The sequence below is a fragment of the Strongylocentrotus purpuratus genome, unplaced genomic scaffold (genome assembly GCF_000002235.5).
Source record: "Strongylocentrotus purpuratus isolate Spur 01 unplaced genomic scaffold, Spur_5.0 spur5_scaffold_18, whole genome shotgun sequence".
NCBI lineage: Eukaryota > Metazoa > Echinodermata > Echinoidea > Camarodonta > Strongylocentrotidae > Strongylocentrotus > Strongylocentrotus purpuratus.
Genome location: NW_022145603.1, coordinates 20,622,508 through 20,694,596, shown reverse-complemented (window position 1 = coordinate 20,694,596; position 72,089 = coordinate 20,622,508). Strand labels below are relative to the sequence as shown.

The window sequence follows — 72,089 nt, the reverse complement described above, 5'->3', positions numbered from 1 at the left end:
CCAGCAATTTCGAGCACCCCACCACCACCAGCAACAGCCCTGAATACCCAACCATCACAGCCGGGATCACAGTTGCAGTTACAGTCAACAGGTGAGGTACGGATAGATCTAGATCTTGATCTACCCACTAGCTAGTACTAATGCTACTTCAACCGAAGTTAGATCTATGGCTAATTGCACAGCAATTAGTGCTGGGGTCGGTACGACAAGCCCCAGGCCACACAGAGGGGCAGACAATAGTCACATAACAGGGGCGAACCCACTTTTAACTTCGTTCCCTACAATCGTGCCCCATGTTGACTTGGAGTCGGGGAATCAAGGGCATGTCTCAAGAGGCATTCAATATAGATCTAGGCCAATCGGAAGTCAGTATGATAATAACAGCAGACCTAGCTACACAGGTATCGGTAATTCATCGGTACCACATACCGAGCATAGGTCCGGGTTCGCAGTAAATGACTCCCCGCCCCAATCCCCACTACGGCCAGTTGGAGATAGACTAGGCTCGGCCATTCCCAATAACATAGGGGAGAAAATATGGAAAGGCGAGTATGTGGATTTTAATGTGTTAGTGAATGCCCAAGAGGTGACAGCACACACACAGTGGGAAGCTAGAGGCGAACAAAGGACGCATTTGGCAATGACTCAGGAAGAAGGGAGATTGGTATTGAAACCTGTCAGCGCGACATCCAAGAATAAGATTGCAACCATAGAGTTGTGGACTAATGCATTTCTTGTGTATGCTAGCATTGTTTTGGAAGCAAATTTGAATTGCGCACAAGACTTACTGAAATACTGCCACCTTATTCGATCTGCTGCTTCGCGCTATTATGGGTATGGGTGGAGAGATTATGATATCGAATTTCGTCACCGCTACCACAAGAAGGGTGGATCTTGGGCAGGTATAGATGGAGAATTGTGGCTCCTTCATGTAGTGGGAGGGGGACCTCCTCGGGGAGTTCGTGGCCAAGACCGTCCACTCGGGCGATCGGCCCCATGGTCCAACAGGAGGGAATGGAAGCGAACATATAACCCTAGCACTAGCCAAACACAGGGCAAGGGTAGGCTTGTGCCCCCAGGTCACCCAATTTTCGCAGTGGAATCTGTCACGAATTCAACTTCAGGTCAGGGGCTTGTAGCCGGAAAGATTGTAGGTACGCGCACAAGTGTTCCCTGTGTGGAGCAAGTGGCCACGGCAAGGTTTTCTGCCCAAACAATCAATCCAACTCAAAAGCCCCCAAACCCAAAGCTCAGTAAGGAAAAGGCAATTCCTGGGAGACAGATAGAACACACAAAAAATAGAAATCAGGACAGGCTTGAAGGTGACATACACAGTAACAGTAGAGATGTACAGATTACAGGACAGGTTATATCCTTGGGGAAGTCACCCATTAAAATAAAGAGCCTACAACAATTGTTAAAAAGCTACCCAAATGAGCGAGCAGCCAGGTTTTTGGAAAGTGGTTTCACAGAAGGATTTTGTTTGAATTATACAGGCCCTCGCATGCCAGTAGACTTACCCAACCTAAAATCAGCAGAAAATAACAAGGACATTACACAAGAGAAGATACGGAAGGAGATTAAGCTAGGGCGATACATAGGTCCCTTTGAGTCCAGGCCACTAAAAAAATTGAGAACTAACCCAATTGGCCTGGTGCCAAAGAAATCCCCGGGGGATTATCGATTAATCAATCATTTATCATACCCGCCTGGATACTCTGTGAATGATTTTATTGCAGATGAGCATTGTAAAGTGGAATATACTAGATTTGATACAGCGGTTGAGATGGTCGCCGAGGCTGGAATGGGAGCTGACTTGGCTAAGGAGGATATTAAGTCCGCCTTTCGATTGTTGCCTATGCACCCGAAAGATTTTGAGTTGTTAGGGGTCAAATTTGAGGGGAAATATTATCTCGACAAATACTTGCCCATGGGGGTCAGATGTGCTCCAGCGTATTTCGAGACCTTTTCCACATTCATAGAATATTGTGTTCGGGAGCAAAGTGGCTCAAACGGGATTATACACTATGTTGATGACTTCTTGTGTGTTAGTTCAATAGAGCACGGGGGCGTGTCATGCCTCGAGATGGTACAAGTTCTCAAAGGAATCTGTGAGGAGTTAGGGGTTCCATTAGCGGCAGAGAAATCCGAGGGGCCTACCAAAAGATTGACATTTCTCGGGTTAGAACTTGACTCTGTGTTAATGCAGGTTCGAGTTCCACATGATAAGCTTACTGAGGTTAGGCGCAAGATTAAGAAGATGTTGTCACACAAATATGTAACAGTTAAGGAGATCCAATCAGTCATTGGGTCACTGAACTTTATTAGTCGGGCTGTGCGACCAGGAAGGGCATTCTTACGCCGGTTGACCTAATAAAGGGAGAGAAGACTAGTTCTAAGCCACTGTCCATTTCCGAGGGTGCTCAGCTAGACTTGAGAGCATGGCTGGAGTTCATAGAGTATTATAATGGCGTAACAGTAATTACACAGGAAAGGTGGGTAAATAGTAGAGAAATGAGCCTCTACACAGATGGAAGTGGAGAAATAGGCTTTGGCGGCTACTTCGGAGGCAAATGGTTCAATGGGAAATGGTCTTCACGGGAAATAATCACTGGTACTTCCATAGCATGGAAAGAGATGGTACCTATTGTACTTGCAGTGTCAATATGGGGAGATGAGCTAAAGAACAAGAAAGTTGTCGTGTACACAGACAACATGTCAGTGATGTATGCAATAAACAAACAGACATCATCGTGTACAAAAATCATGGCTTTGGTGAGATCGTTCGTCTTGGTGTGTCTGAGGCAAAATATCTTGTTTAAGGCAGTTCATGTACACACATATGATAATGGTATTGCGGACTCCCTTTCCCGATTCCAGATGTACCGATTTCGCAAGCTGGCGCCGGTGGCGGAAGAAAGGGCCTCACCAATACCGCCTGGAATATTACAGACCTAGCAAAAGAAACACAGAGGCTGCTGGGACAATCTCTAGGGGAAGGATCTCAGCGCGTGTATCAGAGGGCAGTGGATTCTTTTCAGGAATTTCGGTTGAATCACCAGTTGAATCCTTCTTGGCCGGCATCAGTGAAACAGGTCATGGCATTTATTGCCCAACTTTCTATCAGTGGGAAAGCACCCACGACAATCACAGTGCATGTTGCAGCCCTAGCATATTTACATAACATGCATGGTTGGGCTGATCCCACAAAACATTTTTTGATTAGGAAAATGCAAGAAGGTAGTAGAAGAGACAAATGTTGTGTAGATACTAGAAGACCCATCACATGGGAGCTAATGCGACAACTGTTGCCAAACCTAGCATATGTATGTTTTTCACGATACGAAGCAATCATGTTCAAGGCAGCGTACTTACTAGCATTCTTTGGTTTCCTGAGAATAGGGGAGTTCACCGTCCGAGGGAAGGGTGATGATACAAGGAAGGCGTTGAATATCACAGATGTACAATTAGGCCGAGGCATTCCTGAAACTTTACTGTTACAAATCCGATTTTCTAAGACAGACCAATATGGGAAATCTACCACCTTGAGGATTAATGCAAACCGGGTAGAGGGGGTATGCCCAGTACAGGCCATGAAATCATATTTACAAGCAAGGCCACAGGTAGAGGGTCTACTATTCTGTCATGAGAATGGCTCCCCCCTTACAAGGTACCAGTTCAGTGCAGTCCTGAAAAAGAACATTCAGCAAATTGGGGCGAATGTTAGTCGGTATGGGACTCACTCTTTCCGAATTGGGGCAGCTACCACAGCTGCCTTGAATGGTGTGCCACCAGAACAAATTAGGAAGATGGGTAGGTGGCGCAGTGAAGTTTATTTGCGCTATATAAGATAAGTTACATTTACTCCATACTAAGTACTAGGGAGTTATTACAATTATGAAAATAAAGCTCACAAGAAAATTTTATATTTTGTTCTTCCCAAATATATGAACATGTTACTTTCGGGAGTTTAACTATTTTATTTCAGGACGAGTACGCAACCAAGTCTGGATAGTGGGGGACAGTATCGTAAGAAGGGCCAAAGAGCGAGCCACTGCACAGAACCGCCTGCACTTGGGAGCAGAGAAGGGTGCAGTACAGTGGCATGGTCAAGGAGGTGCTACTCTCCATGACCTCCCCCGAATGGTCACAAATAGGTTGAATTACAACGCACCACCTGCACTGGCGATCGTTCACCTGGGAACAAACGACTTGGGTCAGAGAGACGCATGCCGTTGCAGAATCGCAATCGATACAGCAATTCAAACTCTACGAGCAAGAATGCCAGGAACCCACATAGCCTGGTCTGGTATTCTTCCAAGATTGTTTTACTACGGTAGCAGACCCGGCCCAACATCACAAGAGGCAATGGATGGTGTGCGGAAGTCACTTAACAAATTCGCAAAGAGGAGAATCTCCCAGATGGTGAACACATCAATGATAGTGCACAATATAGATACCAAAGAGCACAGTCTGTTCCATAGGGATGGAATTCATCTCTCAGATGTGGGCTCTGACATGCTCATCGATAAATTCGAATCTGCAGCCAAGGACACTGGCCTTCTCTGAACAGATTCAGCCTAATGTCAATAGTATTCTATGAAAACCTAAAGTGAGCGACAAAAGTCAATTAGTTGAATTGAGTTATATTTGGGTTATTCCATGAGGTTGGGTTTGAAAATATAAGATGATATCCAGGTAACGGGAGGCATGAGAAATACTATTACACACTGAAAAGTACTTCAGTCGTGGAAGATTCTGATACATTGAATATATAACTCTGTACTGTCAAGTCATGCTTGTTTCAATAAGTAATCTATAAAAGATATATACTGTGACACAAATTTGTTTACCTCTGGGGATAAGGCAGTCAGTGCGCATGTAAAAGGGTGATGTATGATTCGTCAATGTAAATGTATTTTGGCTTTGTTTATATTATGAGGTTGAAATGTTTTGATTCTGAATCTGGAAAATCTGAAGTCACATGGCATTACATTATAATTGTCTAGTGATAAGGGAGCCTGAGTCTGCTGGCAAGGACTGGAGTCAGTAAGACTTGGTCGCACTAAATGTTTCAGGAACCAGTGGGCCATAGGGGAATTTTCCCGACTACGAAATGTAGCTAGCTCGACAGATCTTTAAGTCCGATCACAATAGCCGGTTTTGCCCCTATCTTTCCTCGCGCAGCAGGAGTAGCTCCAAACAGTTTAGAATGCAAATGCATTAACACCTCAACATGAAATGTATAGTTACCCAACTTTAATGCATGACACAAGTGTAGAAGTGAACGGCAATGAGCATAGTTCATATGATGACATCATAGGTGTATGGTTAAATAGGTCAGGATGAATACCTACAGCAACCGGGGGAGAAAGTAGGAGATCTCAAGAGATCTGTAAAGAAGCTGAATCTAGTTTTTTTTTTTTTTTTTAATAATAATAATAATAATAATAATAATAATTTAATTAATTAATCACAAAAAAAAAAAAAAAAAAAAAAAAAAGGTATTGGGTGTAGGTTTGAATTTTATGTAATTTAATTTGAACACGCGGGACTGCCAATATCTTTGGCCAAGCAGGCCGGGATACGCATCCGCGTTTAGGAGTGATGAGGGGGACAGGAACCCCAAGAAGAGGGGGATATCAGCGGGAGTTACTATCCTGCTGGTGGATCACGTTCAGAGCCCCATGAATTGGGGGGCTACCGGGAGGAGCTACTATCCTTTCTGGTGATCACGTGACCAGAGATCCTCAGGATTATTCTGAAAAATTAATTCTCACAGTTTGATATTGCAGATAGGATTATATTACATGTATTTTGGTTTTAAAGGTAAAGACCAGTAATGGTCATGCGATTGCATTGTGAAAGAAACGTTGTGGAATCGATCAGAAAAGGTCGATCATCTAGCATCTAGCATCTGCAAGGTTCTGGAATCATCAAAATGATAAGAAATTTGGCTCATTCTTCGTAAAGTTACAAGCACTATACACAGAAAGATGTATATGGGACTATCTCTCTCACCAGACCATGAGAGAAATAAATTTACCAAATATATGAATTAGTAGGCGGTTTCCCGGCAAATTTTTTATCATCATGTATTAGTCAAAACATATTCTTTCACATGATTGGTAATGAGAGCTTCCATTTCATTTTTTGAAATTGGGGCGTTGCCAATACTGGTCTTTACCTTTAAGTTTCGCAGAATTGTGTTCCTGAGTTTTCATGTTCGTACATAGCAATTTGCATCATGTATGTGTATTGGTATTACAGGCAGATATTGCCTATTTTAAATGTTAACGCCTTGAAGCGGAAATAAATGTCGAGCAATTGCAATTCATGTTCGTGCAGTTGCTTTCTTCACAAAATAATGTGATCAGCATAAACTGATCAGCACATTTTTGGGAGAAGCAAGAGTTCGAATCAGGTCAACAAACTTTGGGGTCAGAAGTATCAAAACATGCGCGTAAAGATCCGACTCATGTGGTGTGCATGTGAACATTTTCTAGTGTGGAAATAATTTGGCAAAGTTATGCGTGCAAATGAGCGCGCTTTTAATAGCCATTCTCGCTTCATTTTCCGTTCAAGGCAGTCGATTGTTTCCTCCCCCCCCCCCCCCCACCCATTCCCAAGTGACTATTTAGGGTTCACACGTTACGAGGTTGCGTAACAACGAATGAGGAATAGTTGGTGGGGGTTTGTTACTCAGACATGTTTGAAACAGTTAAAGACAATGATGTATTATGGTTGTTAAGGGACATGATCTATGCACACATTCTGCTCCAAGGCCAAAGATTGGGGAGCGAGGTAGTTGCAAATTCTTGTACATTAAGGTGGATTTAATTGGGCATGTCTGAAAATAGGAAATAGTCATAACCTTCTCCATAAGTTGGTACATAGTTCAAGCCTTAGTCCCGAGTCAAGAACCACAAAGGATTTAAGCTGGAGTTATGTTGGAGTGATATATATCAGGGCAGAGGTCACAGTGGTTATGTTGCCTGCACTGGCTATAGCCTGCCTTAAGGTTAGGTGGTTAGGAGAAAGGTATGGGGCAGGTACTTTGGCACAGGAATAGTATTAACATTACAAGGTGGCAAAGTTCAGATATGGAGATACTGGGCGTGGAGGTTATGCTGCATATTGTGTATTGTTTAGCTTTGATCATGCAGTTAGTTGGAGGGCCGGGCAGGAAGTGCCCAGGGTAGGATGTATGTGTATTTAGCACTATGTTAGTGTAAACACTTTGAGTAAGGTTCTGGTGGTCTTGAAGTCTTAAACTGAGTCTATTACATTTTATTAGTGACACCCTGTTAAGGTTGGGAGGTTGGGCTGCACGGGGAGTTAATCCTGTTCACAGGTCATTGTCACACATCGTTTTAAGGTTAGGAGGTTGGGCTGCACGGACAGTTAAATCTTGTAGTTATCTACAGGACTTTTTCACATGATTTACGGATGGGAGGTTGGGCTGCATGGACAGTTAAATCCTGTATTTATCTACAGGTCATTTTCACATGATTTACGGATGGGAGGTTGGGCTGCATGGAGAACTTAATCCTGTGTTTAATTACAGGCCATTATCACATGTCTTACGGTTGGGAGGCTGGGCCGCACGGAGATTTTAATCCTGTGTGTCAAGTTACAGGTCATTGTGACGTGTTGTTTTATGGTTGGGAGGTTGGGGTGATTGGAGAGATCGATCACGAGTATACATGTAATTATCGTTATATGTATGTTTTTGTAGATGTTTTCAAGGTTAGAGAATACATATTCATTCAGAGAAGGATGGTAGTTTAAGTCAGTTACGGTATAGAGGTTTGAATTTTATATAATTTAATTTGAACACGCGGGACTGCCAATATCTTTGGCCAAGCAGGCCGGGATACGCGTCCGCGTTTAGGAGTGATGAGGGGGACAGGAACCCCAAGAAGAGGGGGATATCAGCGGGAGTTACTATCCTGCTGGTGGATCACGTTCAGAGTCCCATGAATTGGGGGGCTACCGGGAGGAGCTACTATCCTTTCTGGTGATCACGTGACCAGAGATCCTCAGGATTATTCTGAAAAATTAATTCTCACAGTTTGATATTGCAGATAGGATTATATTACATGTATTTTGGTTTTGAGTTTCGCAGAATTATGTTCCTGAGTTTTCATGTTCGTACATAGCAATTTGCATCATGTATGTGTATTGGTATTACAGGCAGATATTGCCTATTTTAAATGTTAACGCCTTGAAGCGGAAATAAATGTCGAGCAATTGCAATTCATGTTCGTACAGTTGCTTTCTTCACAAAATATGGCTACATTACGAAAAAGGCCTATTGTCTCTGCCACATCCCTTAAATGGCATATTACATCACATATTCTACTGATCATCATAAGTATGACTAACTGTTTAGATAATTCGGCCTAACAGGTTAAAACACCACAAGTTAAATGTCAAAAGTCAGTCATTATATATTTCTTGTATCCTTCTTTGAAAATTGTGACTAATCCTAAATGGGAATTGTTGTATTCGTTTGCCCTTTTCATATTGCTCTCTCTCTTAACAATACGTATAAATTAAGCTGTTTAGCTGTAAAGTTGATCATATTTGAATATTGAATTGTTTGAGGAGAGATCGACAGAAAAATATCTAGTATAATTGTCTGTTTGAGGCTCGGAATATAAAGATTGGAACATGCAACAAGCAAACTGTAAGTTAATTTTGAAAAATCTTATATATTTGCATATTGCCATCATCAGTGTGTGAGCTGTCTAACTATTTCGCTTCAAGATTTCCGGTATATACAAAATATGTATTTGTGAAAATTTCATTAAAGGAAAGTATAATAATGGGTGAATCTTTCCAGATAAAATTATATTAACTAAACCCAAGGGACTTAGGGGATAGAGTCAGAGAAAAGAGGAAATTGGTTTTAGTGATTTTCTAAGAAGACAACCGTGTGATGTTTATTTGCTTCAAGAAACACATAGTTGTAAAGACCCTGAAAGGATATGTTCAGCGGAAAAGGAATATCATGTCATATTTATTTACGGGAAATCCGACAGTACCGGAGTGTGTATATTGATCAAGCCGAATTCAAATTTACAGGTGTATACTATTATATTATATTTTGTTGCTTGTCCTTACCTATGGAAAAAAGAAGTTTACAGTTGTAAATGTCTATGGTCCAAACACAGATCAGATAGTGAAGATGTATTTAGAAATTTCATAATGTTGTAATAGAATATGAGAAAGAGCCTAATATTATGGGGGCGACATGAATACAGTACAAGATATAAAGGTTGACAGATACCCCAATCATGTGCAATAGCATCCAAAATGTTTATCTGAAATTGATTTGTTCAAAAATGACTTTGATTTAATTGACATTTGGCGTGTACAAAACTCATCAAAGTTACAGTTTACATGGCGGTCAACGGTAGCCAGAAAGATAATTTGCTATTTTCTTATATCAAATAATTTGAGAAAGAATGTTGAACATTGTAAAATAAACTTAGGTGATCGGAGTGACCACTCTGCTGTAAGTTTGGTAGTGGAAAATATGGTTTACAAGAGAGGGCCTGGTTTCTGGAAGCTAGATACATCTTTACCTTTTTATAAAGTAAAAAAGAAGAAATAAGGAATTTAATTTGTGTTAAAGTTATTGAACTATGAATACATGTACTTTAAGGGAGTTTGATGAATACAGAATAATTCAGAAATGCATTTTTATTTCCTCTATGCTAAAAAATGAATAGATAATAGAATACATTACTTGGTCAAAAACATTAGGAAGCTACGTTATGCTTTGGATATAGATCCAAATGATAACTTTTTAAATGATTTGATGTTACGTCATCAAAGAGAACTATGCCAAATGCAAGAAGATTTTGTTCGAGGAATTATGATTAGAAATCGTGCCACTGGATTGCTGAAGGAGAAAAGGACACTAGGTATTTTTTTTATTCAGAAAAATAAATTTACGAGAGATACATATTCAGAAGTTTAAAAAAGCTGACACATTCATAGTCATATCATCTTTAATTTTGCATCAGTAAAAAAAAAATCTTCAGAAAATGTTTAAAAGCAATAATAATTGTGCTTGAATTATCGCCGCTAAACAATTTTTCTTTGCGAAGGTTTCATAACTGTAGACGAATGCTATAAAGCAGTCGGAGATTTAACATCAGATAATAACACATGGCACAGATGGGCTACCTGCTAAATTTATATAAAGAATTTTCGGTTGATATAAAATATTATCTGTAGAATGTTCAACTCGTGTTATCACCAAGCAAAATCTGCTCATCAATGAGTAAAGGAATCATGGTTACTCTGTTCCCCCGAAAGATAAAAATACCTCGAGTTGAAAAAAATGGCGACCCATATCACTCCTAAATACGGACTAACCAATAGACTAAACTGGGTTCTTCCATTAATTATAGATGGAGACCAAACTTCTTTTTTAAGTCGATATAATGGTCATTACATACATACATACAGCGATGTGATACATCATTGAATGCAAAATTGTTTAAAAGTCCTAGCTTTATCTATTGACTTCGAAAAGGCGATGCCATTAAATGGAATTTCTTGTTTCTGAGCATGCAGAAATTTGGATTTAAAAAAAAAAATCATGGGTTTCACTGCTATACAAAAATATTAACAGTTGTGTGGTAAATAATGAGTATTCATATTAAGCTTTTTATTTACACAGAGGTGTCAGACACCGCCCTCTATCGCCTTACCCAATCCTTATTGAAGCTGAAGTTCTTGGATAAATAATTCGGCAAGATAGACTTATTAAATGGCATCCCGGTAAATGATGTAGAAATACGAGTCAGTCAGTATGCTGATGAAACTGTAATCTACTTACGTGCTGAAGAGTTAAACTTAAGAAGAGTATTCGCTATTTTGTCTTCTTTCACACAAATCCCTGGTCTTAGAGTAAATGTTGAAAAAAGTAACATAGTTTGAGTCATTAGAAGGAATATCATGTAAAGATTTAAAATGTAACTGGAAAGGTTGAAAGAAACTGAATTTTTATTAAGGATGTGGAACTCCCGTTATTTGATGGTGTTTAATAAAAATTGCCGTAATTAAGTCTTCGGTTGTTCCAAAATGTGTGTATTTATTTAGTATCATAGAAGATCCACTGGTTTCTTTTTTCTGCTCGACTTCAACAACCGTTTTTTTTATTTCATCTGGTCTGGCAAAAGAGACAACATTAAAAGAAGTGCTATGTATAATACGTATGAAGAAGGTGGATTAAAAAATACTTGTTGATGTCTTCTTAAAGAAGTATGGTGAAAAGAGGATTTTCAATGGAAAGTTCAAATAGAAAGATATCAGAGATCGCTTATCAAATATTTTGTTGGAAACATGTTCTCTCAGCCTGATAGTACTATAAGTACTATAACCTAGTTATCTTGAAAGAAATTTCATTTCAACCATCGTGGTATGGTATGATACATTTATACAAATTTATAAACAGATTATCTGTCATAAAAACATAAGTTGAAGCTGGGGTACTTTAATTAGAAGATCTTCTGATTGAAAATGGTAGCTTCATATCTCTCACTGAGTTCTGTTGTAGGCGTGAGATCGATACATTTTTGTTTTATTAATGTGCTATTATATCCGCTATTCCTGCAAGTTGGAAACAATTTATGAGAGAGAACACATCTGAAGAAACAGGGGTGGTTTTAGTTAAGAAAATTCATAGTTTTATAGTACAAACAAGTGATAAAATTAGCTATTCTCTGTTTGTGAAGGAATTATGTTCAAAAACAAATATCACAAAACAGTTCAAAAAATGGAAGCTGGATTTGACTTAGAGCACAAATTCCTAAACCGCTTGAAATAACATTACAGTGGCATAGTTGCACAAAGCCACCCCTTACAATTTTATAGTCAAGATTAGGAACATTTTAGCTCAAATTCCTGCATCGAAGGATTTCTGCGAATAAAAATGTGCACCGTATTGGTATAAAAAGTACACTAATATGCAATTTTTGTCAAACAAATATGCAAACGTTAATTTATTTGTTCTATACGTTTCCTGTTGCAAAACAAATCCAGGAAAGATATCAGAGACTGGCTCCGTAAAATTAAAATATCTAGTTTTCCATTTTCACCCACAGACATTTTCTTTTGGAGTCGAGACTAGTGACAAAATAATTAACACTTTTGTGATGTATAGTAAACACTTTCCTTTTCGAAATAAATGCATAGAAAATTACCTAAGTTCATACAAATAAAGGTGGAAACTATTTAATTAGAAACAAGTGGAACGGGATAATGCAACAAGACAATGAAAGATGCTGAAATTTGAATTTGAAATTTGATAATATGGTTATCACTGTTATCTTCGCAATTTTCTGTACGCTACATTTTATAACGTACCACTCATTACAATGTTTTTATTATATTGATGTACATGTTCTTCACCAACTGCTCTAGTATGTACTTTGATTTGAAGCAATAGACTTAAAATTATTATTAAAAAACTGTCTAGAAGTAAATCAAGGACAACATCAATATCCTTTTGCATATCCCATGTCATGAATATGTTCCGACATATCTAAGTGCTTTATCATTTAGTAAGTTTTATTATACATTTTGAATTTCATAAGCGTGGTATTCATTCATTACAGTCAATTCCACCTGTTGTTCATACTCAACGTCGGTTGGGGATTTGAGGTTGATTTTTCGAAATCCTTTGTAATCATGTTAAATATGCATTGTTACCGAGGATAATCAAATTGAGAGCAATAAATACTTTTTGTAAAAACTGAAATAGGGGTTTCTATCTATGCCTCTTTCTTGAAGATGTTTCCATCCCTCGTTAATACATTTCATGATACCATTTCATTTTTCCCTTTTGTGTTAGGCACCCTTAATTTGCTAGTAATGATCATAGTTGCCATGGGAATCAAAGTATCATGTCTTCCAACACGAAAACTACTTAGTGCGTCGTCACAGACTTGCCCCCCTCCAGTGGCCTACGAGTTACGTCGTGATGTCCAACATATCATCGGCTTGACTAATATTCTTTTGGTAATTCTTCTTCTTCTACCTCTTCTTCTTATTATTATTGTTAATATTATTATTACTGTTGAAAAAAATAAAAGGGGCGCAATATAATTACAAAATGTTTGCCTCAAATAGAAAGCCTATATGTGTTTATTATAGCGAGCGTGGTGAGGCCTGTCGAATGCGTCGTGTATTAACGTCCATTTTTCCCTGCTTCATAGAGGCAGGCTATGTTACAGGGTAAAAGAATTCGTCCCTCGGATAGAACGTTAAACGGAGGCCCCGTTTTAATAGATTGAGAAATGTCACCATCTTTGCACGTTCTAGAAACTACTGTACTAATCGGTATTCGAGTACGGGGAAACCCCGGGTTAGTGGTCCACATGCACAACACCAATCAGTTATTCCGGGAGGAGAGACCCGAGGGTCACAATGATTTAGTTCGCTTTTGATAGCCCTACCTAGCACAGGTACCGCCGAATAGGTAACAAGATAAACTATTAAAAAAAAGTAAAAAATATTATGTTTTTACCTGTGTTTACATTGTTTGTATAACACCGATGGAAAGCAACATTTCTTGATTATATACCGACAATTAATTTTAATCTTGAGTCTTGAGATCATTTTTTTTTTTTTCTACACAGAGTAACTGGACTTGTTCTGTAGGTAGTAGTCTTATTTCAGACTATGGTATTTCCCCAACACCATCCGTACTGCCAGCCATTAGTGCAAGTGACTCGGTAAGTGTATTTGTTTAAATATTAAAAGTTAATTACCAAATCTGAAATTGATTTTAAACCCCCAACATCGAAACAAACAAACAAACAAAGAAGTAGTTCAATTACACTTCTTCATATTCTATTTTTATTAGAAGTTCGCTGATCAAATCAAAGGGCGCAAGCGTTTTCATTGTAAATAAGAAACATATGGAAACGTTTGCTTGGATTTGTACCTTAAAAGAAGTTTACCACAAACTAACTCCCACACAGTGTTGAGTGCCCACGAGGAACTGTCTTCATCAGGCAGGTAGTTCCATTATGTGAATGGGTAAAACTGTTTACAATAAACAACCAATCAAACCAAGCTTAATACCAGAAGAAAGCTAACGATTAGTATTTTCATTGGCCGCTCATCCCGAAGCCGTCTGACCACAATAGACTTGTTCGTAGTTAGCACATGAGTCAGATGACCCCAAATATCCACAAATCTTTTAAACATAGATAAATCCCACTTTGTGCCTTTTGAAATAACCATAGCTAAAGTCATGGAGGTGATTCTTTTGTTGCCCTCTTGAAAGGATTACTTCCACCTGTGTTCAATAAAATGCATCACAGGTGCATGCATGAATAATGATTACATACATTTCATTAGCATGTATCCAGTATAAGTCTCAGTGGGTTTTACAATTTTGTACCAAATTACAAACTGGTATATTGATTGAGGGAGGGCTTGCGAGACCGGCCGAAGTGCAATTAAAACTCGCTATTTTGCTCTTTTCCAACGCAAAAAGAGACGACAGTGTGCTGGATTACTATTTTTTCCGACAAAAAGTACAGAAAGAGTGCGATATTATTTGTTATATTATACTTTTGTTAAAGGTTACCCAAGTGGCTCTCTGGCACCTCTAAGCTGGAGAGAAACGCATTTTTTTTTTAGAAAACTTCACTTTTCATGCAAACTTGCTTATTTTTCTTTTCACGGAAGTCAGATATGAAAATAAGACCGGCTGAATTAAAAAAAAAACATTTTGCATTTATTTGTAATAAGAACTCCTACTCGTTTCGCCAGAGGTTAGTAGGATATTTGGAGTGTTCTATTTTGGGGGAAGGGTGTCATTTTTCGTTTTGTTACTTGGTTTTGATATACCTTCTTGCAATTCGGAGAAAGCTTACCCGTACCATGGACCTACTAAGAACTTAATCTTCAGCCTTAATAGGAATAGAAAAGTATTATAATAATATTTAATTTTTATATAGCGCTTAATACAAATGTCTCTAAGCGTTTTAAAAAGTATACTATTACCCCGGTCATTGGATTCAGTGCCTGCCCGCACACAATGTATGCAAAATCTCCACTCACTGGGGAGCATTCCAGCCAGGCGTTACATGACGCTCAAAAACGGTTTGACCAACAATGACGGTCGCATCCTACCGGGTACCCATTTAACACCTGGGTGGAGAGTAGCAATTGCAGGTCAATATCTTGCCAAAGGATATTAGTGCAGTATCGTGATTCGAACCCTCGACCTTCGCATCTTCAAATCAAGCGCCTTAAACCCATCGAATGGTCTTTGGTGATTAACTTTTGTTTCTATTTGTCTTATTTTCTGTGATCCTCTTCATAGGTGAGCTCCCTTGATAAGTTGAATAAAACTTTAGTTCATATACAGTACTACGAATCCGTCCTGCGCCTTGTTAAAAGCAGTTCTAATTTGGAAGAAGTCAGAGGGCAAAACTACACTACACTAGAAAGCAGATTTAGTCAGATGTCACGCAAAGTTCATACAACACTGAGCTCGTGCGAGGTGAGTTACAATTGAACAATCGAAAAAAAAAGTACAGGAAGCTACATTATTTTGTAGGCATTACCAGTGACAGACATTTAGCATGGAAATCACATTTCAAATCTGTTAATTACTGTATACCGAGAAAGGTCGGTATATCCTCTTTAAATTACGGCACTTTGTACCTAAATATATATTGATACTGTTGTATAAAGGTCTAATACAGCCACATATTACACATGGCATCGAGGTTTGGGGGAGAACTTGATATTATATGAATCACACTTGAATTGTTTATTTTATACTCAAAAGATGGCTACACGTGCTACAACTTTCAAGCCACATCGTACCAATACTATTGCACTGTTTCATGACCCCTAATTGCTGAATGTTTTCAAATTGCATACATTATATATTTGTACTTTTGTGTTTGATTTCATAAATGAACGATTACCTCATTCCTTAAAACATTATTGCAGTATGATACAACATAAATATTCCACGAAACAAAAGTCGGGTCGAAAATTTCATCTCCCCTTATTCAAAACAGACAAGGAAAGTTTTCTGTTTCGTATGTTGGGATTAACATATGGAATATTACGTTTCCTGATCTAAGAATGGAGAAATCAAAAACTTCCTTTCGTAAAACCGCAAATTATAACTTTGTAATTAAAGCAACAAGTCTGATTGTTTGGATTGTAATATTATACACAAATCTTATTTATAGGGATTGGAAACCCATCCTTATTTTACTTATGTTAGGCTTTAGAAAACGAGAGTCAGGCTCGACTAGCACATGTGCTAGTTCTGACTCTTTATTTTTAATAACATTTCAATGGTTTCCTTGGTTACAGTGTAATCTTCCTGCCTCTGGAGCCATGGTGACGGTCACATACGAACAAGGATCCGATCAAAATGGAAGGGACTGTTCCGTCCTAAACAACATCAAAGAGTCAATGGTTTGGCTTCAATCTTTTGTTTTTACCAGCGTCAGTGTTAGCAAAATAGCCGAATCCATTTGTTCATAGCATCTAAGGAAAATCCAACGTTAATAGACAACTGCTCTAAAAGAAAGCAGAAAATCAGAAAAGCAATCTGGTTAACGTTTTGAAGGAAACCGGAAAAAATAATAAGAAATCAAAGTTTGAAAGTTGTAATCACTCTAGGTATGGACACTGTAAATAAGCCGAGTCGGTCATGCCGCAGCGATGTGGCGTTGGACAATTTTCCTATAAGCTTCCACACACAAAACGATAAAAAGTATTTTCCAAAATTAATGAATCGGGATGCCTTTGTTTTTCTTAGATTTCTCTCAAACTTTCGACATTCTGTATTTGTCTCTCATTTTTCGGCTTCCTTATAGACCTTATAGAGCTTGGCTTGCACTCTAATTTTCGTACTCTTGTGCTTCACACGCAGTGGACATTTATTTATTTTATTACATGGCACATGCGTTAAAACAGTTTATCCTTTTTTTCTGAATACTCAGTAGATTAGTAATAACATGGTCCATGGTAATACATAACATCATCTGAGCAGCACAAAAACAGCATATCTGACCTTTCGATACTTCCTTACATGAATTGATGGCCAGCTGTCAAAATAAACACTTGCTACCTGAAGTCAATATCATTCTTTATTGCACGATATATTAGCCTTCTCGAGTGTTCAACACTCATTTCTAACCCATCAATCATAGTATTTTTAAAAAAACTTCTTTTCAATGAATTGAAAGATAGAAATTGTCTAGACAGACATATTGATGCAAGTGCGTTAGGTCGTAAACACTTCTGGGAAATATAAACATACTGAGTTCATTATCTATATTTGTTTCGCTTTATTCACTAGGTAAATAACAACAGTATGATTCATATTCAGATAAGAGGCATCAGCCCCCTCCCCCTCCTCCTCCTCTTAATATTATTCGCATAAGCCTGATGTAGATTTAACTTATTTGATGAGTGCAATACTGAAGCAAAAAAACTAATCGTTTGTGGTGGTTCGGGGTTTGGGGGTAACGGAACGATTCTTATTTCTGAATAATCTGTCGTGACAACCAAATGAAAACAAAACAAAATAAAAACAGAATTTAACATGAAAAATTGTCCAACTATCCGGAGGAAGGAAGCAATCGTTAAGCCCCAACCGGAAGCAATACACCGTGTCACTAACCCGGAAACTACCCAACCCCGAAACCCACAGTACAATCAAAACAAGATTTCCTTCATTTGGAATTGTTCGATCTGATTAAACACAAATAAATATTTCGGAAGGAAACTACAGCTGTAGGGGAAATATGCTGAGCAAGAATCCATAAGAAAGAATTGAAGTATATATACTTGTCTTTGCAATTGGAAGGTTGAACTAGAAAGTATTTAAAGCTTGCGTGTTTATGAAGATCCAACAGACAAATTAACTTAATATCAAATCTAACTAGCATACAGTCGGCAATTTCAACTGAAACAAAATATTACAAGGATTTCTTTAAAGGGGGAGGGGTATTGTAGCTTAGATTTGGCAAACATGGTTATAAGAGATATTTGTTATATTTGTATATATATATATATATATATATTTGGTTATACTTGTCCAATATTTTGTTTCATTTTCCCGCCTCTCTTGTCAAAGACTTTAAAGACGTTTTGCCCAAACCCTTCCATAAAAAAAATCTAGCATGTTTCATGCTTAGTATTATCATATATAATTTCACATTTCTTACATTTATGGTAGAGAATTATTTATGTGTCATTACGTCATGTTGTATTATTTATATAACATGTATATGGATGAGATATCAATTACGATTGTATCTATAATATTCAAATCCGCATTTCCATCGAAAATGTATCTTATTCACTGCCGTTGTATTTATTGATGCAATGTATTGCATCTCAGATATTGATTGTTATTGTTAACATATGTCATTTTGTTAAATAAATACTATTTATTTATTATCTATAAATCCTTATTTTTCATATGAAAGACATGTATGGCGAGGATTGTTATTTCCTGCAATTTGTATGTGAATTTTAAGACGTGCATGTTTGTGTACATGTATGCCAAACGAAATGATGTGTATAATGTTTTACCTATTTATTGTTCTTCAAAATAATTAATAAATATAGATTTGTCAAAACATATGTTTCTCTTTTCATCATTTTAGAATAATCATAATAATAATAACGATAATAATACTAATAATGTAAAATATAAGATCTTCTATAGCGCTCATGTCTGTCAGATTGGACACTCCTGGCGCTCCACAGTTATTACGCCGACTTTAGCTTGGCAGCCATTATTGCGCTCCAGCACTTCAAGGAATTAATTCCTGCCAGGTACCCATTTACATCACCCGGGTGTAATGTGGCAAATGCAGATTAATATCTTGAATATCTAGAACCACGAACCATATGATCCACAGTGCGGTGCCTTATCAATGAGACCACGACAATACCTATTTATAAACTATTTCATAGATGTATGTACAATTAGAAATAACTTGTACATAATTATGTTAATATGATGAGGTTGCTTGTCATCACCAATGATTCCGGCAATTGTGGCTTTAGAAGAAAACAAATCTGGATTTTCATTTGATTTCAATTGAATGCATTTCCTAACAAAACATACGGACTATATACTGAATAACTGAACAAATAAATAGGAAGCACCCCCCCCCCCCTCCCCAACATGATGGTGATGTTGATAATGATGATTATTGTGGTGATAATGAAGATTATAGTAATGATACCGATAATGATGAATGTCATGACATGTGATTATGATGATAATTATGATTACGAGATATCGATGTTTTTCTTTGATAAACATGGCGACGAAAGTGATGAACTTAACGGTGCTAGGACAAATACACCCTTGGCAATCACCGCCAGCAATTCACCAGCGGGACAATACCCCCCCCCCCCCCCAGGGGATCCAGCCGGCGGCAGGGGAGGGGGCACAATTAGTGAGAAAATATTTTGCGGCGAAATAGCCGGCCGATTATTCGCTCATCGGGGGATGGTGGGGGTAGTGAGCACTATTTTTTTTTTATTTGTTTGCCCCCGAAAATTTGAAAATCGCGCCGGCTTATAATTCGCTCATTGGGGGGGGGGGGGGGGGGGGGATCCGCCACTGTCCGTCCCCCCCCCCCCCCCCCCTTCCCTCGGAAAACTGTTAGTGTTAGACATGTTAATGAGCCTTGGTATACTCTCATTGACGTTCAAAAACTCAGTTCGCAAAACGATTTACTACCATGGCAATGTTTTCGGTCTTTCCTGTCACGTTCCCTCTTTCTCGTCTTCCATTTGCTTTTCGTTTACTGTATCTCTTACTGTCTCCATTTTCCTTCTTACTCTCCTTGTTATTTCTTCCTCCCGCTCCCATTCGGTCTCTTTCTGAACCCTCTCTTTCTTTCTCTCTCCCAAGCCCCGCTCCCTCCCCTCTCTCTTTCTCTATCTCTCCTCAGCCCGCCCCTCTCTCTTTTCTTACCTTCTTTTCCTGCTGTCTTTTTCTATCCTCTCTACACATCTATTTACGTTTTGAGAAAGAATTTCTACTTAAAAGGAAAATGTGCCACCGCTCTCCTTCTCATATTCCTACAACAAAAAACATAGGCCCACAGTCAGACGCGTACGCGGGGGGAGGGGGGATGGGGGTTGGGCGTTAACCCCCCCCCCCTTCATTTTTTATAATGAGTGTATTTTTTAGCACAAAAAAAAACCATCCACCCACCCACTTTTTTTTTTTTTTTTTTTTTATAAATAATAAAATAAAAATTATGCCAATGGCTGACCTAAAAAAGGTGACCTTACCACCCCCCCCCCTTCCCCCCAACGGAGCAAAATGTCAAATTTTGACACCCCAAAAAAAAATTGTCCTCTTAGTTTGTGTGCTAAAATCCTTACCGTTGAGATTGCACGCATATACGTAAAATTCTAAAACTGGTCAATAGTTTTTTGAAAATGCCCTATGGCTTTTTTCAAAAGACTATTGACCGGTTTTGGCATTTTACGGGAATGGCCAAAATCACGACTCTAATTTCGACCGATCAGATGGCTGGATTTCTAAAGTGAGGTATACAACATATAATACATGTATCGACCGGGCATGGTTCTACTTGCCAATAGTATGTGAAGTTCAACGGATATGTGCGGTGTGGCGTGTAAATTACCTATGACTCTAATTTAGTCAATTCACTTTGATGGCATATTTTGTGGAAATATCTCTTTTCAAGAATTGACACTTGGGATGCGGTATATAAAACAAATATTGACTGCTTATTTCTCGGGTCATGGTTAGAACTATGGCTCCTCTATATTGAGAGCGCACTAAACCCTAAAGTTATTCTTGGGGCACAGAACAGTTTTGAGATCACCCTAGCTAATAGTTAAAGTATGCCCCTCAAAGTTGTCGATTTTTGTATGATACAAATGTTAAAATTCAACTGTGACACACACACACACACACACAAAAAAAGCTGGTGTTGAAGTCTTTGAAATGTTTTTCTTTATATTTTAATAAATATTCAGAAATAAATTAATCTTAACAATAATAATATTATTGTTTACCCAGAGAAGCATCATCACCTTTAATGTTGTGCTTCCTTGAGTCCATATAATTTTCCTTACTGAGCCATTACCAGGTTCCCATTTACACCTGGGTGGAGAGTGGCAAACATGGATTAATGTCTTTCCAAAGGACGTTGGTGCTGGGTAAGATTCAAACCTCAACCCTTTGATTGAGAGTCAAGTGAATGAATGAATGTACCGCGCAACACCTCAACTGAGATGAAAGATTAACAAAAAGTTGATACAGAGAAATTTGAGCAAACATGGTAATTAAAAATTGCAGCATTCCCTGTTTAAATTTGATATGGAAGGGCTGCTAGCTAGGAATGGATGGAAAGTACTGCTTTTGAAATACTGTCACAAACTAAAAAGACAAGAAATTGTTTATTAACCTCAGTCAACTTTTGATGAAGTTTGCGACTTTCAAATGGAGTCACCTCTATTCGATTCCATGACTACAAACCCTTGTAATAAACAGTTCTTTTCATGAAGTACATAGTTTACCATTTACAATATGTTCAATAAGATAGTAACATTCACAAAGCAATACGATGACAAGTACTCAAAACCTCCTTTAAAGACAGGGTACCATATCTGGTGGTTCATCTACTTAGTAGCTAAACATGCATTCTTGTGAATGACCTTGTCATCTGCTGGAAATCAGAGTGGGACACAGCACCTGGAAATGGATGGTGACCTTGTGAATTACCTCATCACTGCTTGGAACGTTTGGTGGTGCATCTACTCAGTAGCTAAACATGCATCCTTGTGAATGACCTTGTCATCTGCCGGAAATCAGAGATGGACACAGCACCTGGAAATGGACAGTGTCCTTGGGAATGACCTTGTCACCGCTTGGAGCCTTTAGTGGTGCATCTACTCCATAGCTAAACATGCGTCCTTGCGAATGACCCTGTCATCTGCCGGAAATCAGAGTGGGACACATCACCTGGAAATTGATGGTGACCTTATGAATGACCTTATGAATGACCTCATCACTGCTTGGAACGTTTGGTGGTGCATCTACTCAGTAGCTAAACATGCATCCTTGTGAATGACCTTGTCATCTGCCAGAAATAAAGAGATGGACACAGCACCTGGAAATGGACAGTGTCCTTGGGAATGACCTTGTCACCGCTTGGAGCCTTAGGTGGTGCATCTACTCCATAGCTAAACATGAGTCCTTGCGAATGACCCTGTCATCTGCCGGAAATCAGAGTGGGACACATCACCTGGAAATTGATGGTGACCTTATGAATGACCTCAACACTGCTTGGATCTTTGGCGGTGTATCTACTCAGTAGCTAAACATGCGTCCTTGTGAATGACTCCGTCATCTGCCGGAAATGAGAGTGGGTCACAGCACTGGGAAATGGACAGTATCCTTGGGAATAACCTCGTCACCACATTGAACCTTTGGTGGTGCATCTACTCCATGCGTCCTTGTGAATGACCTTGTCATCTGATGGAACCTTGCATTGGATGTCTACACAGTGGTTGTATATGTTCTTCAAAAAGCTCTCTTAGATTCACAGCATCAAAAGTCTTTTTCAATGATTGGATGCTCTCTAGCTCAGCAACTTCAAAGGATGAAAAACTGTGGACATGGAAATGTGCACGTAGTTACAACAAAAAACATCTCTTGGATACAGATGAGCAGTCACTCTAACTGAATAGTTCATACTGTCTTTCTGGAGCCTTTAGTTAATTCCCTTCTACCACTTACACAGAGGACACAAAATGTTGATTTTGGGGTTATAAAGGCTTAACTGGTAATTAAAATTCTAAAAGAATTAAAAAAGGGTTCTGAATAGCCAATAGACTTTGTGAAGATTAATAGAAAATGAAAAGCATAGAGTATTTGAGTAATATCCCAATAAATGTAAACAAATTGGTTACAACAATAATAATTGTAAAAAATATAAGTTCCCCATAGGTATATATGTGTACATGTATGTATTAGCATTTCTTAGTTAACCTTAGTAAAGCTAAAGTTTGTTAACATTGTGATTGTTACTTACTGCACAATAAATCATCCAACATTTATTTTAGAGAATGAATAAACAATAACCGGTAGTTCTTCAAAACAGAACAAATAACAACATTAATGTAATGCTCAAACTATTACCTTCATCAAATAAATAAAGCAAAGAAAACAACATTGCTACTTAATAACACATTTTTACAACTAAAGCCCCGTCTTAATAGAACTTTTTCGATCTCACCCGAGCGACATGTGGATGAGAAACAGTTGGGGTTCTGATCGTAAAACACGGGGTGAGCTTTAGCCAGGCTCATGGACACCATCTCAACCAGCCATCTGGAAAAAACCTCACCTGGGTAGGTAACCATAACCGCCCCTCCCTCATCGCGATCAGCTGGTGCGCGCTGTGTTCATGTATACATTTTTTCATGGCCCTGACGTCATTCTACCCGGGTAGATTTCCGCGCGCGTCTTAATAGGCCGTTTCTCAGATTTCATCTGGAAAACATCAGAACGTCACCGCGATCTCACCCTGGCCCGAATAGGGTAAAACTCACCTCGATGTCACCTCGATATTGTCCGGACGATACCCCGATTGACGCGTCTTAACAAGAACGGGGTAGAATGCTGTGTTCATATACATTTTTTCACGGCCCTGACGTCATTCTACCCGGGTAGATTTCCGCGCGCGTCTTAATAGGCCGTTTATCAGGATTTCATCTGGAAAACGTCAGAACGTCACCGCAATCTCACCCTGGCCCGAATAGGGTAAAACTCATTTCGATATTGTCCGGACGTTACCTCGATTGATGCGTCTTAACAGGAACGGGGTAGAATGTCATCCGGACAGCGTCCTTACAACACCGCGACTATATTTTCTGATTAAGACGGGGTTTTAGTGATCAAATAATTACCGTTGGTAAAGGTGATGGGACAAACTATCACTTCCGAGACTATCTAGATGTAGCTATCTTTCAGAAGCAAAGCTGAGGGAAAAAAATGTGTATACATTTAGATCGCCCAGAAGGTGATAGTTTGCCATCCCCTGAAACCAAATGGTGATTATTTGCTTTATATTCCACATCGGAAATATTTCACTTCGTTCGTCATTGCAGAGCAACAAGTCATCAATTAACAGTTAGCAAACGGTGCACGATACATTCAGTGCATGCAGTATGGTGGTGTGACCATAGTTAGCGCTTGACCAAAGTTCTCGTACTAAGAGCTCAAAGAGGAGAGCAATACGCAACATATATAATTAAAGTGTGTTGCACTGTGAAGATACTACTACTATCTACCAAGTGCAACACACTTTCACTGAAGATAGTAGTACTATCCACACAGTGTAACAAACTTTCCTTCTCCCATCAATGATTGGAGAACTATCTTTCATCACATGATTTACTTTTGACCAATCGTAGAGCAAGATTCTTAGTATGTGGAATATAATACAACATATGAGCAACAACAGACTAAACAATCCACCACCCTGAATAGCCAATATTCGGTCAGTTTGGAATCAACTTGGAGACGGTTTGGCTGTCTCACTGGGGTACAACTGGTTGAAACAAATTAAAATTGAAATTAAAATCTACACAAACCTGCTTTTTTCTTCATCGGCATGCCTTTCACTTAAAACGCTCATCATTTTCTCCTTGCAACCCTTGCCATTAGAATCCACATCTACCTTCTGAGTTTTCAGTCGAAGAATAAAGTCCTACAAAAAAGCAAAAACAGAAAAAACAGAGATAGAGTAAGAAGCACTTTGAAAAAAATGGAAAATGAATCATAATGAAGTGAGAACTGCAAAATTAGAAACTGTTTTTTGTTATTGTTAACTTTTACTGACAGCCCTTCTCCTATACAGAAATATTCTTGAAATTCTGCCAAATTCTGAAATTCAACTGTTGGGTGATGCTCTCAACCATTGGTCTTCTCCATACATTACCTAGTAGTATTAGCCATGTTTCACAAAGATCTTAATTCGAACTTAACTCTAGGTTGGACTAAACAATTATGGAAAGCCGTTAGCATCTTTGAAAATATTTGTAAAAGTTATTTTAAAAGGCATTAAAAGTTGATTCAAATCAATCATATTTCCTATGTTCAAGGAGATTTCATGTTCTTGATGTAGAATTTATTAAAGTCTAAAATACTAGAATTTTTGCTTTTGAATATATTTTATTTTGAGGCTATAAATGGCTCTCCATAAGGTTTAAGTCTAATTTAGAGTTAAGTATGACTTAGGATCTTTGTGAAACACCCCCCAGGAGTGACGGGACGGTCATCAATTTTTAATAAACTTCGAAACCTCAGAGTTATCATCAATGATCCATGAACAATAGGAAGGGTTCGCAGGGCCGATATTCAAGCGGCCATGCCAGCAGTCATTTAACTAATCTGTTCAAGCTGGCGTGTAAATCTTGAGGGCAATGACATAACTTCAAGTGAGAACCCAATCCCCCTCCCCACTGCTAGTAACTAACAAACCTTATACAGTACATGTTATTTATATATATTATTGTTCTTGTTGTTTTTATCATCATCATTATCATTAACAATAGTATTACATAACATATCATATTTTTATTGTTTTAGTAATTATCAATAATATCATCACTACATATAATGTTTTGGTTACCATCAATAATACTATCATTACATATCATATTTTTATTGATTTGGTTATCATCAATAATATTACATATCATATTTTTATTGTTATGATCAGTATATCATGTATTATAAAACTGACCTTGACGTTGTCCTGATGACCTTCAAGAAGGATCAAGATGAGCTTCTCAACAAAGAAAATTCTTCCCATGATGCCCAGCTCTGCACACCAGCTTGTTATTGTCTTGACGTAGCGCGCCTTAGCTCGCATGTGATCCAGTCGCAGTAGAGAAACCTTAAGCCCCCCTGTGTCACCAAATGAACGCAGAAATAATGTACATAATAAGACCAAAACGAAAAAGAGATCGAATGAAAGCATCTGAATTACAAATTTTCAAAGAAAGTCTTTGAAATTGTCTTCATTATTGATAGATAATGCTGTCTTTAATCATATTATTATCTACAAAAGATAGGCCAACAGATCCAATGTTGAAAGCAGTATTGTAACTGGCAATGGAACCTTGTAAAAGTAATTAAATAAGTTAATAAATAGATAGGTAATGGTATAAATAGACAAAACCATAATAGGTAAATAAATTACTAAATTATATAAATTAGTAAGTAAATAAATAAAGAAATGAATAAATATACAAATGTATACACAAACTCACCTTGCCTATCAGATACAACGTGTGGTTGGTTCAGAGTTTGGTCCTCATTTGCATACTCCTTGAAATGAAGCCTCACCCATTCCACTATCTCCAATGTCATTGGTTCACCACGCAGGTGCTCATTAGCATATTCAACAAGGTCGCTCGTCATGCTATCAGTGGCTTTCCTGGTAAGGAGGTCAGAGGTCAAGCTGATAACCGGCAAGGATTGTGGGTAGCATTGTGTGGTTGTGAATGTGATGGCAAGGGTCGAGCCAACGAGGGGAGACAGAGAATTACCGGGGACATCTGAAACGGCAATGGTGTATCGAGATGACCCTGAAAAAAAAAGAGCAAGCACAATTTGGTAGAAGAATACGAGCAGAAAAGAAGAAAAAAATGAAAGGACCAAAAAACACCATGTATTATTAGAAGATGACGGGCAAAACATATCAAATAAAAAGAGCAAAGTATTATTACAAGATTACAAGCAGAAAAAACAAAAAATTCAAAGAAGAAAACCGGTGTGTTGGCTCAGTTAGTAGAGCGTCCGCCTCACAACCGGTAGGTCGTGGGTTCGAACCCCGGCCGCGTCATACCAAAAGATGTTAAAAGACGGGAGTTGCTGCTACCTCGTTTGGCATTCAACAATAAAGGGATAGAGCAACGTCAATCTGGCGCTGCTCAGTGGCTGCCGGGCTCACGATCAATTGGGCAAAAAGAATTTCCATTTTTTGATTTAACCTAATAAAATTTGGAGTAGACTTTAAAAGATTATTATTATTATTTTATTGGCAGAAGATATTCATGTATTCAAAATGTGTATTTTATTTCCCTTCATTATGTACATGCAAGCCAATAGGCAATAGAGCTAGCCTACCAGGTATATCTTTTCCTCATACATTGTGAGCTCTAGACCAAAAACTTCAGTCTCTCTAATAGTTGGGTGTTCCACTGAGACTACGTCTGGCTCCACTAGACCTCCGATTATAGAGACTGAAGTATGGCCTATCGGGACTGTACGGGACTGTACAAAACAAATGGTTCGGTTCGACCGGACCGCGATGAATGAGATATGCAACAAGATTTTCACTCTTTACATCCTCATAACTGCTGCAATTATAATAAAAATTAAAAATAACATATATATAGCTTATTTGACTTACGATAGCTTGCTCATTTAGATCCCAAATTAATGATTAATCCGAGAAAGTCTCGTCAACATTATCCGTCTTGGTTTTAGTTGATGAATATTCATTTTTTCTTTTCGAACGTCCAATAGCTACCGTAGCTACGTACGAGTCAGCCCCACAGCCCAGCTTGACCAACGAACTCCCACGAAACGAGTGCTCTGATTGGCCATTTGGCTATGTTTTGGTAGGTTGACCTGGAAATATTTTGGCCGGCGGGTCATATAGCCCTATGTTCGAGTGCATGAACGTACTGTTTCACAGTTCGGAGATACAAATTGGATAATTCATATAAGTAAGTCTGTAAATTATACATTTAATATTAAGTTATCAAATTTTGATAACTGTAATTAGGACAAATGACATACCGACCTAATTTACATCTGATTTAGAAATCAGAAAATTAGATCTAAATAAAGAAAATCGGGGGAGAAATGTCAGGAACGAAAAGATGTTCGGCTGTGGCTCTAAATTACCCCCACGGTACGAGATCTCTGGGTTACCAACTTACCATCATAGGGTTAGGGTTAGGGTTAGGGTTAGGGTTAGGGTTAGGTTTAGGTTTAGGGTTAGGGTTAGGGTGAAGTTAGAAACCCAAAATAATAAAACACACTAAAGTAATTGGGGAATGACAACAAATGTCAGTTTTATTAAAGAAATGACCCAAATCAGATGGTAATTTCTGTCTATGTGAGCTCATACTCATAGTGACCAATAAACAGTTCTACCCCTATAGTTTTAACTGGTGTTGTTGTTTTAGTTTTAAGGGCGTGTGTCATTCAATTATGAATATTTACGCCGATTTGGACCAGACTACCGTAGTCTCTATGATAGCGAATAGATGTAGTCTATTAGTCTATTGACTATTCTACGTGAAATTTTCTCAACATAGTAGAAGCCAGCGGTTTTCCGTCGCTCACCGCGTCTGCCGCCCGGGCTGAGTACCAGCAGCGACAACCTAGTAGGTCTATAGCAGTATAGGGAAATGTCATGGGCTTCTTACCGGTCAATGCGTTGAAATCATGGAGCACGAATTCTCCGCTTTGGCAGAAAATAGATTCTATAACTTGCAGCTCATCTGCTACATCATCAGAGCTAGGAGACGACATAGCTTGGTCCCATTACATACCGACCAGTATTAGGCCTGGCCTGGATGCGTTATTTTTTTATGCGGCACAGATTGGGGCTTTTTTTTTAAATGGGTCTTGATTTACAGACTAATACTGGTCATGTGCGTACTAGACAGTATAAGTAGTAGAGGTCTGTTTTTAATAGTGTTACATTTAATCCACTACCGCATGGAAAATCATTACATCAACAATTAAAATCAAATTGGAAAACTGAAGAGGAGGCAGCACGTCAATAAGGAGAACATCACAATAATTAGTCAATAAAACTTACTAACTTAAACGAAGAGGAATGTTATCTAAACACATAGTTCGCGATGGATATACAAACTTCTTCGCAGCGCTAATGCGCTAGCTAACATGACTAGTCTCACGTAAGTGCAGACACTATTCAGTAGGGAAAGAACGTACTTCCCATAGGTTTAACACGCGCCATGCCCCAATCTGTGCCGCATAAAAAAATAACGCGGCCTGGATGCCATGAATTTTAGGTAGACAGACTCGAAGTGTAAGCTAAGCTAAGATAACATACACGTGCGGTACCGTACTTCTATGTGTGTACTTGCGCATGCACATGTACGTATCCACATTTACGTAGTACCAAAGTACTAGGTACGTGATAGCACGCACATATGTACGCATATTGGAGGAAGTTAAAGAGAATGTTCATTGATTTCAAAAACTAACTTTATTGTCGTAATTGCAGAGGTGAAACTTTGATTGGACAAGGTTATCAAAATCCAATGCTTGGAAATATTCGAAGTAATGATTAACATCAATTACAAAACGCTTAGATATAACCCCGGCACATAGCACCTGAAAAGCTCTCTGAACGTTGTGTGACGTCACATGTTGAACATGATTTGCACAGGCAAGCAGACGGTGTCCCATGACATCTCACACATTTTCAGTACCTGTTTTGTCATCTTCTCTACATTGCCTCACTCTAAACCCCACGTATATTTTGAGGAAAAATTAAGGAATCCGTCGCTTGTAAACAAAATAAGACCGTCATTGTATTTTCAGCTGCATATACCGCGGCAAGCGCGGATCCAGCCGACGGCAAGGGAGGGGCCCAATATTCCAACAACAACAACAAATATTTGTTTTGCCAGGGGAGTCCCCCCCCCCCCCCTAGATCCGCCACTATAGCTGCACCGTGGTATGTTCGGTGTTTCAAGAGGGAACAAAATAGTGCCGTCTATGTTAACATTCCGCGGGGTTTTATATTTGAAAGTGAGGTTTCTTTCATTGTTCATTAATCCCTATCCTGGATGTTTACAAACAAAATAATCTAGTTATGAGAATCGGTTTCATATCCGTTTTTGCATGTTGCAAAATTCCGTCACATGTATATACACTGTCGCTCGTATAGTTGGAATATTTTTTTGTTACCCTAATTTTGACAATGATTTATACCTAATAGATCTAGATTCAAAAAATCCTCTATACGGCCATGCATTATGGCTCAAGGCATGGGCACACAGAAAAAAAAAATTATGTTGGGGACCGGGGGGAAATACAATGAATTATTGATAATTTATTGCATTTTTTTTTATTTTTTTTTTTATTTGTGGGAACTGCCCCCTACCCTAGCCCCCACTGCGTACAGTCATGGTTCAGTGGTAAAGCAATGGCCTCGTAACTGTGAGGCCGCAGGATCAAAACCGTGTCGATGTGTATTAGTGCCATTTTATGGGGCATTAATCCTCATTACTGTCATTTATGACTTAAGAGCGTAGGTCCCCTAGTTGATAAGCATAGTAGCATACACATGCGTTAGCAGTCACGCAAAACACACATTGGCAAATTATTATTCAATAAAATCTGAGAATGTATACTACCATCTAGATCTATTCGGAATTTTTAAAACAAATCAAAATAATTCCATAAAATGGGGTAAAACAAAAATATTCCAACTATAACAGAGCGACAGTGTATATAGTAAATTGTTGGTTGTGATTTAAGACTTTAGAGGGTGCGGTGGGGGGGTGGGGCTGAAAAGGGACATCGAACTCACGAGGACCCAGGTGTCATTCCAGTGTAGACAAGCCCATGAGACCGCCAAATCAAATAATATTATCGACGGTACACGACTGACAAAATGAAAGCTTAATTAAGGGTACATAACTGTATAAAATGTTAGTCCCATTGTCCGTCGGAAATGGCCAGTGACCCCTCTGAAAAGTGGGTATAGGAAAGCCCATTAACGGAGGCCTTAATAAGAAATCACTTTTTGTAAATAATGAATACATTGTATTAAAGGGAAAACCAAATTTAACAGCCAGCTACTCCAAAAGAAAACAAGACAATCAAAGAAGCAGACTGTTGAAAGTTTGAATGAAATGACTGTGACCAAAAAATAAGAAAGTTAAGATTTCTGTTTAAAGTTATGCAGACTGGTTTCCGAATATTTCAACACACGTATGTACAAAACGATTGAAGTGTTAGTTTTGTTAATAATGTACGATCCAGGAGGGTCTTAGGAGAAGCAGAATAGTTTTTCACATTCTTCCTTTCCATTCGTTTCCACCTCTCCGCGATCAGTTATTCTAAACTTCTTCATTTAGCTCAAATATCTCATTTATAGTATTCATTCTTCCTTTTGCTATTGCATCTACCTTTTCTAACTATTCAGCAACACTCCTTCACCAACCTATAACTACTTATTTTCTCCTTCCCCTTCATCTCAATCTCTCTCCCTTTTCTCTCTATCTCTTTTCCTCTCTTTCTCCCCTTCTCTTCCTCTCTCACTATCTCTATTTCTCTTTAGTTAGTCTAGATCCACCTCTTCTATCGATATTTCCACACCTCATTCTCATTTTATTTTTAATCTCTCTTTCTCTCTTTAAATATCTCTCTTTACTTTTCACCTCATTCCCTTTCATACCGGACTCACGCTCTCCATCTCGCTCTCTCTCTCTCTCTCTCTCTCTCTCCCTCCCTCTCCCTCTCCCCCCTCCCCCCGCTCTCTATGCTCATATTCACTCTCTCTCTCTCTCTCTATCTACATTTCCATTTCTTTTGCATTATTTTTTTTTTAGATATTGAATACCTCCCTCTCTCTCTCTCTCTCTCTCTCTTTCTTTTAAAATCTCTATATTTCTACTTCTCTTCTCCCTTCATTTTATCTCAGGCACACACACACACACACACTCTCTCTCTCTCTCTCTCACTCTCTCTCTCTCTCTCTCTCTTTCTCCATAACTCCCCTCCATCTTTTTCCCCTCACTCTCAATAAACCCCCTCCCTTTCTCATCCCGTTCTCTCTCTCTCTCTCTCTATCTGCATCTATCTTTCCCTCTCTTCACTAACACATTCTTCTGCTATATAACGACAATCATATAACACCGTAACAAGAAACTCAATGAAATCCGATTAAGTTCCCGTCACACTATGCATTTATTCTACTTTTACTTATTTTCCTCTGCAAGAAATACCCATAACCACAGTACTTCACTTCTAAATGTCCTGAAACGGATTAATTTTTAGCGAAGAAAAACAGTAAGACCAATGAAAACAATACAGTGACCTTTCAGTCTTCTGTTCTAAATACCTGGGCCACTACACATTGCTTTAGAAATAAGTTTACGTAACATTCATGATCCAATATTCGTGCATAAAAGAGTTGATCTCTGTTGATTGCTCAAATTAAGCCGATTAATGGAACAATAAAAAAAATCTACAGCCCTAACATATAGCCTACTTAGAAGTATTATTCTTACATAATTTAAATACATTAAACCACACCGTTTCATTAAAAATAAATCATATTTTTACTGTTATTTTCCTTAAAGTTAATTTTATCACCGTTTTATGAACTACTACACCGTGAGTCCCAGCTCATTCCGACAATCCTTTCTTAAACTTAAAGGGAAAGCAGAGTTCTGCGAAATGTGAAGAATTTAGTCAGCTCGTTCTCATTCTATTTAGGCTATTTCCATAGGGGAAATATAAAAGTGTATCGTAGGAAATATGAGTTGAAATATTTATTTATTTATTATTATTTAGTAAAATAGGACCTCTTCTACAACCTCCCCTAATAATTATGTTGCATGTGAATTCGGTATTTAATTCACCAGCCACCACCCCCACCCCACCCCCCTCCCCCCTTGATGACACAGGCCTGCCGATGGTTTGACCCATGTAGCGTCGGCCTACTGAGCTAGGTTAATCATTAATGTAGCCCGGAATAGTCATCATAATGATAATGAATCAGTTTAGTCTTCCTAAAAGTCACAAAAATGTGTATGGGACCACACAAAATGTGTGTGATCCAGAACCTCAGCTGTATTACTTGTCATTATGTTGAAAATGAGGATGTAAATTTGAAGAGACATCTTCTACAGGATACACTTATTCTATGTCACCCTTTCATAATAGCATAACAAAGAATTTTAAAAAGTCACAATTTTGTTCACGTTTCTCAAAACACAAGCTTCTTGTTTAACCTACGAACGATAGCACCTTCCCGTACGATAAATATATAACTCTACTCTACCAGCTATGGTTTGACCTATGTCACTGTTAGTGGTCGTTATCCGTTGAAGACGTTAAATCAAAATATGTGCTAAATAACCTCACTCTTTTTGGTAGTAGCAGAAGTTGAGGTTGACGTTTTTACCGTTAGAGTAAACGCCTTGGTAAGGGTGTACTGAAGACATATCGTCGTCGTTACTCTTGTCTTCAGTGTCCCAATAAAACCATTCCTTTGAAACAGTCATCCCGTCCACCTATACGAGATACAAATTGTGTAACGTAAGATGGAAATGAAGAAGTACTTAACATGTAGTAATATTAACAATGATCATACTGATAATAAAAAGGATATAAGATTTGTTGATGATGATGATGATGATGATGATGATGATGATGATAATGATAATAATAATTATAATAATTATCTTAATGATCAGAAGAAGGAGAAAAGGAGGGAAAACAACAAAAGTATTATAATAACAAAATACAAGGCGTTGCGATATTATTCACATGTTACTACAATGAAAACAGTTTGTTGGGTTTGTGATGTTTCTTTTGTTTTTTATTAGGGGGGCTTTCTATAGCATTTAAAGTGATACATTTTTTGTGAGATATCTTTGTGAATATGTTTAATACACACCTGCTGGCAATTCTCGAACTGTGAGAAGAGGTAGAAGTTATCATCGGTGGGTAGGAAGATGCCCCGGTCAGTCACACCATCGCTACGGCAACAGAAGTCATATCGGGTGTTAGCACCGAACTGTCCAGACGGCAAGGTCCCACTATTCGAGTTCTTGTTGTCCTTGTCCTCATCATCCCAGTAAATCCAACCTTCGGTGAAGGCTGAGGGAAAAGGTGGAGAAAGGTCAGATAAAGTTTAAAGGTCAGATCAAGTGCAAATTTCAGCTGAAGGTGCCGAAAGGTCAGGAAAGGCGAAAGGTCAAATAAATATGAAAGACAACTCAAGACAAAAGAGTGGATAAAACAAAAGATTACATAAATGAAAAGTCGAGAGCGAAAATTAAGATACAGGTAAATGGTGAAAGGTGATAGAGTGACTTTCTCACAGGCCAAGCCCCGCCGTACGAGTTCTAATTGTTGCTCTTGTCCTCGTCGTTCCAGTATATGTAACATTCATTGAAGGCTGAAGAAAAAGGAAGGGAAGGTGATTTAAAGGCGAAAGGTCAATGAATTAAAACAAACCTAAAAGGTCAGAAAATGGCGAAAATTAATTCCAAGCAGGCAAGGTGCCACCATAAGAGCTTTTGTATCCTTGTTCCCATCGTACCAGTAAATATAACCTGCGAAGGCCGGTGACATAGGTGGTAAAAACGTCTGATAAAGATGAAAGGTCATATAAAGCTGAGAGGTCACAAAAGGTGGAAGATCAGTAAAAGCAAAAGGTCGTTCAAGACAAAAAAAAATGATATAAAAGCGAAAGGTAAAAAACGATTTAAAAGCTCAGCCAATTCTTAAGACAAAACATCAAATAAAGGCGAAATGTCTGATGAATGAAAGCTCAAAGGCAAAAAGATAGCTGGTAAAATTTTGAAGGCAAAAGTGTGATTTTATAGCAAGCATGGCCCCAACGTAAGATGCTCTTCATTATCCCAGTAAAAATAGCCTTCTGCGAAGTCTGGTTGAAACATTAAGGTCAGATAAAGGTGAAAGGTAGGGAAACATGTAATGTCAGAGGAAAATGAAAGGTCGGATTAAGCTAAGATGTCAGCTAGATGATACATGTATAAAGTATAATTATTATTGCGCGAACCTACAGCTAACAAGCTTTGCTTTCAAGTAGGTTCGTTTTTTTGATTTCCTGTTATCAAATCATTTTGCATTACAATGACTAAAAAACAATGTCAACAATATTTCAATGCTCATTTCTGTTATATCATTACGTTTATTATTGTTTGTTATTGTTTATATTATCTGAATAGAATTGAAAAATAAATTCGCTCTGTACCAACAACAAAAAGGTCAGTAAAGGTGAAAGGTGAAACAACAACGAAAGGTCAGTAATGTCAAAAAGATCGGATAAAGGCACAAGGTAAAAAGTCAATCAAAATAATGCTAAACTGTCTGTGATATTTATTTTCAAAAAAGTGAACTTCAATTCGTAAATTATATCTATAAATGTATTTTCTTATCATATTTTGAAATTCTGCATGTAAAAATCCATTCTTGTATACATAATAATGTGAACGATATTATTTAATGAAGGATCCCTGTGGAAGGGGAAAAGAAATGTTTAAAATATAAAATAATGCTAAACGAGTGATGCTTCTGATATAATAACTCTTCAAGTTCAGGTCAGCGCTGTATACACCAATCGGATCACGATGATAAAGATTTGATTTATACACGCCAGTAAACACCAAAGTCCATATCGACAAAAACAATGAAATATGAAATTTAAAGAAGAACCTTTCGGCAAATGCTACATTCTATCAAAATAAACATAATTATGTATGAGGTCGTGTGCTTAGGTGGACGCGTGTGTGTGATGTTGTTAACGGTCTTGTGCTTCTATCGCAAAATTGAATTGGATGAACATCAAAGTCATATACCGACATCGTAAATTACTTTAAAATTGTACAATATCAACGTGAACTACCTGCAGGGCAACTGTCACCGTACTTGAAGATGCAGTAGCTCCCGGGCTGCCAGGTCCACTTCGATCGCTCATCAACATTCGAGACGGTCTTGATACAGAAGTTCATCTGCATGTTACTGGCATAATGCCCTGACATGTGAATAGGATCGCTCCAGCCGTTTTCACCGTCCTTATCCTCTGTATCTTGGTATCTAGATCCCTCGTTCCAGGTGAACTCCGTGTTGGGACAACCATCGTCGGGTTGGGTTAGTCCGTACATGCCATCGGGCCAGGTCAGTGGAATCATCACGTTCGGGTCTGGAAGAAATGAAGAACCGATCGAATTCTATCAAATTCATTGAAATTGATTTGTAAGCAAGCTAGAGATGCTTATCATGTTTATACACACAAAGTTTGGCCAAATTGGTTTCAGTTGGACTAAATATAGCGTATATTTCTTTGTTTTGCATGGTCCCAACACTTCCTTCTTGACATAGTCCCATACCCTTTTTAACCAAGAAGCGTGGGTAATTAAGGAAGCATCTCGTAATCATTTTTCGTCGCAGTCCTACCCGTTTAGCCGTCTGTCTTGATTGAGCCTAACAGGAGTGAGACTCCTGTCAAAACGATCGTCACGTGGGGGCAAACAGAGGGTTTAAGTAGAGGTGTCATGTACGAGTGGTCTAAGCACTTGACTTGCAACTCAAAGGTCGTGGGGTTCGATCCCCGACACGGCACTAATGTTCTTTCCCAATGCATTAATCTACATTTAATTGCAACCCATACCAATTAGGAGAGAAATTGGGACCAGGTCGGATGCTGAAAGCATTTGTGTTAGTATTTGCCCTCACGGTGACCAAAAAGTAGGAATACTCAACAGGGAGTGGATATGGTGCACGTTGTTCGTGAATGAATCCGATGCCCGGGGTTATAATACAATTATGTAAAGCGCTTAGAGACGGCATTCGGTATTAAGCGCTTTACAAATCTGGATTATTATTATGTGGCAATAATTGTAATGAAAGCCTTGTAAAGAGCACGTATCGTCCAGCTCTGGCACTCATGTCGCTTGCTTTAAAAACTATTTCTTAATAAATCCGTTGAAATCTCGAAGTTGGACTGTTTGTAATATTTGCAAATATGAAAAACAGTATACAATCAAACCTTAATCTTAGTGGTCACCTATATTGCACCCCTAATGAAGGAAACATGACTGTGTTGAAGAACCTGTCTACAAAGGCCACCCGTTTACAGTGGCCAGTTTTTGTGTTTGCCTTCAGTGGTAGTCAGGTTTGTTGGTAAGATGTACAAAAACATATTTGGCTACTTTCGCGTAAATTTGCTGAAAATTTAGTCATATCGGCAGTTTTAAGAACTGAATAGAAATCTTGAAATATCCCTGCCAGCAGTATTATTATCTCCAGGGAGTGGGGGGGGAACTTGTGTCCTTCGGCAAGGTGTTTTATCTGCATTGCTCCTCTCTTTCTAGGTTTTAAATGCCTGTAGGATGCAAACGCCATTTAAGTATGAGCATGATTGTAAGCGAACGAGGCGTTATTCGCCATATTGTGCCCAACTCGAACCGGGTTGGCCAATCTCTTCTAATCGATGGCACGTACTAGATGACAACTATAGATAACGTATATCGCGCATGACTATAACACTGTCAGCGGTTGGGTCGGTCACGTACATTTGTAACGGTTGGTCTTAAGCGGTTTATTTGAAAGATTATTATTATTACAAATTTCGAGTGCAAAAAAGAGAAAAAGAAGAAGGAAACAAAACCTACTCTTGCTGTCCTGAATCTCTTTCCACACCGCATAGCCCTTCATAGCCGTCAAGACATTCTCTGCAGCCGCCGCCCTATCCCATGATGCCGTGCAGTGCTCAGAATCGATGTAATCCTGCATCCGGGTCCAGTAATCCTCACCAAATATCTCATGCATGTCGACGAGTATCAAGCTGATTGGCTCTGGAAAGATTTGATTGGATAAGAATAGATTATTTCATTTAATTTCATTTAATATGATTAATTTCGTTTGGTTCGATTCGATTAAATTTTGTTTAATTTGAATTGATTTGGTTTGAATGATTTAATTCAGTTTGATTTTATCTGATTTTACTTGAACGACTTTGTTTTAGTTTGTTAAATTAGATTTTATTTTAAAGATTTGTTGGGAATAAATGGATTAGATGATATTTAATATTTGATTTGATGTTCATCTATTCCATTATGAGATATATGATATGTATCATAATCACGGATTGAAATGATGTCCTCATCATATAAATGTTCATATAATAAGAATTATATTGAAACAAAATAATGATGCGTAATGGAAAACGGTAGCCCAACGGTGATGAGGAAAATCAGAAAGTAATAAGGAGGAAGAAATTATTTGTAGGACAGAAGTGAGAGTATCATGAATAGCACATAAATCGCTTGTTAAAAATGATCCTTACAAAATAGACAAAATAACAATGACGTATGTACATCATTTACATAAAATCAATAAAATCAAGATTCTATTTCTCACCATTGAGGCTAGCGCTTCCAACTCTGTAGGAGGAGTAGAGGCTACCGAAACTGGAGCCACTCTGCATGCCGGCATTGAAGGTATCCATATCAACCGAAAGCGAGGAACTGAAGCCCATATATGACCCTCCAGAACTGACACTACCGCCGACCTGTGAACATAAGATATCCATTATCATATTTGTATTACCCTGTTACTATTATCATTGTTATATTATTCTAGATAGACGGCGCTATATAAATGCATATTATCATCATTATATATTATTATTATTCGTATTAACTGTAGAAGTATAAGTAGTGGTAGTAGTAGTATAGTAGTAGCAGCAGCAGTAGTATAACTAGGAACATAATAAAATTGCTTTAACCACTACCTTTATTTTTTTCTTAGTGGAATCCTATCAGCCGGGTGTTTCATCCAACAGTGGAAAATTAAGTTAATAAATAAATAATTATCTCTATGAATATATCTCTATAAAAATAGGATTTCCCGGCGAAATTGGCGAGTTTGTCATTCGAATTCATTTACTTTGCATTTAAGTTAGCGCAGATCGGCATTGCCATGCCAATTATCATTCAATTTTTCCGTTTGAGTACTTAATTTAGGATTTTGGTCGAAGGGTTTCATGGATCTGTCATTTAATTTAGAGACTGCTCAACGAGCATTCAAATTATTCGTCACTTGTCGAGGCGTCATTTTTATCATTTAAATTCACACCTGACATTCGTATTCGAAATATTTTTATTTAAGTTAGGAATGTTAGGGGAAAGAATGAAACACATGTTGACAGTTTTAAAATAATGCAATTAAAATGCATGATTTGCCATTGGGGTCTATTTTGTTATTCCACTTATTCACCATGTTCAAGACACTGCATATGGGTGTAGTCAGACATTAAGTAAACATGGCAATCTACAAACATATTTAGACCATCAAGTCCGTAGATGGAATTCTTTTTTCTTTTCTTTCTAAACAATCAAACTGAAATGCCGATGAATATCAGATAAATCTGATAAGTATAAGTGTATAAGTGCAAGGAAAAAAATATGATGAAATACACTGTACATGAACAAAACAATCTTGAAAGAATGAGATACAAAAAGTGTGTAATCAACTAGAAATGTATATTGACCATCAATTTAAGTGCACAAAGTGCTAATTTGAATGCTACAAATGAATTAGAAGGCTAGAAGTACACACTCGCGATGTCAGAAAATCGTGTTGCGCCAAATCGAATGACTAAATTGCTAAAGAAGCACATTGTTCATTAATTTAAATGAAACATATATAGATATTAACGAAAACTTCATAGATTTGAAAACTAGTAAAGGGAATATAAACCCGAGATATACCTGACAGCAATAAAATCGTCGAATTTGAACGCAAGACAAATTAATTTACAAACACTCCTATTTTTTCTCTTGAAATGTAGTCTTACATTTGTTGAAGCATACGAGACGAAGTCCGTCCTGTGCTCCTCATAGTTCGAACCCTCCCTGGTTCCTAGATCCACCTCGGTGACGACATGCTGTCAAAATAAAGAACACTCAAAATTAGTTTCCCTCGAAGTTAGGGTCATTTTTTCAATTCAATTCCATTCAATTCAATATATTTATTGGTCCAATGTCATTCAACATGGATATTTGGTTTGGTCACAGGTAGAGTTAAAGGGAGTCACGCGTCAGTTTCCATGTGCAGAAGGCCATAATTCGCTGACACCAGACTTGGTGGGAAAACAATTAATGGGAATACAAATCTGCACACAGCAAACTCGCTGGCTAGTCAAGAATTACCCCATTATCTCTCGGAGAGTCTAGCTTCGGATCCCGCTTCGGGTCGGGTTAGAGAAAAGCAAAGCATTACATAAGGTCGAATGGTCATAAAACTCAAGGCTAACCCTGGTGATTGACAACACCTGTTATTGGGTAAACACCCGAACCGTGTTGAATTCCCCATGAGAGCTAACTACTGAGTGTCTTTATAAAGGCTCGGACAAAGTTCACAAAGAACATAAATATGATACGAAACATCATGGATACATTTTCGTGATGACAAAATACTCTATAATAATGATGATGATCTTTAGGCTATGGCTTCTTTAGATTTCCTTAATTACGTAAGTTAACTCTAATGCGTATTTTTTTTTTTAACTATTAGACATTTATGATAAACATTTATACGTCATAAATTCATACATTTAACAAAAGTAGCCACTGCTTACTGAACAATGAACGTCCTATCAGCATTTGTAGTGTCGTCTATTATTGGAGTTAGTTTCCACAATAGGCTACAATTTTTTCCTTATAATATTTTAAAGAAATTTCTGGAATTTGTTTCGATTTCATTGATTACAACTTTTGACAATTTATATTTTTCTTCTTTTAATTGCAATATGATCAAACTTCCATTTAACTGTTTCATTTATGTAACTGCCTTCATTGAAACCAACTGTTTAACAGGAGCGAACTTTTCATATGAAAAAAATGAGATATTTAATGGCGTTTAACATTTCAAGTAATATAAGCTTATGTATATTTTTTCAAAACCAAAATCTTTGTTCATTGTTTGGTATGCACCCAAATTAGAGATTTTAAAAACAACTTTTATTAAGCTGAAATAATGTAAAAGTGAGCTTTGATAACGTGTAAAAAGGAAAGTGATTTTCATCGTTTAATTGTTCTGCAAATAAAAATAACGCCGAACAGACGTGAAATTTAATTTCGCTTTGTTTTTAAACCAAATAATGAAGAAGAAAAGTGTTTATTTTGGAAACATATGGTGTTCCTTACAGTTCCCCAGGTATCGAGGAAAGTCATGTAGTCATCCTCAGCGTAAGCCGTTGGTAGACTACATGCGGTTGAAACGAATCCATTGTTGAGGGTGTATTTGTCAGGACCTGCAAGCTCCGTCAAGTAACGAGCGTTTCCCATGTTTGATACGGTTTGGTTCGCGTAGTAGATGTAACCCTCGCTGTCCGTTCGCGCTTCAATTTGTTGATAACCTGAGAAAAGTAATAATAATAAAATAATTATGATAATAATGATAATAATAATAAAAAGAAGAAGAAAAAAAAAATCGTATACAAAAAAAAATCACAATAGTGAGTATTACGCTAATGTCTGGCGTGCGTGTGTGTGTGTGCGTGGTTCTTGCTTAAATTTTAAACTGATTTAATTCCCCAAATCGTTTTTAATCGTAATTTATTAATTGTACATGTATTTAGTAAACTGAATTGCATTTTGAGAATTGTTAGTATTGTTTTGAATCAATGAATCAAATCAAATTTAAAAAATACGGGGAAAAAAGTGTGTGTGATTGTCTATATCCCTTTAATAATATATGGCCTACGTATATACTGATGACTCATATTGTATGCTGCATATAATACTTTTGCGATTTATTTCTCATAATTGCATTACAATCTACGAACATTATCATAATAATTTGTGAATTACTTACGGGAGCTTGCGGCGAATTCAACACTAGCAAACAAGCCGCTATATCCACCTGAAAAGAAATGAAGGATTGTTATAAGCATGTGTTGTTATATGAATGATATAAATACTGGTGTATTAGGTTATTCGTTATTTTTACAAGTATCACTGAATGATTAATTGATCAATATACTTATTGGTTAAAGGTAGGCATACGTTGTCCCATTTGCAGGCCCAACAAATGAAAAGTTTAAATTCCAACGGCATTTGAAAGAAAATACTAATTTCGATCTCCCTCAAAACAAAAGGGCTTGATAATGTCTTTTGTGAAAAATATCCGTTAGTTGTCGAATCGAATTTAGCGAGCGCGCTCGTTTAATTAAATAGGCTGATTTTCAGACCCTTGTACCAAATGGTCGTACGTTTTGTGCAGCGCAAAGATCAATCAGTTTAATTTTGGTCATTTCAAGAAGTGGGTTATTAATATAGACAAAAGCTCATGTACCCTTTACAGCTCATGTTATGTATGTTATTACCAAAGAAGTCAGTTAATCACTCAATAGTGTCTGACAGTGAAGTTTAGAAAGTAAACGGGTCTTCTTGCATAATTGGAATACTAGGGAACTGCTTACGTTTAAATTTCACAGATAGGACATATTCATAATTCCTGCAAAGTTCTACAACTTTTGGTGTTGGCTGCAAAAGGGATACACTACATCAGTTATCCATTTCTCGAACCATGCGACAGAAATACATTGACGATTAGGATCGAAGGTGAGTAAGACAGTTATATCTTTGACAGAAATGATGAATTTTGTGGTTCGTGCTTCGATCGAACGCGCATGCCTGTTTCTTAATTACACTCTAATTGGTCAAACCTCTGACCTATGACCTATGAAAAAGAGATCAAAATTATAAGACACTTCAAGAGACTATTTGCGAATGGGTATATAAAGGTAATTTGTGTCATTGAATGTAACATAATTATTAAAGATGGGACCTGAATAAGTTGCCTGTTTACCACCTTCTGCGTTTTTATCATTTACAATGAAATACAGTGCTTCTTGATCACCTTTTATAATGTAAAACTGTATAACCAAGGAGTTTTAAAAGTGGAGTGATATCTAGCTCATTCCCTCTGTACCATCTTCGATGATCAGGCATGTAACTGGTAGACAAAAGATTCGTACCTAGCTACAAACTAACGGCCACTTTGAAAGGGGGTTATGCTTTTGTAATGACAATTACTTTTCGCTACCACTCGTCTAATAATACGAGCAGTACATAGTGTTCACCTTTACAGGAGGCAAGTGAAAGGAAATGGAGCAAAATTTCCTGAAATATTAATCAAAATTATTTGACTGGGCATGTGTGGGCACTAATCTGACACGTATTAAACATCATAAATACTTAACTTGAACAAATAAAAAAATATATTTTCGTGAGCCGGAAGTAATCGGAAACGTGTCAAATTGCAGGTTTTAAGATTTTAACATTTTACTGCTTTTAACAAATTAAAACTGCTATTATACAATGTAAACACTTTTCTTGACACAATTGGGCTTTTTATTCATATTTTATTATCTGTTTGATTTTTCTCTCGTTATTTCATATAAAAAGTGAAATATTAACGATATTTCTTTGTGGAAAAACTAACTTCTCGAGCATAGATGTTGGAGGCTTCGAACCTCGGACATGAAAGGTCACAGCACACCTGTATATTGAATTGCGCAACCTTAGAAAACGGCAGCTGCTTGAAATAATTTGTTGCCAGTTAGGACTCCTGCTCTTAAATCTCTTTGGTATAACCCATTATGCCCATCGAAACGACTGCTGCATAAAAATTATGCAATCATTAATGTATGCAACCGGTACAGTCAATTATGATACACAGGTGGAAATATTCTTTCTTTATATTTATTCTCTTCCGAAATTAATATATACTTTATGATTCATACAGGCATATACATAAGCTTATGCTTGCTTAACCGTTAACGGGATTTAAGTCTTCTTCCTTGTCTTGTGTTCTTAAAAATCATTCATGATTTATACAGCACATGATGTGTTTGAATATTCTGAATACATTTTTGTATTATTCCTTAATACTTCTCGGTACTTTACGTAGTTTTTAGATTCTTTCGATTTCGATTAATAAACTTTCTATGCCATCATATTTGTAAACCGCATAGAGACATGACTTTGTTTTATTATGCGCTTCAAAAGCATAATTCACTTTTTGTCATTATCATTATCATTATTATTATGATAATCATTATTATTATCATCACCAAAATTATTTTCATTATCATTATTGTAAGTACTATTATCATCGTTACTATAATAATATCGCTTTCTCTTGTTATATACACTGTTGGTCATAATGGTGGAATATTTATTTTTACCCCAGTTTAGGGAAGGATTTTAAAAAACTATTTATTTCTAAAAGATCTAGATAATGGCATACATTCTGAAATTTTATTGAATATTAATTTGCGAGTGTTTGTTTTGCGTGACTGCTTAATCATATGTGTGCTACTATGCTAATCAGCTAAGGGACCTACGTCCTTAAATCACAATTGACAGTAATGAGGATTAATGCCTCACAAAAGGGCACTAATAAAGCTGATCGACACGATTTTTATCCTGGGGCCTCACAGTAACGAGACCATTGCTTAACCCCTGAATCATGACTGTACGCAGTGTTTGCTAGGGTACGCGGCCCCTTCGACAAATCCCCCAAAACAAAGAAAATGCAATAAATTGTCAAAAATTCATTGCATTTCCCCCCGGCCCCCAACAGGAAACATTCCTCTGTAGGGCCATGCATTATGGTTCAAGGCATGGTCACACAGAGGAATTTTTCCTGTTGGGGGCCGGGGAAAAATGCAATTTATTGCATTTTCTTCGTTTTGGGGGATTTGTGGGGGCGGCCGCGTACCCTAGCAAACACTGCGTACAGTCATGATTCAGGGGTTAAGCAATGGTCTCGTTACTGTGAGGCCCCAGGATAAAAATCGTGTCGATCAGCTTTATTAGTGCCCTTTTGTGAGGCATTAATCCTCATTACTGTCAATTATGATTTAAGGACGTAGGTTCCCTAGCTGATTAGCATAGTAGCACACATATGATTCAGCAGTCACGCAAAACAAACACTCGCAAATTAATATTCAATAAAATCTGAGAATGTATGCCATTATCTAGATCTATTAGAAATAAATATTTTTTTTAATCCTTCCCTAAACTGGGGTAAAAATAATTATTCCACCATTATGACCAACAGTGTACATTTAATGATTTAAACAATCATGTAAATATGAAGGAAAAATGAGTAAAATACATAATTGCTAGACTTTAGATTGAAATTGAAATAACTCACCACCAACATCCACCTGAGATGAAAGCTTCTCGGCATAACTGGAAGTACCATGAAAGGTTGTCGCTGAAGATGAGGTATAGGCGGCGTCCCGAAGTACATAGTTAACTTCGTCTGGGATCTGGTACTTTTCATCGTTAGTGATCTTACCCTCGTCGTACGTCATGACGAAGATCGACCGACTAACCAGGAGTCCGGGGTCGACGCCCCCGGTGGCCATGTCGCCCCCCTCAGGGTTCCCCTCGATGATGTTATACCCGATACCCAGGAAAGTGACGCCGCTGGGTATCGGTAGCTGCGCAGAACACCTATGCGCATCCTGAAGAAGTAGAATCACGAGAAGGATGACTGGGGTAGACTTTTTCCCGCCAAACATCTTGGCTCTTCTGCGGAATTTACCTTGAAATAGCTGACATGGGAGAGAAAACGAGAAGTTGACATCGAGCAAGGATTTATGTTTTTCAATCAACAGGAAAGAACGTAAAAAGGGATGAAATCTGAAGTAAAACAACAAACTGACATCGAGCAAATAGTTCGGTTTTTCAATCAGTAGGAAAAAATAAAACTATTATTTTAAAATATAAAATAGAGGAAGACGTTGACATCGATCGACGATTTGTGTTTTGAAATCAATAGGAAAGAATGAAATTATTTGAAATGGGATATAAAACTACAATTTGAAATCGAGAAAGGATTTATGTCTTCTAATCACACTCATTCATAAAGAAAGAGTTTTTTGTTTTTAGGTTCGCAATTGAAAGGAAAATTAGCGATCAGTCCGGCTCAATCGCATCAAGAGTGAAGATATCTAGAGCCTCGGCTTTTTTAAGAGTGGCGATTGGTTCACATCAATTATATAATGAATTAACATCGATGTTAATTACAATTATGTTCATAGAAATAGGCAATTCTAACAGTGGAGTTAACTGGAGACAGATCACTGAAGACAGAATTTACCAATGGGTCTTACGTTGACCGGGGTAATAGTATAGTTGTAAAGCGCTTAGAGACATTTGTATTAAGCGCTATATAAAAATTAAATATTATTATTATTATTTATTGATTTACTAACAGAGATAACGATATTTATACAGATCTAGCATAATCACTAAAAAGGGAAGTCAAGATGACTTGGAGGTATAGGCCTATAAAGTTGCTGAAATCCATAGGCAAATATCTAAATCAAGAGCCAGCTCTCATGAAGCACTGAAGTATAATAACCTGAAATATTACCAAAGCATTGGTGACAAAAAACTGATGAATTATTAAGGTTCTAGCCGACTTACCTCTGAACTTCCTTGCGTCGCAAAGGTGCGCCCAAAGACGATTTCTGTGAAGAAACAACCCCTTTTATAGGACTTGGACCGCAAAATTCGTCCGGGCTGTTCAACCCGTTAAGCTCGTCATCTTGATGAACCAATCATGAGCGCCTATGCGTCGACCTTGAGCCCTGAGAAAACTCTGTTACGTAACAATATGCAAACTGTAAATATACTGTTAACACATACATTATTCATACCCTTACTAAGTTTGTACTTTTTTAAGTGTGTGTCAATTGGATTTCTTGATACTGTGGCATATTAAAGCTTACATCTAAAACTATAAACAAAGGCTCTAATCCAACCAGTTCACCTTGCATTCTTGGTTTACGAAAAATAGAAAGACGTGCAATTTACGATGGGTATGAATAATTTGCTTGTTAACTATACCTAACGTGTTTACTATGTGTGTCAGCAATAACATATTCTGTTTTATATTTCACAGAGAAAGGAATTAATACAAATGCAATTATAGTGAGCAATGCACTTGCTATAACTGAAAATATTGTAAAGCTGAGACCGAAGTTTTGCTTTTCATCATTTGAAAGTTTGCCCACCATCCATTTAATATGCTCAAGATTTCGCATTCGTTGTGTCAGGGATATGTGAGTTGTTGTGTATAGACTTTTTCGCTCCGGTGTATAATAACCGTTTTATTCAGAGGAGACGCTATGACTCAGTGGTATAGAGCAGTGGTCTCGTAACTAGGTGGTCCCGGATTCGGAAGTGCTCTTTGGTGAGGCATTTATCCTCATTAATAATTCTCTTGGAGAGTACTTTTAGCTGTCGCCCCCTATTTGCTCTTTTCAAGCATACACATGTTTCTTAGCAGTCATGTAAAATCAAACCATCATCTTAGGTGATCTATATGAAGCGTTTTAGGCTAAAGAAAATGTACATCAGAAAAGAGCTATGGGTCTTACTTTTTTTACAGAAATTACTTAGCGACAGGCGAAACGAGCGAGCTAATAATCCTAACCGTTTCATACGTGATGCATTTTGATGTATTCATTTCATTGAGTAATAGCGTTTGTTATTCATGCCAATATTATAATTGGCTTGATATTAGAAATAAATATAAGTGATATGAGGTCCCAGTTGCCCCGGTATTGGTAGTTTTAAGAAACTACGATGGTTTGCAATCCCGCACCCGTATATTATTTTCACTTTTTCACGGCTATTACGTGTATCCTTTGCTGGTACTAACATGACCTGCCATTTTCAGCGACTCTCACGAGTGACACTTTGATAAGCCTTGCTTATTCCCAGCTGGCACTCCATCCTATAATCTTTTTGCTTTAAATATGAAATTGGAGGGGCTTGTCAATTGCAATTAACCTTAAATATTGCATCCAACAGCCCTATATTATTTTCACTTTTTAACGGCCATTACATGTATGTCTTGTTGGTACTAACATGACCTGTCATTTTCAACGACTCTCACGAGTGACACTTTAATAAGCCCAGCCTTCTCCCAGCTGCTACTTCGTCAGCAATTGCAATTAACCTTAAATAAAAATCATCGATTATTTTCCAGGCTCTCATCTTAAAACAGCTGGGAATTACATAAAATGTGTGTACTTTAACTATAACAAATAATAATAGGGTATTGTTGCGTAGGGGTCAAAATGAGCTAGCGCTATCTGATTTCATTTTAAAACTTCACTTTATAAATAAGAGGGAGACACAATATCCAAGGACAACAACAAATTACTGTTTTATGCAGGGAAAAAATGGCATCTTGCATTGGGCAAATATCACAAAAAAGCAAATAGTTAAATACAAAACATGGGGAAATATTTTAAACAATTGATTTCAAAATAGAAATAGTGTGTTATATAAATATAAACAACATAATGTAACAATAAGCCTAATTCTTTATTAGCTAGAGGTGCAGAGGATAAGTCTCCTGACTGTGAATCACAGGGTACGGGATTCGAACTCCTGCCACGGTACTGACGTCATGACATTCAGCTAGAATTGCCACACTCCACCCAGCCGAGGTATCAATTTCAGGAGCGCCGAACAGCTCCTAAAACAGGGGTAATATACCAGTGGAGCTCGCCAGGCGTGCCTGTGCGCCAGACATGAGGGCTTTACAATAACCAATTTGTGTTATTATCATTGATATTATAACATACATACTTATTGTTTTTCGGTGTTTCATACAATTCAATATCACATTGTGAGTCAGTGAGTGTATCGCTTACGTTGAAGATAAACAGAACATTACAAAATCGTTATTCGAATTTGACTGAATAGTATCCACACAAAAATAATACATTTTCAGAAACGTTGTTTTGCGTTGTTTCATACACTATGTGGAATATCACATTGTGAGTAATTGAGTGTATCGTTTACGTTGAAGATAAAACTAATTGTATTTGTTACATGTTCACCTTATGTAACAATTTGTATTAGTGGTCGAATGTCTATGTCACCGGACTGTGGATCACGAGGTCCGCGCCTCGACACTAATGTACTTTGGCAAGACATTAATCTACATTTGCCACACTCGACCCAGGTGAGGTAAATGGGTACCTGGTATAGGATTATTCCTTGAAATGCACTGTGTAACGGATAACGGCTGCCGAAGCTAAAGCTAGGGTAATAATTTCTAAAGTTCTTACTTCTTACGCATAGAGACGTTATATATATTATTATGTGATATGCGCTATACAATAACTGATAGATATATATATATATATATATTGTCATTACCACCGAAAATGGACTACCTTCATCTGAATTCTATCTCCACTATGTGTATCATTCATGTTGTTGATTAACAAATATACAAAACGAAATATCCAAACATTAAATGTGTGTCTTTACAGGTATACTTATTTCAACCAACAAGGAGTTTGCGTTTATCTTCTTTTTATTTCAATTTGCCTTAGACCAAAAATTGATATTAATTGTTATCATTAGTTATCGACAAAATTTGTCCTCTTTAATTTGGCCAACCTCCTAATAAAATTCAACATCTATATCAAACTTAGGGTAATAATGACATTCATTTACCACTCACATTATGTTACTTTTTAAAAGTGAATTTTGTGTCCAAATGTTGTATTATTCCTAATTGTTTTTCTTTGCTTATATTTAATTTAGTAAAGTGCTGGTCTTTGTAAACTGATTTTATGGTATTGTGTTAATATATCAGAATGGATTGAAATGAAGTAATAATAATATAAGGGTGTTATAAGATGTTTCATCATATACATATACTTATGAAAATTATTAATCAGATCATGAAGCACTTGTATCACGTGTCACCTATGGTCAGTGACGACGATAACCTCCAAAAAGCAGCTGTTGGAAACTATACGAGTTAATGAAGTAGTACTTCAATGATAATTAGGCCTTAAAAAGGAACATAAGGTGGTTTGTACTTTACCTAATGGCTCAGAGGGATGACGTAATGGCTTATTGGAAGAGCGGTAGTATTGTAACCTGGATGGATGTTCTGGGTTCGAAACCAAGTCAATGCGCAAATACTTTTGTTTTTAACCTGACTGCTAAGAAAGGCATGTGTATGCTTGAAAGTAAGCACAAAATGGGACCGACGGCCTTGAAGTCCCCTCCGAGGGACTTGGTCATAGCAGTAATAATAGCTCTATCCAGATTGAATTTATTTTTCATTTCTTTTCACATAATATAAACAATGACATACAATAATAAACATAATGATATAATAGAAATTAGCATTGAAATATCTTTGACATTGTATTTTTTTCATGTAATGCAAAATGATTTGGTTACAGGAAATTAAAAAATGAACCTACTTGAAAGCAATGCTTGTTAGGTGTAGGTTCGCACTATAATAATTAAACTTAATACATTTATAATTTAATTTTGAAAAAAATTACGGAATCAAAAAAAGAAACGACAGACAATAATAAATACAAAAAAATTAACGAGACAAAAAAAAAAATCAGAAACAGTAGCAGAATGACAAGATGAGGATGATACATGAAGAAAAAAGAATGAGCGAGTGACAAACAGAAAAAGGGGGAACACAGCAGAAAGAGAAGAAGAAGACAGAGAGAGGGGGATAGAGGGTGAGAGAGAGAGAGAGAGAAAGAGAGAGAGTGGGAGACAGAGCGGGAGAGAGAAAGAAATGGTGGCCATAGAGGAATCATTTTTAATTAGTATTATATACATATCATATACGTATACGTATACGTATCATATTCAAGTCACAGTTTTGATGTGAAAAAATGGCCAGTTTGGCAAAATACGGGGAAAAAACCTACTTATCTGTTACGTGTGCTTGGAGATTGTACGGAAATCTTGCAATTGCAGTGCAGTAGCTGTGCAGTCTACGCAGCCTCCGCATGGAAATCGTACTAAGCCCGTGCAACTTCCGTGCAGAGGTTGCGCCAGAAGTCGCGGTGACCGTGCAGCCGCCGTGCCGTTTTTGAACTTTTTTTTTTTGCCCCCATGTTCACCAAAATATCGGGCGACTGCTGCACGATCTGCACGAGGTCTCCGCGTGATGCCCGTTCGGGATCGTGCAATGCCACATACGACATGTCTCCGGGGTACGGGCTTACTTTCCCCGAAACAAACCCGTAGAGGCCGCAGAGCCCGTGAATCCGTAAGAATATCTCATGGCCGTCTCCTGCCAGGATACGGGCTCCGTACACTAACCGCAGGCCAAATGTAATCCAGACATTACTTATAAACAAGCATATAAATGCTTTCTTGGTAGTAAGGTAAACAAAAAAACAAAACAAAAAGAATCACACCATTAAACCCTTCACCTCTCTCTATTTATACACTGTTGTTCATAATGATGGAATAATTTTTTGTACCCCAATTTATAGGATGATTTTGACAATGATTTATACCTAATAGATCTAGATAATAGTATACATTCTCAGATTTTATTGAATAATAATTTGCGAGTATTTGTTTTGCGTGGCTACTAAAGCATGTGTGTGCTACTATGCTAATCAACTAGGGGACCTACGTCCTTAAGTCATAACTGACAGTAATGAGGATTAATGCCTCACACAAGGGCATTAATATAGCTGATCGACACTGTTTTTATTCTGGGGGCTCGCAGTTACGAGGCCATTGCCTAGCCACTGAATCATGACTGTACACAGCGGTGGTGGCTATGGTACGTCGCTACCCCCACAAATACAAAAAAAAAAAAAAAAAAATGCAATAAATTATCAATAATTTTTGCATTTTCACCCGGTCCCCAGTAACAAGTTTCTCTGTAGGGCCCACATAGAGGATTTTTGTTTATCTTAGGGGTCGGGGCAAAATGCAAAATCAAAAAGGGGGGGGGGGGGTCCCCCAAAACATACACATAACAAAAATTCAAGGGGGGTTTACCCCCCCCCCACCCCCCCCCACCCCCCCTGCGTACGCGCCTGTTTCAGATGACCTTTTACTTATATATATAAATGATACATTAATTCGATCTGAGATTATGGGGTTACCGTTTTCAAAGGTAATTTTGCAGAAACTCATGTATCAACTTTAGAACGTATGCAGAAACGAGATTGCAAAATCATTTTAGGACGTCAGAATCAAAGTTTTGAAGCAGCTTTGGAAACGTGCGATCTACGTTCATTAGAAGCAAGACTTGAGGAGTTATGCATGGACTTTACCAATGCTCTTGCCAAACACCCACAATAAATTTAAAGAACGTTTACCTCCTAGACAACAAAAGCACTTATTCTCTAAGATCTTGATCAAACAATACCTTTGTAAAACAAAACGCTTCAAGTGCAGCGCCCTTCATTACTTTATAAATCTTCTTAATAAATTGTAATACTATTTTTATTTCACAGTTCAAGATTGCACTATGTGAATGACTTGTGATAGATTTTATCTCGATTTTCTGCATTTCTAAATGCTTCTTGCCATCTCCTCTCATCTGTCATACAAGGGACCCCTTTGTCTGCTCTTTCTCCCCCCCCCCCCCCCCCTCCGTTCCCCTTTATATCTTTCTCTGTCTCTCTGTCTCTGTCTCTCTTCCTCTATCTTTCTCCCTCCCTATCTCTATTTCTCCCTTTAAAAAAAAAATAGATCAACCTTTTCTATCGATACCTATCTTTCCCAATTTATCTTTAATATTTATTTTTCTCTTTCAACCTCTCTCGCTACTCCTCATCACATTTCCTTTTATCCCAGGCACTTTCTACGTCTCACTATTGCTCTTTCTTTTTCTCTTACATCAGCCTTTTCTAACTATTCATCCAAACTTAAATTTTTGTTTCTCTCTGATTCCTTTTCCATACGCGTCCATCCATCGCTCTCTCTCTCTCTCTCTCTCTTTCAACCTCTTTCTACTTCTACTTCTCTTCTCCTTCTCTTTCATCCCATGCTCTCTCTCTCTCTTTATCTTTATCTTTCACTGTGACATTTTCTTTTTCTCCTGCATCAACCTTTCCTAACTATTTATCTATATTTCGATCTTATTCTCATTTCATCTTTTTTCTTCTTTAATCACTCCTTTTCTAAACCTCTCATTACTTTTCTTCTCATTCCCTTTCATCCCAGCCTCTCTCCCTCTTTCTCTGTGTCGCTTTCCCTCTCTCTATCTCTCTCTTTCTCTATTTTTCTCCCTCGCCATCTCTATTTCTCTTTAATTTTTAACCTAGATCAACCTTTTCTATCGATATTTCCATCTCTTTCTCAATTTATTTTTAATATCTCTTTTTCTCTTCCAACCTCTGTCTCTGTCTCTCTCTCTCCCCCTCTCTTCACTAGCACATTCGTCTGCTCCATAACAACAGTCATAACACTGTAACAAGAAACTCCATTAAACTAAATTAAGTTTCCGTCACAATATGCATTTATTCTACTCTAACTTATTTTCATCTGCAAGAAATAACCATAACCATAGCCGTACACTGCTTAGTGAATCAGATTAATTGTTACCGAAGAAAAGAAGTAGACCAATGAAAACATTTATCAGTGACTTTTCAGTCTCTAATAAATACACTTTGCTTTGGAAATAAGTTAACGTAACCTTCATATTCCAATATTCGTGCATAAAAGAGTTGATCTCTGCTGATTGCTCAAATTAACCTGATTAATTGAAAAATATAAGAAAATCTACAGTCCTAACATATTATAGCCTACCAAGAACCATTATTATTACATAGTTTAAGTACATTAAACCACCCCGTTTCATTAAAAATAAATCATATTTGTACTGTTATTTTCCTTAAAGTTCATTTATCACCGTTTTAAAAATTACTAAACCGCGAATCCCAGTAAAAACAAATATTTCCTTATACTTAAAGTGACAGCAGAGTTCTGCGAAATGTGAAGAATTTAGTCAGCTCGTTCTCATTCTTGACTTTACACACCGGACTTATGGGGTGTTTTCAAAAGGAGGGAACTCGCATATGCGTACCCTAAATAACACTGAGTGGGGGGGGGGGGGCGGGAGTGTATCGTAGGAAATAATTATGACTAGAAATAGTTCCATTCCGCATACCATTCTGGACAGCGAACTATTTCGGAGCTCTATGAAATTTTAAGATAAAGTTGAATTTCGGTCAAGCGTCTGCATTGTAAAAGAAACGTTGTGGAAGTGATTGAAAAAGGTTGATGGTGTAGCACATGAATATTGATGTATACTTTGAGATTGCGGAATCATGAACATGATAAGAAATAGGCTTAGTCTTCCTAAAAGTCACCAAAATGTTTTTTCATTTTTTCACATTCTTCCTTTCCATTCGTTTCCACCTCTCCGCGATCAGTTATTCTAAACTTCTTCATTTAGCTCAAATATCTCATTTATAGTATTCATTCTTCCTTTTGCTATTGCATCTACCTTTTCTAACTATTCAGCAACACTCCTTCACCAACCTATAACTACTTATTTTCTCCTTCCCCTTCATCTCAATCTCTCTCCCTTTTCTCTCTATCTCTTTTCCTCTCTTTCTCCCCTTCTCTTCCTCTCTCACTATCTCTATTTCTCTTTAGTTAGTCTAGATCCACCTCTTCTATCGATATTTCCACCCCTCATTCTCATTTTATTTTTAATCTCTCTTTCTCTCTTTAAATATCTATCTTTACTTTTCACCTCATTCCCTTTCATACCGGACTCACGCTCTCCATCTCGCTCTCTCTCTCTCTCTCTCTCTCTCCCTCCCTCTCCCTCTTCCCCCCCCCCCCCCGCTCTCTATGCTCATATTCACTCTCTCTCTCTATCTACATTTCCATTTCTTTTGCATTATTTTTTTTTTTAGATATTGAATACCTCCCTCTCTCTCTCTCTCTTTCTTTTAAAATCTCTATATTTCTACTTCTCTTCTCCCTTCATTTTATCTCAGGCACACACACACACACACACTCTCTCTCTCTCTCTCTCTCTCTCACTCTCTCTCTCTCTCTCTCTTTCTCCATAACTCCCCTCCATCTTTTTCCCCTCACTCTCAATAAACCCCTCCCTTTCTCATCCCGTTCTCTCTCTCTCTCTCTATCTGCATCTATCTTTCCCTCTCTTCACTAACACATTCTTCTGCTATATAACGACAATCATATAACACCGTAACAAGAAACTCAATGAAATCCGATTAAGTTCCCGTCACACTATGCATTTATTCTACTTTTACTTATTTTCCTCTGCAAGAAATACCCATAACCACAGTACTTCACTTCTAAATGTCCTGAAACGGATTAATTTTTAGCGAAGAAAAACAGTAGACCAATGAAAACAATACAGTGACCTTTCAGTCTTCTGTTCTAAATACCTGGGCCACTACACATTGCTTTAGAAATAAGTTTACGTAACATTCATGATCCAATATTCGTGCATAAAAGAGTTGATCTCTGTTGATTGCTCAAATTAAGCCGATTAATGGAACAATAAAAAAAATCTACAGCCCTAACATATATTAGCCTACTTAGAAGTATTATTCTTACATAATTTAAATACATTAAACCACACCGTTTCATTAAAAATAAATCATATTTTTACTGTTTTTTTCCTTAAAGTTAATTTTATCACCGTTTTAAGAACTACTACACCGTGAGTCCCAGCTCATTCCGACAATCCTTTCTTAAACTTAAAGGGAAAGCAGAGTTCTGCGAAATGTGAAGAATTTAGTCAGCTCGTTCTCATTCTATTTAGGCTATTTCCATAGGGGAAATATAAAAGTGTATCGTAGGAAATATGAGTTGAAATATTTATTTATTTATTATTATTTAGTAAAATAGGACCTCTTCTACAAGCTCCCCTAATAATTATGTTGCATGTGAATTCGGTATTTAATTCACCAGCCACCACCCCCACCCCACCCCCCTCCCCCCTTGATGACACAGGCCTGCCGATGGTTTGACCCATGTAGCGTAGGCCTACTGAGCTAGGTTAATCATTAATGTAGCCCGGAATAGTCATCATAATGATAATGAATCAGTTTAGTCTTCCTAAAAGTCACAAAAATGTGTATGGGACCACACAAAATGTGTGTGATCCAGAACCTCAGCTGTATTACTTGTCATTATGTTGAAAATGAGGATGTAAATTTGAAGAGACATCTTCTACAGGATACACTTATTCTATGTCACCCTTTCATAATAGCATAACAAAGAATTTTAAAAAGTCACAATTTTGTTCACGTTTCTCAAAACACAAGCTTCTTGTTTAACCTACGAACGATAGCACCTTCCCGTACGATAAATATATAACTCTACTCTACCAGCTATGCTTTGACCTATGTCACTGTTAGTGGTCGTTATCCATTGAAGACGTTAAATCAAAATATGTGCTAAATAACCTCACTCTTTTTGGTAGTAGCAGAAGTTGAGGTTGACGTTTTTACCGTTAGAGTAAACGCCTTGGTAAGGGTGTACTGAAGACATCCTGTCGCTGTTATTGTGGTCTTCAGTGTCCCAATAAAACCATTCCTTTGATACAGTCATCCCGTTCACCTAAACAAGATACAAATTGTGTAACGTAAGATGGAATGAAGACGTACTTAATATGTAGTAATATTAACAATGATGATACTGGTAATAAAAAGGATATAATATTTGTTGATGATGAAGATGATCATGATAATAATAATGATAATAATAATCATAATCATAAGAAGAAGGGGAAAGAACATCAAGAAGTATTGTAATAACGTTGCAAAATTATTTACACTTTACTACGGCGAAAACAGTGTTTTGTTTTGTTATGTGTTTTTTTTTAATAATTATCATTAGGGGGGGGGGGCTTTCAGTATGCATTTAAAGAGAAACACTTTTGTGAGATATGTTTTTGAATATGTTCAATACACACCGTCTGGCAATTCTCGAACTGTGAGAAGAGGTAGAAGTTATCATCGGTGGGTAGGAAGATGGCCTGGTCAGTCACACCATCGCTGCGACAGCAGGATTCGGTGTTATCTTTGTAGCCGTAGCTTCCAGACGGCAAGGTCCCGCTTTTCGAGTTCTGGTTGTTGGTATCCTCATCATCCCAGTAAATCCAACCTTCGGTGAAGGCTGAGGAAAAAGATGTTAACAAATATCAGATAAAGGTTAAAGGTCAGATCAAGTGCAAATTTCAGCTGAATGTGAAAGGTCAGGAAAGGCGATAGGTCAATTAAATATGAAAGATAACTCAAGAGAACAGATTGGATAAAACAAGAGATTACATATAGGTGATAGGGTGACTTTCTCGCAGGCCAAGTCCCGCCGTACGAGTTCTAATTGTTGCTCTTGTCCTCGTCGCACCAGTATAATACATTCAGTGAAGGTCGAGGAAACAGGAAGGGAAAGGTGATATAAAGGCGAAAGGTCAATATATTAAAACAAAGCTAAAAGGCGTACATTCACATAAAGGTGGGTCTAAATGGTCAGAAAATAGCGAAAATGAGTTCCAAGCCGGCAAGGTACTAGTCTAGTTTTGGACCCTATATTGATTTTTGTTATTCGCCGACTATAAACGTTAAGCCGAGTGATGGCGCGATCCTTAGTGATTGCGCGATCCCCACTATTAACGTTAAGCCGAGTGATGGCGCGATCCTTAGTGATTGCGCGATCCCCACTATTAACGTTAAGCCGAGTGATTGTGGGGATCGTGCAATCACTAAGGATCGCGCCATCACTCGGCTTAACGTTTATAGTCGGCGAATAACAAAAGTCAATATAGAGTCCAGAACTAGACTAGCAAGGTGCCACCATAAGAGCAAGTGTATCCTTGTTTTCATCGTCCTAGTAAATATAACTGCGAAGGCCGGTGACATAGGTGATAAAAAGGTCTGATAAAGATGAAAGGTCAGATAAAGTTAAGAGGTCAGAAAAGGTGGAATATCAGTTTTTTTTTTTAAAGGTCGGTCAAGACAAAAAAAAATGATATAAAAGCGAAAGGTAAAAAACGATGAAAACTCAGCCAATTCTTAAAACAAACGATCAGATGAAGGCGAAATGTTTGATAAATGAAAGCTCAAAGGCAAAAATGTAGAAAGTGGTAAAATGTCGAAGGCAAAAGAGTGATTCTCTAGCAAGCATGGCCCCACCGTAAAAATAGCCTTCCGCGAAGTCTGTTTGAAAAATTGAGGTCAGATAAAAGTGAAAGGTAGGGAAACGTGTAATGTCAGAGGAAAATAAAAGGTCGGATTAAGCTAAGAGGTCGGATTAAACTAAGAGGTCAGCTAGATGATGGGGAAAGGTCAGGAAAGGTGAAAAGCTCTTGTTGCGGCCCGTGAGCTAGCTCTTTTGGCGCGTCCCGCGGAGCTTTGAAAAATTAAATATAAAAATAGCTTATCAATGAAATGCGGCCCGCATAGCAGTGATGAAATAGGGTAAAACATTTACACACAGCAATCTCTATTTCCATAATTTGTTTTCATCATTCACAACAAATTGACTACTTGGTTGATACAAAACTCCTCAAATTTCCTCTCATTCCATTACATTAACGACATTAACATCACTCGCAGTGTTAATTTCAGTTCGTAATTTCCGCCCGCAGTAACATTTGTAAATATACAAATGTTGTGAATTGAAATGCCATGTTTGAAATGCCATACTTGTCTTGAAACTTACAACCCTTTTCTCCCGCCATTGAATTTTCTCATGAATCCGAATCGTAAACTGGATAGTCCCCTTCCCTTTAAACCGCGTTCAATGATATGTACATTGTACAACTAATAAGATTAGGATATTCTTTCTGCCGTATCCTTGATTTTGTTTGAAATAACAACCAACAAGGCATCGACTTCGAGACCCGCGAAGAAAAGGAAGGTTTCTGATGAAGGCAGAAACATAAAATCAGATTGATCTGTGAAGTATTTCTTCATAGTGTGTAATTCTACTGTATTCATGTTCGTGTGTTCATTGACTGTATATTCAACAATGATGTGTAATCGTCCATGACCTAGCATCGTTTTTCCATTCATGAACGAACCTGCATTCAATCAGCAGATGTATGAGATTTATTGTATTATTACCAACGCTCCTTCTCTCCCCTTTCCTTTTCTTCTCTGCAAGTCTCTCTTTTTCATTTTTATTTGTATTGTTGTATCTAAGTTGAGGGTTAAATCAAAATCAAAATCAAATCAAAGTAACCCACTTTGCATTATTTGTCACCAGAGTGTGAATGTAATGGGCATTATGACACGCTGCATCTAGCAAATTATGGAGAGTTACAGGGTGAAGCTAGACTTAACAAGACCTGACAAATTAGTGACCGGTCTAACTTGCTAAAACTTGTCCATCAAATCCCCCCCCCCCCCTAGAAATCACACAAAAAAGTAAGCCTGATTTTTTTTCCCACTGATTTTGTTGTTTGCTTGTTTGTTTTTGCAAAATTGCAGGTGTACACGTATTGCATGACTATGTTAGGGGGGAGAACACTACCTTAGGCCCGCTAAGTTATGCCAATCGTTAGCTGTGAACCGTGAGCTTTAAAAGGTTGGCCACCCGTGGGTTATAAGGTAGTGAACAGGACGGATGTCTGATTCCAATTCGCATCGTTAGAGGACGGGAACGGTGTCCTCGTCCACACAAACGAAAAGCCCCTAATATTAAACCGCCTATGACGGATCACGATGATAAAGATTTGATGAATACACGCCAGTAAACACCAAAGTCCACGTGCATTATGCCAGGACAAAAACAATGAAATATGAAATTTAAAGAAGAACCTTTCGCAAATCCTACATCCTACCCAAATATATTATGTGTGAAGCCGTGTGCTTGGGTGGGCGCGTGTGCGTGATGTAAACTTTATTGTGCTTCTATCGCAAAAATGAATTGGATGAACATCAGAGTCATATACCGACATCGTGAATTACTTTTAAATTGAACAATATTAAACGTGAACTACCTGCAGGGCAACTGCCACCGTACTTGTAGATGCAGTAGCTTCCGGGCTGCCAGGTCCACTTCGATTTCTCATTAACGTTCGTGACGGTTTTGATACAAAAGTTCTGCGTCATGCCACTGGAGTCTTGCCCTGTCATGTGAATAGGATCACTCCATGAGTTGGTGCCACCATTATCATCCTCTGTATCCTGGTATCTAGATCCCTCGTTCCAGGTGAACTCCTTGTTGGGACAACCATCTTTGGGTCGGGTTAGTCCGTACATGCCATCGGGCCAGGTCAGGGGAATCGTCACATCCGGGTCTGGAAGAAATCAATGTAGAACCGATATAATTTTCTCAATTTCATTAAAATAGATATTGAACGAGCCAGAGCTGTTTATCATGGTCATACACACAGAGTTTTGGCCACTTAGTTTCAGTTGGATACGATATGGCGTATATTCCTTTGTTTAATTGCATGGTCCCAACATTTCCTACCTGACGCCTTTTTAGTCCCATACCATTCGTTTAACCAGGAACAGTGTGCAATTAAGGAAGCATCTTGTGATCATTTTTCGTCGCAGTTCTACCCTTTGAGCCGTCTGTCTTGATTGAGCCTAACTGGAGTGAGACTCCTGTCAGCCGATCGACATGTGGGGGCTAACAGAGGGTTTAAGTAGAGGTGTCGTGTCCGAGTGGTTTAAACACTTGACTTGAAACGCAAAGGTCGTGTGTTCGATCCCCGACACGGCACTCATGTTCTTTGCCAATGCATTAATCTACATTTGCCACCCATACCAATTAGGAGAAAAATGGGGACCAGGTAGGATGGCGAAAACATTTGTGTTAATAATTGCCCTCATGGTGACCAAATAGTAGGAATACTCCACAGGGAGTGGATATGGTGCACATTGTTCGTGAATGAATCCGATGCCCGGGGTTATAATATAATTATATAAAGCGCTTAGAGACAGTATTTCTTATTATTAAAGCGATATACAAATCCAGATTATTATCATCATTCAGTGGCAATAATTGAAATGAAAGCCTTGTAAAGAGCATGTATCATCTAGCTCTGGCACTCATGTCGCTTGCTTTAAAAACTATTTTTTGATAAATCCTTTGAAATCTCGAAGTTAGACTGTTTGTAATATTTGCAAATATGAAAAACAGTCTACAATCAAACCTTAATCTTAGTGGTCACCTATATTGCACCCCTTATGAAGGAAACATGACTGTGTTGAAGAACCTGTCTACAAAGGCCACCCGTTTACAGTGGCCAGTTTTTGTGTTTGCCTTCAGTGGTAGTCAGGTTTGATGGTAAGATGTACAAAAACATATTTGGCTACTTTCGCGTAAATTTGCTGAAAATTTAGTCATATAGGCAGTTTTAAGAATTGAATTGAAATCTTGAAATATCCCTGCCAGCAGTATTATTATCTCCAGGGAGTGGGTGGGGGGGGGGGGGGGGGGTGGGGGGACTTGTGTCCTTCGGCAAGGTGTTTTATCTGCATTGCTCCTCTCTTTCTAGGTTTTAAATGCCTTAAGTATGAGCATGATTGTAAGCGAACGAGGCGTTATTCGGCATATTGTGCCCAACTCAAACCGGGTTGGCCAATCTCTTCGAATTCGATGGCACGTACTAGCTGACAACTACAGATAACATATATCGCGCATGACTATAACGCTGCCAGCGTTTGGGTCGGTCGCGTAAATTTTTAACGGTTGGTCTTAAGCGGTTTATTTGAAAGGTTATTATTATTATTACAAATCGTCGCTGTTTTCACGAAGTGACGGTAGTGAAAAAAAATTGCATTCACCTTGCGTGACGATTTTCCTCACTACCGTCACTTCGTGAAAACAAGGACGAAATTTCGAGTGCAAAAAGAGAAAAAGAATAAGGAAACAAAACCAACTCGTGCTGTCGTGTATCTTCTTCCAATTCCGATAGCTCTTCAAAGCCGTCAATACATTCTCCGCAGCCGCCGTCCTATTCCATGATGCCGAGCAGTGCCCAGAATCGATGTAAGCCTGCATCTGGGTCCAGTAATCCTCACCAAATAGCTCATGCATGTCGACGAGTTTCAAGCTGATTGGCTCTGGAAAGATTTGATTGGATAAGAATAGATTTCATTTAATTTCATTTCATATGATTAATTTGGTTTTGTTTGATTAGATTTAATTTTGTTTAATTTGAATTGATTTGGTTTGAATGATTTGATTCGGTTTGATTTCATCTGATTTTACTTGAACGACTTTGTTTTAGTTTGTTAAATTAGATTTTATTTAATGATTTGTTGTTAAAGGTACTATGTCCCATTTGCAGGCCAAAAAATGAAAAAGTTAAATTCCAACTGCATTTGAAAGATAATACTTATTTAGAACTTCCCTAAAAAAGGTGGGGCTTGAAAATGTCTTCAAGTGGGAAAATAATGACTATTAGTTGTCAAATCGACTTTAGGGCTATAGAGCCCAATAGTAATAGTCTTGATTTTCAGACAATTGTACCGAATGGTCATATGTTTTATGCTGCGCAAAGATTCAATCAGTTTAATCTTGGCCATCACAAGAAGTGAGTTATTGATGTAGACAAATGCTCATGTACCCTTTACAACTCTTTTCATGTATGTTATTACCAAAAAAGAAAAAAAGCCAGTCAGTCACTCAATAGTGTCTGACAGTGAAGTCTAGCAAGTAAACGGGTTTCCTTGCATAATTTGAATATGAGGACACTGCTAACGTTTAAATTTCACAGATAGGACATACATGACATATTCACAATTCCTGCAAAGTTCTACCGAATTTGAGGTTGGCTGCAAAAGGGACATAGTACCTTTAATATATGGATAAGATGATATTTTATATTCGATTTTATTTGATGTTCAGCTATTCCATTATGAGATAAATGATATGTATCATAATCACGGATTGAAATGATGTCCTCATCATATACATTTTCATATAATAAGAATAATATTAAAACAAAATAATGATGCGTATTGGAAAACAGTAGGCCAACGGTGATGAGGAAAATCAGAAAGAAATAAGGACAAAATGGAGGTAGAAATGATTTGTCGGACAGAAGTGAGAGTATCATGATAAGCACATAAATGGCTTGTAAAAAGTTATCCTTACAAAATAACAATGATTTTGGTACATAATTAACATAAAATCAATAAAATAAAGATTCTATTTCACACCATTCAGACTAAGGCTTCCAACCCTATAGGAGGAGTACATGCTACCGAAACTGGAGCCACTCTGCATTCCGCTGTTGAAGGAATCCATATCAACCGAAAGCGAGGCGCTGAAGCCCATATATGACCCTCCAGCGCTGACACTACCACCGACCTGTGATCATGAAGATATCCATTATTGTCATTATATTATTTTGATCCTGTTACTGTTACAATCATTATTATATTACTATTATTATTAATCGTAGTACTAGTAGTAGGAGTAGTCGGAGTAGCAGCAGTATCACTAGAAACAAACGCTCGCAAAGGGCATTGTATATAAACTTGCTTAGTGGAATCATATGTTCCGGGTGTTTCATCCAACGGTGGAAACATTAAATTGATAGATAAATGAATAAAAATAAAAATTTATCTCTATGAATAAGAACGTAAGTATAGATAAATAAATGAGAGGAAAAAAAAGACAAGAATACAAATACTCCCATTATTTTCTCTTGCAATGTAGTCTTACATTTGTTGAAGCGTACGAGACGAAGTCCGCCCTATGCTCCTCATAGTTCGAACCCTCCCTGGTTCCTAGATCCACCTCGGTGACGACATGCTGTCAAAACAAAGAACACTCAAATTAGTTTCCCTCGAAGTTAGGTTCATTTTTTTAATTCAATTCCATTCAATTCAATATATTTATTTGTCCAATGTCATTCAACATGGATATTTGGTTTGGTCACATGTAAAGTGAAGGCTCAGACAAAGTTCACAAAGAACAGAAATATGAAACGAAACATGGATACATCGATGACAAAATACTCTTCATACATAAAGATGATTTTCTTTCGGCTTTAGCTTCTTTAGATTTCCTTAAAAACGTAAGTTAACTGTAATGCATATTATTATTTTTTACGTCATATATTCAAACGTTTAACAAAAGTAGCCACTGCTTTCTGAACCATGAACGTCCTATCAGAATTTGTAGTGTCATCTATTATTGGAGTAAGTTTTTAAAGAAATGTCTGGGATTTGTTTTGATTTTATTGATTACAAATTTTGAAAATTTATGATTTTCTTCTTTTAATTGCAATATGCTCAAACTTCCATTTATATCTTTCTCTTAATTAACCAGGCGCGAACGCAGGATTTTTTCAAGGGGGGGGGGGGGGGGGGGGGGCGGTTTTAACAATTTCAAATCGGGCCGAAAATTTCGCAACGACCCAGTCAGCCGCTGAATAAACGGAGGGGGGGGGGGGTAAGAGGACATTTTGTTGGGGGGTCCCAAAATTTGGAAATTTGACCGATTAACATTTCGTTCCGTTGGGGGGGGGGGGGGGTAACCTTTTTTAGGTCATCGATTAGCAAGGGGGGGTTTCCTCTAAAACACACACATAACAAAATATTAAGGGGGGTACCCAAATCCAACCCCCCCCCCCCCCCCCCCCCCTCCTGCGTACGTGCCTGTTTTTAACTGCCTTCATTGAGACCAACTGATTAACAGGGGAGAATTTTTTCCTATAAAAAAATGAGATATTTAATGGCATTTAACATTTCAAGTATTTTTAGTTTATTGTTTGGTATGCGCTCGACTGAGAGTTTTAACAAACCTTTTATTAAAGGTAAAGACCAGTTATGGTCATGCGATTGCATTGTGAAAGAAACATTGTGGAATCGATCAGAAAAGGTTGATCATCTAGCATCTAGCATCTGCAAGGTTCTGGAATCATCAAAATGATAAGAAATTTGGCCCATTCTTCGTAAAGTTACAAGCACTATACACAGAAAGATGTATATGGGACTACCCTATATCTCTCACAGACCATGAGAGAAACAAATTTACCAAATATATGAATTAGTAGGCGGTTTCCCGGAAAAATTTTTATCATTATGTATTAGTCAAAACATATTCTTTCACATGATTGGTAATGAGAGCTTCCATTTCATTTTTTGAAATTGGGGGGTTTCCAATACTGGTCTTTACCTTTAAGCTGAAATAATGTAAGATTGAGCTTTCATAACCTGTATAAAGGGAAGTGAATTTCATCTTTAATTTTTTTGCAAATAAAAATAATACCAATCAGACATGAAGTTTAACTTCGCTTTGATTTAAAACCAAATAATTAAGAAGAAAAAATGTTGATTTTGAAAAAATATGCTGTTCCTTACAGTTCCCCAGGTCTCGAGGAAAGTCATATATGTAGTCATCCTCAGCGTAAGCCGTTGGTAGACGGCATGCGGTAGAAACAAATCCGTTGTTGAGGGTGTAATTGTCAGGACCTGCAAGCTCCGTCAAGTAACGCGCGTTGCCATAGTTTGATACGTTTCATTCGCGTAGTAGATATAACCTTCGCTGCTCGTTCGCGACTCGATTTTTTGATAACCTGAAAAAAGTAATAATAAACGAATTCATAATATTGAGTATTACGCTCATGCCTGGCATGCGTCTGTGTGCGTGTGAGTGTGTGTGTGTGTATGTGAGCGTGTGCTCTTGTGTGTGTGGTTCTTGTTTAAATGTTGTAACTGATTTCATTCCCCAAATCTGTTTTAATCGTAATTTACGAATTTTGCATGCAGCAAACTGAATTGTATTTTGAGAATTGTTAGTATTGCTTTGATAATGAATGAAATAAAAATTAAAAAATTACGTGGGAAAAAGTGTGTGTGACTGTCTATATCCCTTTAAAGGGAAAGTCCACCCCAAAATAAGTTTGTTTCGATAGAGGCAGAATAATAAGAAAATCAGGTGAGTGAAAGTTTGAGCAAATTCTGAATGAAAATAAGAAAGTTATGAATTATTGAAGTTGTGATCAATCAAATACAAATTGGCAACTCTGTGACTTATTATACGAGCTCTCCTTCATTTGCTTTGTGCATAATATTCCATAAAATCATGTTTTCTTCGTTATTGATGACGGAATATATATTTGTTCCTTGCAGGGGGAGTATAGAAACATATTTGCAATTATTATATTTAGGGTGCATGTATGGTTGAAATTTTTCTTGAGGGAAAATGAAAATTTTAGATTTTTTTAGTACTGAGCAAATGGAAGTTGAGCTCGCATGATACGTCATAGAGTTGCCAATTTGTGTTTGATTGATCACAACTTCAAAAATCCTAACTTCCTTATTTTTAATCGGAATTTGCTCAAACTTTCACCGACTTGTTTCTCTCATTTTTCTACTCCTATTAAAACTAACTTAATTTCAGGGTGGACTTTCCCTTTAATAATGTATAGGCTACGTTTTTGCTGATGACTCATTTTGTGTGCAGAATATAATACTTTTGCGATTTATTTTTCATAGCTGCATTACAATATACGAACATTATCATAATAATTTGTGAATTACTTACGGGCGCTTGCGGCGAATTCAACACTAGCAAACAAGCCGCTATATCCACCTGAAAAGAAATGAAGGATTTTTAAAATCATGTTTTATTATATGAATGATAAAAATACTGGTGTATTAGGTTCATCGTTATTTGTACAAGTATCACTGAATGATCAATTGATCTCTATATGTATTGTTTAAAGGTAGGCCTACTTTGTCCCATTTTCAGGCCCAACAAATGAAAAGTTTAAATTCCAACGGCATTTGAAAAAGAATACTAATTTCGATTCTCCCCTGAAAACAAAAGTGCTAACAAATGTCTTTTGTGGGAAAATATCGACCGCCAGTTGTCGAATCGAATTTAGCGAGCGCGCTCGTTTAATTAAATAGTCTGACTGTTTTACCCTTGTACCGAATGGTCGTACGTTTTGTGCTGCGCAAAGATTCAATTAGTTTAATTTTGGTCGTTTCAAGAAGTGGGTTATTGAAAAAGACAAAGGTTCAGGTACCCTTTACAGCTCATGTTATGTATGTTATTCCAAAAGAAAAAATAAGTCAGTCAGTCACTCAATAGTGTCTGACAGTGAAGTCTAGAAAGTAAACGGGATTTCTTGCATAATTGGATTATAGGACACTGCTCATGTTTAAATCTCACAGATAGGACATACGCGACATATTGATATTTCCTGCAAAGTTCTTTAAAATTTGATGTTGGCTGCAAAAGGGATACACTACCTTTAGTATTCGAATTTGAACCATTCTTAATGTAAACAACAAAAAATTACAGTAATGTAAATATATCGAGTTAGAGATTTTTATGGCATTCAAAAGAGAAGGTTGAGTTCTGGGGAGAGGTGAAAATAATTTGTGAGCGTTATCATTGTTATTATGCAAGTGTGGAAGAAAATCAGATAAAAGAATGTTCCCTGAAAAGCATGGCTCTCCAAATGCCTTCATATTCTAAATATGACAAGACAGTAACAGCTTAAAAACGAAGCCCGGTTTTTATGCTTGTTTGTGTAGTCCCATATACATTTTTCTGTGTACAGTGCTTGTTACTTTTCCAAGACTGGGCTAAATACTTGATCATTTTGATTATTCCAGAACCTTGCAGTTCGCACCAATAAGCATTGTCGTAAATACTATCTTCGCATGGGCAGATAACGGTCATTTCTGATAAAATTGTAAAAACCACCGACAGGAATACGTGCTCATGTTACGAATCAGTAGGGACTCTTAGATTAATTTGCGTGGACTGATACGTGTGACGTCCATTCAAGGCAGTGCATTAAAAGGACGTCGAGCGTAGCAATCCCCATTGTCTTCGTGCGAATCTAAAAGTCCCTAATATTCATGTGTGCACCTACGGTGTACATGTGTTTTATAGATTATTCAAAGGCTTTTGATAAAGTAAAACATTCAGAACTTTTTGAAGAAATGAAAAAGCTTGATATATATAGGAAAGATCTGAGACTGCTACAAAGTCTATATTGGAATCAGTTTGCATGCATCAGGGTAGAAGGAGAGTGTAGTGAATATATTAACATCAGACGGGGAGTCAGACAGGGTTGTGTTATGTCGCCGGACCTGTTCAATATGTATAGTGAAATCATTCTAAGAGAATTGGAAGATGAAAATGGGATACAAGTGGGTGGCCATTCAATCACAAATATTAAACATTCTGATGACACTGTTTTATGTTCTGAATCGGAGAAAGATCTCCAGAGACTCCTGAATGTAGTTGTAAACGAAAGTGAGAGAATGGGACTAGAGATCAACTATACCAAGACAAAGTGCCTGGTGGTCTCTAAGAAGAGCAGTCCAAAATGTAACTTGGAACTGAAAGAACAGATTATTAAACAAGTCTCCTCATTAATCTACCTCGGCAGCATGGTCACCGAGGATGCCAGATGTGAGACAGAGATCAAGAGAAGGATAGCTCTCGCTAAATCTGCATTTTCAAAGCTAGGCAAAATTCTGACAAATCGAACAATGAGTATGAGGACCAGAATAAGAGTATTGAATTGTTACATATACCCAGTACTTATGCATGGTAGTGAAACATGGACTTTAGCCTCTGATACTAAAAAGCGTTTGGAAAGTCATCATCTAGCATATAATTATAAGTATTGGTGTGTACTGCAAGGTTCTGGAATCATCAAAATGATAAGAAATTCGGCCTAGTCTTCGTAAAGTTACAAGCACTGTACACGTAGAAAGATGTATATGAGACTACGCACACGTGCGCGGCACGTGCGTTATATCTATCACATCCCAATAGGTCGACTAATTTACCAAATATATCAATTAGTAGCATGCAGTTTCCCGGCAAAATTTGTTTCATCATGTATTAGTCAAAACATATTCTTTTAAATGATTGGTAATAAGAGCTTCCATTTTATTTTTTGAGAGGGGGGCGTTTCCAAAACTGGTTTGTACCTTTAATATTTCTCGGTACTTTACATAGTTTTTAGATTCTTCATTCTCCATCATATTTGTAAAGCACATAGAGACATGATTTTGTTTTATTATGCGCTTTTAAATCATTATTCACTTTTTGTAATAACCATAATCATTATTATTTTCATTATCATTGTTGTGAGTATACTATTATCATCGTTACTACGATAAAACTGCTTTCTCTTGTTATATACATTTAATGATTTAAAAAATCATGTAAATATGAAAGAAAAAATGTTGAAAATATATAATTGCTAGACTTTGGATTGAAATTGAAATAACTCACCACCAACAGACACCTGAGCTGAAAGCTTCTTGGCATAACTGGAAGTACCATGAAAGGTGGTCGCTGAAGACGAGGTAAAGGCGGCGTCCCGAAGTTCAAAGTTAACCTCGTCCGGGATCTGGTACTTTCCATCGTTAGTGATCTTACCCTCGTCGTACGTCATGACGAAGATCGACCGACTAACCAGGAGTCCGGGGTCAACGCCCCCGGTGGCCATGTCGCCCCCTTCAGGGTTACCCTCGACGATGTTATACCCGATACCCAGGAAAGTGACACCGCTGGGTATCGGTAGCCCTGCAGAACATCGGCGCGCATCCTGAAGAAGTAGAATGACGAGAAGGATGATTGGGGTGGACTTTTTTCCGCCAAACATCTTGGTTCTTCTGCGAAATTTATCTTGAAATAGCTGACATGGGAGAGAAAACAAGAAGTTGACATCGAGCAAGGATTTATGTTTTTCAATCAACAGGAAAGAATGTAAAAGGGGGTGAAATCTGAAGTAAAACAACCAACTGACATCGAGCAAATATTTCGGTTTTTCAATCAATAGGAAAAAATAAAACTATTCAAAATGTAAATAGAGGAAGGAGTTGACATCAATCGACGATTCGTGTTTTGTAATCGGTCGGAAAGAATTGAAATATTTGAAATGGAAATAAAACTACAATAAAACTACAACTGAAATCAAGAAAGGATTTATGTTTTCTAATCACACTCAGTCCTAAAGAAAGATTTAACAGTTTTTAGGTTTGCGATTGAAAGGAAAGCAGCGATAGTCCGGCTCAATCGCATCAAGAGTGAAGACAGCTAGAGCCTCAGCTTTTTAAGAGTGGCGATTGGTTTACTTCAATTGAATAATAAATTAAGAATGGTGATAATTACAGTTATGTTCATAGAAATAGGCAATTCTTACAGTGGAGTTAGCTGGAGACAGATTACTGAAAGCAGAATTAACCAATAGCTCTTTTTTTTTTATTACGTTGATTTATTAACAGAGATAACGATATTTATACAGATCTAGCATAATCACTAACTTAAAAAGAATTCAAGATGACTTGGAGGTATAGGCCTAAAAAGTAGGTGAAATCCATAGGCAAATATTTAAATCAAGAGCCAGCTTTCATGAAGTATTGAGGTATGATAACCTGAAATATTACCAAAGCGTTGGTGACAAAAACTGATGAATTATTCAGGTTCTAGCCGACTTACCTTTGAACTTCCGTGCGTCGCAAAGGTGCGCCCAAAGACGATATTTGTGAGGAAAGCAACCCCTATTTATAAAGGATTCGGACCACAAATTATTTCGGTTCGGTCAACCCGATAAGCTCATCATCTTCATGAACCAATCATGAGCGCCTATGCGTCGACCTTGAGCCTGGATAAAACTCTGTTACGTAACAACATTAAGTTAACACTTAACAAATAATTATTAGTGTATTATAAGTGTGTGAAAATTGGATTTCTTGGTAATGTTGCATATTAAAGCTTACATCTAAAACTATTAAACAAATTAAAGGCTCTAATTCAACCAGTTCACTTGTTATTCTTGACTTACGAAAAACAGAAAGACATGAAATTTACGATGGGTATGAATAACAATTAGTAACTATACCTAACGTGCTTACTATGTGTGGCAGTAATAACATATTTGTTTTATATTTCACATTGATCACAGAAAGAAGAGATTGACAATTAAGTTCGTCTTTCTTTAACTCACACTGATATATATATATATATATATATATATATATATATAATCTGGTACCCCATAAAATACATTTATACAAATAGAATTATAGTAATCTTTGGTACATCCACACAGTAATTGTAAAGATTCAAACGTAAAATAACTTTCTGAAAATAGCCAAAGAGATGTTACAACTGCACACTCGAAAAAAATGTCCCATGAAAAAAGTATTTATTTGCATATAATATATAAGCTACCTGAATTATCATCAGATCTCTGTATGTTATATAGACAAATCATTAGAGGCTAAAGCCGTATGGAATTCTTTGGTATATTTAATATTGTTTTCATAAATGAGTGATCTTTCTTCAACAGTTAAATCACTATAAAAAATATCATTTTATTTTCGATAGTGGAGACGTTGGTAAAAGAAACATACTCTGCATTGATGGTTTGCCAAATTATTCAATGATACATGTATAAACCCCATTAACATAATGCATGAATAAAAGTTATAAACTATAAAGTGGCGGACTTTAAATAAGCAGCACCCCCCCCCCCCTCCCATCAATAGTTACTGGAACCTCCTTTAAACCTAATCGGGCATAGTTCATCTTCCCTAATTGTGTCTCGTGCACACACCTCCTTTAGATTTTGACCCCAAAACATCTGGCAACTGTTAATAGCCTATCGGTATTTAATTTTTTTTATTTTTTGTCTTAGCCATTTATCACAGGACACTATTTCAGTACCCTAGCATAAACACGTGAAATAATTCTCCCGTTTCTCTGAAGCTTCCGGCATCTTGTATCCCCTTGCACATATGTTTGTCTTCTTGTGTTTCCACATAAAATCATGGATCTGACCAGAATATATTAACTCATAGCCTGCCATGAGGCTGCATGCACGCTATCGTTATAGTGCTTTGTATGCGAGAAAGCCATCGCTTGAGTGCCATGTGCGTGCAAGGGCGCATTCGTAATAGCAGTTATTGATCATGCTCATTGGACTGTGATGTGTGTTTTGCACTCGCTATTCACAGATCCATCGCGTTAATCAGATTATCTCCAAAACAACCTGGCACGGGTGGATTTGGGCTTGACACAATGGGGATTAGCACTGTGGCGTGATAAGAGTTAATTATTTGTAAGCTCGTTTACACAAGTTATCAAAGTCATAACCTGTTTGTTTTCACCTTTAAGAATCTACTGCAGCATTTGTATAAGAGTAGGGGGAGCCTATGGTTAACGGCCCGTTTGCACTCACCCAGTATTTATACGGGGAGGAGAGGCCTATGTTTTTCTTAATAATTACTTTTTCAAAAAATGTACTTCCTATAACTTAAAATATTGTAAAGCTGAGATCGAAATTTTGCTTTTCATCATTTGAAAGTTTGCCAACCATCTATTTCATATGCTTAAGATTTCGCAATCTTTGTGCTTAGACTTTTTCGCTCCCGTGTATACTAAACCGT

At 37.5% G+C, this 72,089-nt stretch overlaps 6 protein-coding genes across 8 annotated transcripts in view; 2 read left to right on the top strand and 4 right to left on the bottom strand.

The window, feature by feature from the left end:
- Positions 1-2,374, top strand: part of LOC115925228 — a 2,677-nt gene extending 303 nt beyond the window's left edge. Inside the window, exons 1-2 of the mRNA XM_030988832.1 lie at positions 1-91; positions 489-2,374. The exon at positions 1-91 is cut by the window's left edge and continues 303 nt beyond it. Coding sequence (XP_030844692.1) covers positions 1-91; positions 489-2,374 — 1,977 coding nt within the window. The remainder of the gene's footprint in view (positions 92-488) is intronic.
- Positions 2,375-12,434: 10,060 nt separating this feature from the next.
- LOC115925482 lies at positions 12,435-16,910 on the top strand. The gene is made up of 4 exons (XM_030989431.1): positions 12,435-13,041; positions 13,662-13,757; positions 15,362-15,541; positions 16,375-16,910. Exons 1-4 carry the CDS (start codon positions 12,814-12,816, stop codon positions 16,546-16,548), a joined length of 678 nt encoding a protein of 225 aa, XP_030845291.1. The 5' UTR covers positions 12,435-12,813; the 3' UTR covers positions 16,549-16,910.
- A 4,110-nt stretch (positions 16,911-21,020) lies between these two features.
- On the bottom strand, positions 21,021-29,285 carry LOC115925481 (RWD domain-containing protein 3-like). Of its 3 annotated transcripts, none has more exons than XR_004064744.1 (7): positions 29,126-29,285; positions 28,531-28,676; positions 26,359-26,676; positions 25,830-25,993; positions 24,676-24,791; positions 22,082-22,687; positions 21,021-21,799 (listed from the first exon to the last, which is right to left on the bottom strand). XR_004064744.1 is itself a non-coding variant. In XM_030989428.1 (6 exons), exons 2-6 carry the CDS (start codon positions 28,634-28,636, stop codon positions 22,549-22,551), a joined length of 843 nt encoding a protein of 280 aa, XP_030845288.1. In that variant the 5' UTR covers positions 28,637-28,676; positions 29,126-29,285; the 3' UTR covers positions 21,021-22,548. The 3 variants fall into 3 exon arrangements, 1 of the variants encoding a protein (XP_030845288.1); XR_004064743.1 differs by having other exon boundaries at positions 21,021-22,069; positions 22,353-22,687; XM_030989428.1 differs by having other exon boundaries at positions 21,021-22,687.
- A 3,525-nt stretch (positions 29,286-32,810) lies between these two features.
- On the bottom strand, positions 32,811-46,426 carry LOC582480. The gene is made up of 10 exons (XM_030989426.1): positions 46,360-46,426; positions 45,077-45,482; positions 41,726-41,773; positions 41,056-41,267; positions 39,705-39,794; positions 38,267-38,417; positions 37,519-37,701; positions 35,751-36,047; positions 33,774-33,976; positions 32,811-33,387 (listed from the first exon to the last, which is right to left on the bottom strand). Exons 2-10 carry the CDS (start codon positions 45,447-45,449, stop codon positions 33,235-33,237), a joined length of 1,710 nt encoding a protein of 569 aa, XP_030845286.1. The 5' UTR covers positions 45,450-45,482; positions 46,360-46,426; the 3' UTR covers positions 32,811-33,234.
- Positions 46,427-56,749: 10,323 nt separating this feature from the next.
- Positions 56,750-65,045, bottom strand: LOC115925227 (the record flags this gene model as incomplete). The annotated part of the gene is made up of 6 exons (XM_030988831.1): positions 65,019-65,045; positions 63,376-63,465; positions 62,868-63,018; positions 61,584-61,766; positions 59,690-59,989; positions 56,750-56,862 (listed from the first exon to the last, which is right to left on the bottom strand). Coding segments are annotated over exons 1-6 (864 nt in total), but the record flags the coding sequence as incomplete, so codon positions are not given.
- Positions 65,046-65,141: 96 nt separating this feature from the next.
- Positions 65,142-70,171, bottom strand: LOC115925226. Its single transcript, XM_030988830.1, has 4 exons — positions 70,138-70,171; positions 68,929-69,334; positions 66,205-66,252; positions 65,142-65,233 (listed from the first exon to the last, which is right to left on the bottom strand). Exons 2-4 carry the CDS (start codon positions 69,299-69,301, stop codon positions 65,142-65,144), a joined length of 513 nt encoding a protein of 170 aa, XP_030844690.1. The 5' UTR covers positions 69,302-69,334; positions 70,138-70,171.
- Between the last annotated feature and the right edge of the window lie 1,918 nt (positions 70,172-72,089).

Coding starts and splice junctions, on each gene's coding strand:
- LOC115925481 (XM_030989428.1), bottom strand. CDS start 28,636: ATGTCGTCTCCTAGCTCTGATGATGTAGCAGATGAGCTGCAAGTTATA. Junction 26,677..28,530: donor TGATTTCAACGCATTGACCG/GTAAGAAGCCCA, acceptor TTTTTTTTTCAG/GGTCATCTCGATACACCATT. Junction 24,792..25,829: donor GTCATCAGGACAACGTCAAG/GTCAGTTTTATA, acceptor GCTTTTTTGTAG/GACTTTATTCTTCGACTGAA.
- LOC582480 (XM_030989426.1), bottom strand. CDS start 45,449: ATGTTTGGCGGGAAAAAGTCTACCCCAGTCATCCTTCTCGTGATTCTA. Junction 41,774..45,076: donor ATCTCAGGTGGATGTTGGTG/GTGAGTTATTTC, acceptor ATTTCTTTTCAG/GTGGATATAGCGGCTTGTTT. Junction 36,048..37,518: donor AGAGATTCAGGACAGCAAGA/GTAGGTTTTGTT, acceptor CATTTCTTCCAG/ACCCGAACGTGATGATTCCA.
- LOC115925226 (XM_030988830.1), bottom strand. CDS start 69,301: ATGTTTGGCGGAAAAAAGTCCACCCCAATCATCCTTCTCGTCATTCTA. Junction 66,253..68,928: donor AGCTCAGGTGTCTGTTGGTG/GTGAGTTATTTC, acceptor ATTTCTTTTCAG/GTGGATATAGCGGCTTGTTT. Junction 65,234..66,204: donor TGAATTCGCCGCAAGCGCCC/GTAAGTAATTCA, acceptor TACTTTTTTCAG/GTTATCAAAAAATCGAGTCG.
- LOC115925482 (XM_030989431.1), top strand. CDS start 12,814: ATGTTTCCATCCCTCGTTAATACATTTCATGATACCATTTCATTTTTC. Junction 13,042..13,661: donor GCTTGACTAATATTCTTTTG/GTAATTCTTCTT, acceptor TTTTCTACACAG/AGTAACTGGACTTGTTCTGT. Junction 13,758..15,361: donor CCATTAGTGCAAGTGACTCG/GTAAGTGTATTT, acceptor TCCTCTTCATAG/GTGAGCTCCCTTGATAAGTT.